The sequence below is a fragment of the Dasypus novemcinctus genome, chromosome 21 (assembly GCF_030445035.2).
Source record: "Dasypus novemcinctus isolate mDasNov1 chromosome 21, mDasNov1.1.hap2, whole genome shotgun sequence".
Lineage (NCBI taxonomy): Eukaryota > Metazoa > Chordata > Mammalia > Cingulata > Dasypodidae > Dasypus > Dasypus novemcinctus.
In genome coordinates, this window is record NC_080693.1 from 61640406 (window position 1) to 61712494 (window position 72089).

The following is a 72089-nucleotide window of genomic DNA, read 5'->3' on the forward strand; positions in this document are numbered from 1 at the left end:
TTAAAACCAAGGTGCTATACCGTGACACACCTATTAGGAAGGCTGAAATTTTTTTAAGAAAAAAGACTGAAATATAAAGATCAGGGAAGTGGACTTGGCCCAGTGGTTAGGGAGTCCATCTATCACATGGGCGGTCCAAGGTTCAAACCCCGGGCCTCCTTGACCCGTGTGATGAGCTGGACCACGCGCAGTGCTGATGCGCGCAAGGAGTGCCGTGCCACGCAGGCGTAGAGGAGCCCCACACACAAGGAGTGCACCCCGTAAGGAGAGCCGCCCTGCGCGAAAGAAAGTGCAGCCTGCCCAAGAATGGTGCCGCACACATGAAGAGCTGACACAACAAGATGACACAACAAAAAGAAACACAGATTGCCGGTGCGGCTGACAACAACAGAAGCGGTCACAGAAGAGCGTGCAGCAAATGGACACAGAGAACAGACAACTGGGCGGGGGCAGGGGGGAAGGGGAGAGAAATATATTAAAAAAAAGGTACACTAGAAACTAACACAAAGGAAGGGAGTAATGGAGGAATAAAGGAAAACAAAAGGCATATAGATAAATTACAAAATGGCAAATGTAAGTCCTACTTTATCAGTAAATATATTAGATACAAAATGCATTAAACTTTCAAATTAAAAAGGCAGCAATTGGCAGACTTGAAAGGAGAAAAGGATAATGAAACAATAATAGCTGAAGATTTCAATATTCCACTGTCAATAATGGGTGGAAGAACAAGACAGAAGATCAACAAGGAAAGAGAGGACTTGAACAATACTCTAAACTAGAATAAACAGATATCGATAAAACACCAAAAATCACAGAATACACATTCTTCTCAAGAGCATATGGAACATTTTCCAGGATAGACAGCATGTTAGACCAATAGATCAGTCCCAATAAATATAAAAGGACAGAAATTATACAAAGTATGTTCTCTAACCACAATGGAATGGAGTTAGAAATGAATAAAGGAAAGAAACTTGGGAGATTAGGAAGAACCTAATCTTCCACTTGAAGGAACTAGAAAAGAGCAAACTAAATCCAAAGCAGCAGAAGGAAGGAAAGAATAAAGTTTAGAGCAGAAAAACATGAAATAGAGAATAGAAAAATAGTGAAAAACCAGCAAAACCAAAAGTGGGTTCATTGAAAAGCTCAACAAAATTGACAAAACGTTAGCTAGACTGACCAAGAGAAAAAGAGGGAAGACTCAAATTTCTAAAACCAGAAGTGAAAGGTACTATCGACCTTACAGAAATGAAAAGGTTATAAGGGAATACTGTGAACAATTGTATGCCAACAAATTAGATAACCCAGGTGAAGCTGACTCAAGCAGAACTAGAAAATATGAACAGACCTTTTGGCATTAAAGCCTTTAGGATCATCACTCGGCTCTGTGCAAGTAACCTCCTCCACCTCTGCGTCTCTCCCTGCATCTCTCCACTTTTCCCCCAGTCATTAAGGATATAGACAAAACAATTTAGCAAAGTTTGTTATCCTTCCCCAATATTATCTCAGTCCTCTAACCTTTCACTCTTTCTTTTTTTTTTTCCTTCACTCTTTCTTAACAGCTCATCTATGGCCTTGCACCCATCAGTTTTTGTTTCTTCTCAACTAGATAACCCTCTTCCAGCTGACATCAGTATCCTAGTGAAATCAAAATATAGGGCTACTCTATTTTACTCTATTTTCTCCTTCAATCTTTTTTTTTTTTTGGAGGTATTTGTGCTTGGAAAGCAGACTCTCAACCACTGAGCTACAACTGTTCCCTACAACACTTTTTTTTTCATGATTTATTATTTATTTCTCTGCTCCCCACCCCGTTGTCTGCTATCTGTGTCCATTCACTGTGTATTCTTCTGTTTCCGCTTGCATTATTGTTAGCAGCACTGGGAATCTGTGCCTCTTTTTGTTGCATCATCATGCTGTGTCAACTCTCCGCATGTGCGGCACCATTCCTGGGCAGGCTGCCCTTTTTCGCACAGGGCGTCTCTCCTTGAGAGGTGTGCTCCTTGCGCGTGGGGCTCCCCTACGCAGGGGACACCCCTGCATGGCATGGCACTCTTTGCACACATCAGCACTGTGTGTGGGCCAGCTCCACACATGAGTCAGGAGGCCCTAGGTTTGAACCCTGGACCTCATGTATGATAGGTGGATGCCCTATCAATTGAGTCTAATCTGCTTCCCTGCAAAAATTTTTTATTAGCTTCAAAGTCTGTCCCAGAGTCAGAGTCTACGAAATATTGCTCCAAATTATTACTATTTTTTTAATTAATTTTTTTTCTCTCCCCTTCACCACCCCCCACCCCAGTTGTCTGTTCTCTGTGTCTATTTGCTACGGGTTCTTCATCAGCTTCTGTTGTTAGCGGCACGGGAATCTGTGTTTCTTTTTCTTGCGTAATCTTGTTGTGTCAGCTCTCCGTGTGTGCGGCGCCATTCCTGGGCAGGCTGAACTTTCTTTTGCACTGGGCATCTCTCCTTGAGGGGTACACTCCTTGCACGTGGGGCTTCTCTATACGGGGACACCCCTCTGTGGCAGGGCACTCCTTGTGCGCATCAGCACTGCGCATGGACCAGCTCCACATGGGTCAAGGTGGCCCAGGGTTTGAACTGCAGACCTCCCATGTGGTAGACGGACGCCCTATCCACTGGGCCAAGTCCGCTTCCCCCAAATTATTCTTAAAATGTGTATTAGAAGAGAACTTACATATTTTTTTGCATACATCTTTTGCTGTAGAACAATGGGACAGATTTAAGGTAGCTCACAAAACAAGGGAACATTTCTTAACTGTTATTTTGTTTTATTTTCTCCAAATTCTTCTATACAGGTCCAGACAGATGGGCTACATTTCCTTTCTATTAATTGAGGAGACAAAGAAGAACTGAAGACTGAAATATGTCATCACTGTCCTGACTGTACTGAAATCCTAACAGCTTTAGCTGAAAAAATGTCCAAAGTAGGCAGTGAAAAATAAATTTAAAATAAGACAAACTCAAACTATCTATGCTAGAATCCCAAGATAGGCAGGGAAAACTGGTTCCTTGGAGAAGGTAGTCAAAGAAGTAAGCAGAGTGAGCCAGATCCTGTTCCAATATGTTTGAAAGTACTCAGGGATGGAGTAACCCCTCTCCTTTACTCATCTACATAGGTCCATGGGCCATGAGAACATGACTTCCCACGAGAAGCTCCTCAATACAAGATCCCTAACGGAATCATGTAAACCCCTTCTCTGGGGCAAAGTCTAAAGAATCTGAAATGGTGAGCCTTTATTTGCTTCAAAGTTCTGAGAATAACCTTGAAGAAGACTCCTTGGCTAGGTTATATAAAGAAGGAGTGAGGAACAATGGAAGAAGCAAGGGCCCTGGAGTCAGGCAGACCTGGGTTTGAATTCTGGCTCTGCCGCTTTCTGAAGTGTCTTGAGTAATGAACAGCTCTGAGCCTTACCTCACACATTTACCTCACCAGGTAGTTTGAGGATTACATGAAAGAGCACGTGTAAAGCACAGTACGGAGGTGGGGATAAAGTAGGTGCTCAGTGGTAACGTTGTCCTACGTGCACTGGCTAGTGAGCAGAGATCTGGAAATGCCCGTAGATGGTGTGATCAGGCGCTCCAGGAGCATGAGAAGCTCATACGGAAATGGAGCTCTCTGCTCTAAAGGTCCTATTTAAGTAGGAAACCAACTTCGAGATACAACTAACAAAAACCAAAGTATTACTATTTGGCTCTGATTAGAAGGGAACGCAGAGCTGCAGAGAACATTATTTGCGAAGCTCTTAAGTGGTTCTGCCCCTTATTAACAGCGGAAACTCAGACAAGTTACACATCTCTCAGTTTCAATTTCCCCATCTGCGAATTGGAGACATTGATATCTAGATCACAAGAGTTGTTGGGAAAATGAAAATGAAATATAGTATGAGCTAACATGTCTTGAGCACTTACTATTTGCCAAGCACTATTATAAGAGCTTTATGTAGACTCTCTTACATAGTATGATAAGTAAAAGTACTTAGTATAGTGCCTGGAACATAATAAGTACCTAACAAATGTAGGCTTTAAAGAAACTTTATTGGGCAGAGAAAGAATTACTACGCTTCAGAGAGAAAAGAAGTTACCTTGCTATACAGGTGGGAAAGAATAGGATGTAGTTGGGAGAAGAAAAGTATAATAGTTGCTGGGTATGACAACCTTAACACTTCTCAACCATTACAAATTCAGCTACCCTAAACCACTCCAGAGGACAGACCTGAGTTATTGTCATCTTTAATGTTTATGCCTTTCTGAATCTGAGAAGAAGCTGCCAGGATTCTAGTACATATCAAAAAGTGATGACAACATCCTGAAGTTAGTGTGTAATCTCTTGTGCGCCTACAGCTATCTCACGGACACTGAAGCTGGCTGACTGGGGCACGTTGGGGCATCTCTGTGAAGGCCGCTCAATTTGCCTTCAGAGTGTGGCCACGCCTCCCTGATTAATAGTGTCAATGGTCGCAAATCATTCAGTAAGGAGAAGGCTTGGCTTTTCCTCTGATTCTCTCTAAGAGCTTATGTTTTTGGCCCAATATTGATGTACCACAGACAAGCCAGCATGGGAATGTGTTATATCTGAATAAAGTATACAGCCTTTCTACATTGCACAGTCCTTCTGTTTTTAAAATGATGGAGCTTATATTGTTAGAACCAATAAACTGACGAAAAGAAATTTTTTAAAAATTAAGCCATCAGCCTGGACTTGTGTAGTGAATGAAGGAGAAGCACTTTAAAGTCAGAAAAAAGTACACTTAACATTTAGGATTATCAATCACTGCTGGTTTTCCATAATATATTTCATTCCTAATTTGATCTGAAAGAAATAGGATTACCACTACCATTCAAAAAATGGTAATTTACTAAAAGATCTTGGCACATCTTTGAGGTGGATTTCAGACTCAAAAAAGAATGACTCTTGGGAAGCGGACTTGGCTCAACATCCGGGATAGAGCATCTGCCTACCACACGAAGGTCCATGGTTCAAACCCAGGGCCTCCTTGACCCGTGTGGAGTTGGCCCATGTGCAGTGCTGATGCGTGCAAGGAGTGCCATGTCACAAAAGAGTGTCTCCCACATAGGGGAGCCCCACATGCAAGAAGTGCACCCTGTAAGGAGAGCCGCCCAGCACAAAAGAAAGTTCAGCCTGCCACGCCTGCCAGTAGTGGCGCAGCACACACAGAGAGCTGATGCAGCAAAATGACACAACAAAAAGAGACACAGATTCCCGGTGCCGCGGACAAGAATAGAAGCGGACACAGAAGAACACACAAGTGAATGAACAGAGAGCAGACAACTGGGGAGGGGAAGGGGAGAGAAATAAATAAAAATAAATCTTTAAATAAAAAAAAAAGAATGACTCTTAACCACACTTCTAATTTATTCCATCGGTGTTTGTAAATAACATCTAGGCTTCATTGAAGAGATTTACTGGGTTATAATTACCTGGCACCCAGGGGTGAATCTGGCTTTTAAGTTGTCTGCAGTTCATCTAATTTGTCAAATCTTTTCTAATAAAAAGTGCAGAATTATGAAAACAACAATTGCTAGGGTCACCTCCTAGGACCTTGGAAGGGGCCTATGCAAGCGAGGGGCCCTGCAGCTTAAATGTCATTCAGTTAATGATAAATCCACCTCAGCTGGGATCTTTTTACCAATTTTTTAAACGAAGGGCATATATTAACTTATAAATACCCCAGTACTGTGTCGTATAGGTCATAAAATGACAACTCAAGTGGAACCATCTTCTCTTGGCAACTTGCCTTTGGAAAGTGATACAGTAAGACTCATGTCTCACCTACGGAAAACATTTCCTGAAGCAAATTAGTTTTGTCTGTTAGAAAAATTTGACCAAAAACAAAAAGGAGCCCCAACATACACATGGTGTATTGGGACCATTATTTCAATCTTTTGAAAGTAGCTATGAATTAGTTTTAGGGCTATAGCTTGGTTCAAATCACATGACACGAGTGTTAATTTATTTCCTGTACCGGCTACTCTAATTCTCTCATTATATTTAGCAAATGCCTCTTTCTGTTGCTTAAGATGAGCACAGAAACCCAAGATGGCCACTCTTGCATGAATCTTTACTAACCCCTCGCCCATTCCCTCCTTTGTCATCCCCTACTCTGTTTCCTTGCCGCATGGATCCTAGCAGGGCTCTCCTATGGTTTCCCATCAACATCCATCTCCTCCCTCCAACCTGAAAGTTTCTTGGGGATAAAGTCTTTGTCCTATTCCTCTTTGTAGCCCCAATACTTAGTACAGTGCCTGGCACACATTGGGCACACACAGTGCTTGGTGAATATTTTTTAATGAATTCATTAAGTTTTACCAATTGTGATTCCATGCTTTTTTTTCCCTTGTGCTGCCCATACAACTATAATGAAACTCGTATTATTTGAGGGATTCTCAGTGCTGTAAAATAGTTGGTAAAGGTTGGTGAGTTTAAGACATCTGTACTGAAGCTACTAAAGCTTCTTGGTGGGGGGAACCTAATGATCCTGCTCTCTGGTGCGCTGGCAAAAGAAAAATGGACCCTCAAGTTGTCTTTCCCCAAGTTAGGCACCAGGAAACTAAAGAAGTGAGGTGAAGGCAGCTGCAGATGGGCCTTCCAGATGCACCCTGGGCACCTCCATCTAAGCTGAAAGGAACTGTGTGAAGCTGGAAAGCTGGGTTTCTGAACTACAAGACAGGTAGACAGTCTTTTCCAAAGTCACGTTTAGAGGAGGAGGATTTTCACCTTTAGTTTAAAACCCCCTTTTAAATTGAACATGGCCATTAAGATTAACTTTTGTGACAGAAAAATCAAAGAATTTTGAAGCCAAAAGGGTATACAACTCACACTTCTGGTTTGAAGAGCAGTCAGGAAAGAAAGTATTTGGAACAGGGGTAGAGCAAAATACTTTCTTTACGAAAGTTTTCACACCATAGCTCAACATAAGCACCATCTTTCTCCATGCATCAAAGATTCCTATTGTCTACAGATAATTCATAACTACAAAGGTATATACTTTTTGAAAAAATATTCTGGGTGATTGGGGAGAGAAGTGCTCTGTTGCAAGTTTTCAGGAATTTGCTTTGTTATACCATCTGAAAGAAGTTGATGGCCAAGGAGAACCCTGATCTTTTGCTCCTGGAGGACTTTGTGCCAAGCTTTGTTCTTTGGAGTTATATATCACATATATTTATGCAGTTAAAAATTTTGCATGTGAGCCGGAACCAAGTTTAAATTAAACAGTGGAATTTCGAGGACATTCACACATCTGAATGTCATCATTGGGATTCCCATGGCAATGTTAATTTGAGTGCTACTTGCTTGGTGACTTTTATTGCCCATGGCAAAGATCAGTACCAGGGAAAGGAAGGCATGAATCAGATGAGTCTTCTGGCCTTTTTGTACCTTAGTTTCCTCAGTTTGGAAAAAAATAAAAAGGATCTTAAGACATACTTTTCAGAGTGTTTGTATTGGGCTTACTTACACACGGCTAATGACACTATGTTTTTATACATAAACCATCTTTTTACATGTATCCATCTTCTACTTCACTTACAACTTGTGTAAAAACTGCATTCCATGCCAGGCCTGAAACGTTCCAAAGCTGAGTTCTGTGAGTAAATTGCAACCAAGATTTCTACAAAAAAAAAAAAAAAAGAAAAAAAAAAAAGACATAAGCAAAAGAAAAAAAAGATATTCTTTTTAGAACATTCATCCTTTGGCAGTGATTCTAATTTTTATATGATACAAGATAACCTCAAGACTACCTCCATAATATTGCTGTGGAAGATATTTGCTTATGATTTATACATTCTGATTTGCACATATGGTACATTAGGTACAAAACTGTAAATGCTCAATAAACACTTGTAATGAAGATTTCTCTTTATTTCTTTATTTCTTAATCTTGGCACTATTGACATTTTGGGCTGGATAATTTTTTGTTTCACGGGTTCTACTATGCATTGCAGGATGTATAGCAGGATCTCTGGCCTCTGTCCAATAGAGGGCCAGTAGTACACTCACAAGTGTAACAATCAAAAATGTCTCCAGACATTGCCAAATGTCCCTTAGGGGCAAAATTGTTCAGGCTGAGAACCACTGCTCTAGAATGATTCACTCCGATCTTTGTAATGATGACAATCTTTGCAAGAGATTAAAAGGATTTGCTGCATAATTTTAGTAGTTTTTCACTATAAATTTTAATCATATTTCAAAATAAATAGCAAAGAGATTTATAATCAATTTTTATAAAAATTCCAAATACAGTGAAGGTATATTTGTAACTTACACAAACTGCAAAAAGGGTAGTGGTTCAAATGTGCATCTTTCAATAGATTGTATTTTATTGCAGGATAAATCTCTAGGAAAAGAAAAAGGAAAATATTGCCTCAATTAGCTATTAGATATCTAATTAGTAAGAACAAATGTTGGAGTTTAGAGGGATAATATGGAATCAGTAGTATTTGTCTAAACTCTAAACCTTAGCAATTGTTACCTGATCCTTCTAGGGCTCTTAATACTCTCCCCACCTCTCCTAAAGTTTCATCTTCTGATCTTAATAAATAAAATATACAGCTATAGATCTTGATAGATCTTTCCTGAGAGTAAGGGAATTGATTAGATGAACTTTTGTAGTCTCATTAAATTCTAGATTATGAACTCCTTGAAAGGATGGACTAGGTTTTGCTCATTTGCATTGCCTGCTATGTTTAAAACTAACACATGGACATAAAGCAAACTCATATATTCATGAAATGAGTAAATAGCTGGGGAATAAGTACAAGGACAATGACTTTTCTTTTAGGAATGTAGTTTTATGACTTCATGGCGCCATCGTCTGCACCTCTGCTTGTTCTTCATTAGGGCCTGTTGACTTAGGTGTTTGTATCCCCTGCGAGACCGTGATTTCCTAGAAGGGTGGGAACCCTGTCTTACTCGTCTTTTACCTCCAACACTGGGGCATAATGCAGCATAATTTTTAAAAACATTTTCATTGGTTGGCTTTTTCTAATGAATGAGAATAAATATGCCAATGTGAAAGAATTAGCTTACAAAGTAGAAGCAATGAAAGACCCGCTACATTGAGCAGTTGTCTCACTTGCCCAGATGCTGGAGGTGCCCAAGAAGACCAGCGCGACCGTGGAGTCCCCTAAGCCCGAAAGGCTTGCCGACTCAGGGGACTCTCTTCAGTGTCCTGGGCGGTTCTTTACACCCGCCTTCCCTTAGCCTTCCAAATTTGCAAAGGAATTTATTTGCTAAAGAGTACCATGAATTAGTTTAATAAGTTCTGGACTGCACAAAGATAAAAATCACACTTTCATAGCAAAGCTCATCGTCTCTCCTTACCTCTGAATAGATATAAATTGCTAGGCAGGTGTTCCCTCCTTAGCAACGGGGCTATAGAGATTTTTATTTTGTAATTAGCAGTTAGGAGCATTTCTGATAGGCTTACTTAGTGAAACATTTCTAGCTATACCATTTAACTGTCATTTTAAACATCAGTTTGTTATACAGTATAACAATTCCTGCATTGAAATCCTTAACACCAGCCTGTTCTCTTGGTAACTAAATATGCTCTTGATAACATTGTTTACATAATTCATCTGCTTAAGTAAATATTTAATATTTAAATGTTGATTTAATTCAGATTAAACTATCAAAAATTCTGGGTTAATGGCATTCAAATTAAGTATGTGTTCTGTATTTTCTTGTCATTTAAGCAAAATCTGAGGTTAACTTTAATTCCTCTCATTCTACTAAACCAACTTTTTCAAACATTTTCTATAAAAACCAGATAGTAAATATGGTAGGCTTTGCAGGCCATATATGGTCTCTTTTCTTACTTTTCTTTTTCCTTTTATAACTCTTTAAAAATATAAAAACCATTCTTAGCTTACAGACTTTATAAAGATAGACCATGTACCAGATTTGCTCTGTGGGCCATAGACTGAATATAAACATGTTATATGGACTTATAAATTAAGGTTCATATGGGTGTCTATAATTATGCAGATCTCCTTACCAATTTCCCTCTACAACTGAAATTTCCTTCTATTTGTATCCTGTCTATATAATTAAAATTGAAAATTGAAAATGCAAAGGAGGTATTGAATGCTAGAGATGGGCTGGGACCCTATAGATTTACAGAACTGTAGGATTTTATTGCTGGAAGAAATTTTAGAGATTATCTAATTCACACCCCTTATTCATTATATGGATAATGTATGATTAACTAACTTACAAATAGTGGAGGGATAGCAGGCCTTCAAATGAATCCTTATGTAATTCGCTCAAATTATTGTCACTGAGAATTCTGGAAAATGAAAAGGTTATTTCTGGATTAAAATGCGAACTATAACTATTTGCTGCACAGCACTAACTCCCATATACGGGGGAAACCTGGGTAATGTTGCCACCTAAATATTTTAGTTCTTATTTAATTTAGGGATGTGATCTCTGCTCTGTTTTTATTCAACCCTTTCTTCTCATGCCCTCCTTTGGGTCCCCCTCGGTGCTCCTCCCTCCACCTGTGAAAAACACACTTACTCCACCTGCGCTTCCGCCAAATCCTTAGTTAATGCCTAGCACTCTACATTACAAAGCCCCTGTTAGAACGCAACTCTGGGTGGCACCAAGATCTGCAGAACTGCCATTTCCTCCTTTCTTTCCTCACACCTCATCGTAGAAGTCCAATGTGGAGCTATGTTAGGGCTGCAAGCGAAGCCATCTGACTTTTTTCCCCATTAAAACTTTTTTTGAGAACTAAGATGTGCATAGACTGCATATAACATAAATGTTAGGTTTAATAATTACAGTGCTCCCAGGGTGCCCCTTTCTAGTCACAACCCTTTCTCTGACCCCTGGAGGTAATCACAATCCTGATTTTTTATTTCCTTGTTTTTTAAATATAGTTTTACCTATTACGTGTCAATAATAAACAACAGAGTTTAGTTCTGCCTTTTGAACTTTAAATAAATGGAATTGTATTATATGCATTATTTTCTATCTCAATAATGTTGAGTACATTGACTTGCAATGGAACGTATTATTTTCTCTCAACAAAATGTTTGTAAAATAATGTTGCTGCAAGTATAGCTGAGGTTGGTTCACTTCAGTGCCTTAATGCTGAATGTCCAATAAGGTAAGCACTAGACACATGTGGGTATTGAGTGCTTAGTGTAGCTAAGGAATGGAACTTTTAATCTTATTTATTTTAATTATTTTTAAATTTAAATTAAAACACTGATAATTCAGTTATTGGAAAACCTCTGAGTATGTTTGGAATAACTTGGATATGCAATGCTACTTTTTCAACTATAAATTTTATGAAATGTCAATAAATACAGAAGTTTTATGATGAAAATTTAGCAAACAAATGATGATTTCAAAGACAACATGGAAAAAACAATGTAAACTCTATCATTAATATTTTTATATTGATTACATAGAGTAATGGTAATATTATGGATACTTTGAAAACAATGTAATAAAGAATGTAGAGGGACCAGAAGTAGCTCAAGTGGTTGAGTGCCCGCCTCCCAGATGGGAGGGGCCTGGGTTTGGTCTCTGGTGACTCCTGAAAAAACAAAAACAAACAACAAGCAAAACAAAAGAAAAAGCCCTCTTGTCCTTGGGCCCCTGTTCTTGCCTTCTGTGCTCTGCTCTCGCTGTTTTTACCCTGCCATGGTTGCCATGCAAGTAAAACCTGGGCATTTATAATCTATAATGGGGAATTATAATCTGTAAACCAGCATGCTTTGTCACTTTTCAGCCTTCCTCTCTACCTGGGACCCATGATCTGTTATTTTCTCTCATTTCTCTTCCCTCCCTACCTTAATAAAGTACTGGACTAACTCACCAAAAAACAAAACAAGCGAAGCGGATGTGGGTCAACTGATAGAGTGTCCATCTACCATACGGAGGGTCCAGGGTTCGATCCCCAGGGCCTCCTGACCCATGTGGAAACTGGCCCACGTGCAGTGCTGTGGTACGCATGGAGTTCCCTGCCACGTAGGGGTGCACCTGCATAGGGGTGCCCTCATGCAAGGAGTGTGCCCCACAAGGAGAGCCACTGCGCATGATAAAAGCTCAGCCTGCCCAGGAGTGGCACTGCACACAGGGAGAGGTGTCATCAGCAAGATGATGCAACAACAAGAAAAAAGAGACAAAGTTTCCCAGTGCTGCCAGATAATCCAAGCAGAGGCAGAAGAACACAGTGAATGGACGGAGAGCAGACAACACGGGAAGGCAAGACAAATAAATAAAATAAATCTTAAAAAAAAATGTGAAACACCAACTCAGGGGAGCAAATGTGGCTCAGTGGTTGAGCTCTGGCTTCCCACATACCAGGTTCCAGGTTTAACCCCTTCCCCCCCCCAAAAGAACGTAAAATATCTAATTAATAATATTTATATTGATTACATGTTGAAATGATAATATTTTGGATATAAGGGTTAAATAAAATATATTATTAACATTTACTTCACCAGTTTCATTTTACCTTGAGTTTTTAAGTGACTATTAGAAAATTTAAGGTTCCACGTATGGCCTCACATTATATTTCTACGGGACAGTGATGCTTTATAATAGTCACTGTATGACTACACCGATTTATTTACTCAATCTACGGTTGGATACTGAAATATTTCTAGTTTTGTTGCTATGGGCATTCTTGTACTTGTATCCTAGTACACATTTGCCTCAAGTTTCTTTAGGATATAATAGGGATACAAACTTTTGCTAAGAAGTTGTGCTATTTCAAGTTGGCAGATTAAAAACATCCCAAGTCTCTACGCCCAAAAAAATCCACCAAATCTTCAAGAGTGACAGAAAAGATATAATTTTAAAATCCCAGCCTCAGCTCTGCAGGGCATGGGAGTAGCTGCACAAAGGCTCCCCTACCAGAAATGACCTGGGGCCACCTACAGGGTGATTGGTTGGGGTACTGTAAGAAGAACAGCGGATGGCACATCAACTCTACATCCCTCTTCCAAAAGGGAAGATTCTCAGGGGAAAGCCAGCTGGATTACAAGCCCCAGCAGCTCATTTCCCCTCACTTCTAGAGCTGGAAAACAGAAGCAGCAGAATATTAACTACAAAGAGGAAGTACACTCAGGAGTGACCAAACAACTTGGGAAAGCCTAATCCATTATGGGCAGATGAGACACTCAAACAAGAGTTTATAACAGACAAGGAATTAGAGTTAACAGAGAAAGCACAAGAGGACTTTAGAATAAGCATAATTAATATCCTTAGAGAAATGTGAGTAGATATTACACCAATTAAAAATAATCAACTAAAGATGACACAAATGGAAAGTATTATCATTGAAACAAAAGTCTCACCATATGAACAGCAGAAAGGCCAGGTAAAGAATAAGCTAGAAAACTGTCAGATCCAGCCAATGATTTCTGCAGAATGCAGCAGAAGGGAACAGGAATGGTCCCTAGATTAGCCTGATGCCAGGGTCTGCAGAGGAATGTTATGTCCTCTGCTTCACCGAGTATCAAAGTAAAGGCCAGGGATAGGCTGGGAGCATTTCCTGAACCTGATGACCAGGCAGTCACATAGCCAGCATCTCCTAAACAGTGAGCCAAGGGAGTGGCAGAGAGCCAGGAGTATAGAAGAAACCCTACAGGATGTTAAAGGTAGATCTCTGTTGCGCTTTCCTTGCTGGCAGTACCAGTAAAAGTTATCTAGGATCTGAGAACATGCTATGTTGTTTTGTGAAACTATTTGCATCAAGTTCTGTATCCTTTGATATTTGAAACATTCTGGCTTCCTTCACCGTGTCTGTTGGCAACATATTTACATTAATCTCATCTCAATTCTTTTCTCATAGTTTATGATAATTGAAATTTTACTACCTGGAAACTATGCCACTGAAATCAAGGGCATTCTCTTATAAGATGGCTCAGCTCATCCAGAATGTGGGTACATACATTTAACAATTATTGTTAAAATAAAAATGGAAGATTTTAAATTCTCATTTAAAAAAACTCTTGGAGTCCTGAGGATGCATCAGAGACCCTGACCTCAGTTTGAAAGTCACTACATTAGAAGGAATAGTAGTGATGGTCAGAATATGTGTGCAAGGGGAACGGTCAACCGGCGATGCTGGGATTGATTCACCTTCTCACCTCAAGGAGTTAATGGTCTCATATTTTCATGGAAATGATGCAGAAAGGAAAAAGTATGACCAATGATGTTTATAGTAATCTTCATAACTGTAAAATTTGGAAAAAAAACTCCAACCCTCTACATCACATGACAAAAGCTGTAAGTGGACACTATAGATGATGTGGTGGCTTGGAGCTCTATACCCCAGAAAAACATATTCTTCATCTTAATCCATTTCTAAAGGTATGAACTAATTGTAAATGGGAACTTTGATGATGTTACTTCGGTTAAGGTGTCACCAACTGAATCAGGATGGGTCTGAATCCTATTACTAGAGTCCTTTATAAGCAGAATGAAATTCAGACAAATAAAAAGGCACAGGGAGAAGCCAGAAGCCAACAGAACCCAAAGAAGCCAACATGTGCATTGCCCTGTGAGAGAAAAGTCAAGGGCCAAGGATGACTGGCAGCCAGCCTCAGAATACCACAGTCCTCTGGGAGAAAGCACTGCTTTGATGATGCCTCGATTCGTGACTTCTCTTAGCCTCAAAACTGTGAACCAATAAATTCAACCCCTTGCATGGTATTTGTTTTAGCAGACAGGAAACAACCTAAAAGAGGTGACACACAAAAAGGTCACAGGATATGACAGTAAAATGAAAAAAATTAAGACAAAAAATGAAACTTGTTTATACTACTACTAAGTTTAAAAGCTATTAACACTGACAAGGATTCAATAAGGGCAGAGAAGAGCAGAGTTGATCCTTAGCTGTTTACGGCCAGTGTCTTCTCTGGTCGTCTGGTGCTCATTTCAGACTGTTTGGTTAAAGAATTCGAATAACATCTTGGGACATGGAAAAAACTAAAGAGAATGTATTTAATTAAAATAACCAATTGTATTAGTCAAGGTTCTCTAGGGAAACAGAATCAACAAGGGGTATCTGTCAATAGTATGCGACTCTATAAGAGTCTCTCACAGCCGTGGGCTTGCACAAGTCCAGGTTCCGCAGGCAGGCTGCAGCCAGGGGCTGCAATGAAAGCCCAGTGAAGGTTCTTGACGAGTTCTGGGAAGTGTTGGCTGTCCAAGGATGAGCTGGGAAATTCTCTCAATGCTGGAATCACTTCCTTTTTTAAGGCATTCGACTGATTGGGTTAAGCATCACTCATTGCTGATGGCAGTCCCTGACTGATGTAATTATAACCAGCTATGTATGATTTATCACTGAGTAAAGTCAATTGTGACTAAAGTCCATAAATGCCCTTGTATTACAGTTAGCCCAGTGCTTGCTTGACCAAACAACTGGGCACAATTACATGACTGAGTTGAAACAATAGCCTAACCATCACATTATTAATATCTTTTTTATTTTTTTAACTTTTAAAGAAACTTTAGATTATGTAACTGTTACATAAAAAATATAGGGGATTCCCATTTTCCCCACCCTCTCCCGCTGTATTTTAAATTAATGGGGTTTGTGTGTGTGTTTTTATGAAGTTGTTTAAATGACAGGTTAATAAAATTTTTAAAAATAACGTTATGAAATTATACCTAGAAGGAACGCTTAGACTGAAAAGTGCGTCAGACACCAAAATATCCCCAAAAAGGAGCTTCAAATAAGGAACCAACTGGAATGAAGTACCATAATCTGTTGAACTCCAAATATTTTTTTTGATTTAAGTAAAAATTTAAAAACTATAAGGAATCAATTAAACCCAGGTATAAAATATTCTTAAACTATAAAAATATCAAAACCAGGCTTGAATTAAAATTTAAGAAACAAGGAAGTGGATATGGCTCAATGGATAGAGCTTCTGCCTATCATATAGGAGATCCAGGGTTTGATACCCAGGGCCTCCTGGCACGTGGGGTGAGCTGGCCCACATGGAGTGCTGCCACGTGCAAGGAGCTTTACCCCACACAGGGGTGCTCCCTGTGCAAGGAGCGGTGACCACGCGAGGAGTGCAGCCCTGCACAGGAGAGCAGACTGTCTAGGAGTGGTGCCACCCACACGGAGAGCTGATGCAGCAAGAAGACGCAACAAAAAAAAGACACAGAGAAGCAACAATATGAGATGCAGCGAACTAGGGAGCTGAGGTGGAGCAAGAGAATGGTCACCTCTCTCCCACTCCTGAAGGTCTGAGGATGGGTTCCCGGAGCCACCTAATGAGAATACAACAGACACAGTAGAACACACAGTGAATGGACACTGAGAGCAGACAATGGAAGGGGGTTTGGGGGGGAAATAAGAAAAAAAAAAAGAAAAAAAAATTTAAGAAACTGCCATGTTTAACTTCTGACCAGGTTTTCTTTCACCAAGGAAATCCTTTGAATTTCAAAATATTCATTCTTTTTTTTTCTTCCTTCCCTTCTCCCCCGCCCCTCAGTTGTCTGTTCTCTGTGTCTATTTGCTGTGTGTTCTTCTTTGTCTGCTTCTGTGGCACGGGAATCTGTGTCTCTTTTTGTTGTGTCATCTTGTTGTGTCAGCTCTCCGTGTGTGTGGCGCCATTCCTGGACAGGTTGAACTTTCTTTCGCGCTGGGCAGCTCTCCTTATGGGGCGCACTCCTTGCGCGTGGAGCTCCCCTATGCAGGGACACCCCTGTGTAGCAGCGCACTTCTTGTGCGCATCAGCACTGCACATGGGCCAGCTCCACACGGGTCAAGGAGGCCCAGGGTTTGAACCGCAGACCTCCCATGTGGTAGATGGTCGCCCTAACCACTGGGCCAAGTCCGCCACCAAAATATTCATTCTTAACTCAATTATCCTTCTTCCCACCTCTGTAAGTTTTAGGAAATTAAGAGGGCTCAGGGTTTCGTTTTTGTACTTAACTATATATGGCTATTTCCGAATTGATTTACCCTCCTTCACCTGCTTTCTAGTTCTCCATAGTAATGATCAGTCCTGGACATTATATCATCTATCTTTTGTATTTATATACTTATTTGTCTATTATATATATTTGTAAACTCCTTGAGAGTAGGGATATTTGGTTTGTTTTGTTCCTGGGCCTGGATCTTCAGCACCCAGAACAGATGTGCAATAAATATTTGTTGAATGAATGAAGTGTCAGATACACTAACTTTTATTTTAAAAATCATCATTTATTAACACTCATGAGAATAAGTACAGCTTTGCAGGAAACAAAATGTCTTTCTTCTCCCCTACATTTGTGACTCACTCTTTTATGATATAAGAACCCTGTAAGAACTTCATAAAAGCTATGGACCCTTTTCCCAGAAAATGTGCTTTCATGAATAAATGAAAAAAAAATGTGCATGTAACTTCCATATGTGGATCAGCCCTTTAGGGCAGAGGTCCATGAATAGAATGGGTTAAATTCAGGGAGTGAACTTTGACGGGGAAAAAAAAAATTACATCTCTATTTTCACAAACCTCTAACAAAAATTTAACATTTTCTTCCATTACGAATGTAGGCAATACAGTAGATTAGCATATAGTTTATTTTGTCACCATTAGAAATCACAGATATTTTCATATCACCTTATATATGTTGCAACATTTAAAATATTTTGAAACTGTATTTCAATCTAATTGGTTTCTTTGCTTTCCTATGTATTTTATCCTATGCATTTAAAAACAGTATTCCAAGAAGAGAGCTACAGGCTTCTGCAGATTACCAAAGAGTTATAAGGCAAAAAAATAGTTAAGAAAGCCTGCCCCAGGAACCCACGGACCCTAAGTTAAGAACCTCTGCCTTCAAAGGTATAAATCTCAAGTTGACAGAAATCTGCAAACCTTTATCAAACTCATGTTACAGTGTATAAACTTCCAACTACATAATTAAAAAAAAATAATTTTAAATTTATTTTTAAAATATATGTAATATATATTCATATAATTCAAAATTCAGAAGGTTCATAGCTGATAGTTGAAAATTTCCTTCATGTCCCTGTCTCTCATTCTACCCCTTCTTCATTTCCCAGAGGAAATTAATGTTACCTAGTTCTTGTGCCAAATGGTTTGAATTTTCACTACAAGTTTGGGAAATAAAATCTCCAAATCGGATATTCTCAGTGAGAAATAGAAAATATATGTAGTTTTTAAGAATTTCTAAAAAAACAGTCAGGTTCTACCATTTTTTCCCTTATCACTAATATATCAAACTAACAGTGTATCTATTTTAACGATGTCACAAATCCTCTTAGATTCCTATGGCTATTGGGTCTTTTTTTTTTTAGGTACTGGGCCAGAGATTGACCTCATATGTGGGAAGCTGGTGCTCCATCACTGAGTTACATCAGCTCCCTAGGTATTTTATTTTTAATTAAAAAATCCCCTTTGTGACTTGTCTATTCAAGTTGAACTAATGGTATGATACACAAATTATCATGCTTGTTAATTATCTTGAATGTATGTATTTTTCCAAAATCACCTGTATGTCTAAACAGACTTACAAATCAATAAGAAAATGATAAACAATTGAACAGTAAAATGGGCAGAGGACAATTCATAGAAGAAATATAAATGGTCAATAAACATTTAAAGGTGAAGGACTGATGTCCCCAAGATGAGAGAGAGACACTCTAGAGTTCCATACCGCCACAGAGTCTTCAGACAAGTAGCACAAACAGGTAGAACCATCTTTCTCAGAGCTCTGAAAATCAGTTAAAGAGTTGCAGTAATTGGGCAAGTACTGAATCAAGAAAAAGGCAACTTAAGAACAGTGGGAAAACCTCAAGGTACGATCATTAGCTCTTCCCTCACGCTCCCTCCCCAGCACTGTGTGGAGCCAGCCTGTGCGCTCAGTGCAGGTTCTGGTCCTGGTTTCAAAGGAAGCTGTGTAATCCTTATGCATATACTGGGGTGCATGTATGTTTGTATCAATATATCCGGTGGCAGCCTAAGGACTGAACCAGGACACTCATCTCCGGCTTGCTTTCCCAGAACTTGTCCTACACACTGAAGCAGCTTGCAGGCAACTAAATCAGTGTAAGAAATGATAAAATCACAGCATTTTGGTGCAAAGGATTACCAGTCTTACAGCATACAATAGAGTGCCAAGAACCGGGAGGATTGACTACTTCATAAGGAGAAAATAGGGCATTGAGATCTGTGTAAATGGGGGAACTCCTAAGGCCAAGAGTGCATATCCAGGACAAGACACATGCTCAGAAAAAACCATAGAGGGTCCTAAGCTTTTGCTTCTGCTTTGTTCTTTAGGTTCACCTTTAGAAGGACTAAGCTCTGAAGGAGAACCAGCCCGCAAAGAGCCAATCTGCAAAGACTTTGAAAGGTATTTTGGTTTGTTTATGCTTGTTAGATCCTGGCATTCAAGAAAATCTGTCATATCACTAATTGGATACAAACATAAGGAACAGACACCTCAGGGATTAAATTCTAGAGGTAACACATTAAAATATTAAAATGTACAGTGTGCAAAAAGAGGTTGAAATGCATATAAAGATATAAGAATGATGGCTCATCCAAAGGACAAGATAAAACATCAGAAACCATCAATGAAGAAGACTAGACTTTGGACATACCAGAGACTGACTTTTAAAAAGTGGTCTTTTTCTTTTAAAGAAAAGATTTATTTATTTATTTATTTGTTTGTTTGTTTGTTTGTTTATTTCCCTCCCTTTGTGACTTGTTTTTGTTTGTTTTTTCTGTGTCCATTCGCTGCCCATTTTTCTGTGTCTGCTTGTCTCCCTTTTTGTTGTGTTATCTTGCTGTATCAGCTCTCCATGGCACAGGGACCATCAGCTCTCTGAGGCACATGGGCCAGCTTTGCCTTCACAAGGAGGCTGTGGGATGCAAACCCAGGGCCTCCCATATGGTAGATGGGAGCCCAACTGATTGAGCCACAGCCACTTCCAAAAAAGGTGGTCTTAAATATGCTTAAAGAGTTAAAACACAAGGAACTAAAGCATATATGAAGAAAGATACATGACTCAAAAGAGAATTTCAATAAAGAGAAATGATAAAAAAGGAACCAAACAAATCTAGAGCTGAAGAGCCACTAACTGATATAAAAAATTCCCAGAGGGGCTCAACAGCAGATTGGAGCTGTAGGAAGAAAGAATCAGTGAACTTGAAGATAAGACAATTTAAATGATTTAGTCTGAAGAAGAAGAAGCAAAAAGAATGAAGAAAAGTGAACAGAGCCTAAGAGATTCATGGGGCACTACCAAGCATACCAATAAATACATTACGGAAGGCCCAGAAGGGGAAGCAAGAGAGAAAGGGGCAGAAAGAATATTCAAAGAAGTAATGGCTGAAAACTTCCCCAGCTTAACTAAAGGAATGAATATACACATCCCAGAAGCTCCACAAACTCCAAACAGGATAAACTCAAAGAGATCCACATCCAGACACATTATCAAATGCCAAAGAAAAGGAGAATATCCTGCAGAGAGAGGAAATACATTAGTACAAGGAAGCCTCAATAAGATTAAGTGCCAATTTCTCATTTCTTCTTGAAAGCAAGAAGGCAGTGGGATGACATTCAAAATGCTGAAAGAAAATAGTTGCCAATCAATAATTCTATATCTAGAGAAAATGTCTTTCAAAAATGAAGGAGGGAAACGGACTTTGGCCCAGTGGTTAGGGCGTCCGTCTACCACATGGGAGGCCCATGGTTCGGGCCCCGGGCCTCCTTGACCCGTGTGCAGCTGGCCCATGCGCAGTGCTGATGCGCACAAGGAGTGCCCTGCCACACAGGGGTGTCCCCCGCATGCCATGCGCAAGGAGTGCACCCATAGGGAGAGCCGCCCAGCGCGAAGGAGGGAGCAGCCTGCCGAGGAATGGCGCCGCCCACACTTCCCGTGCTGCTGACGACAACAGAAGCGGACAAAGAAACAAGACGCAGCAAAAAGACACAGAAAACAGACAACCAGGGGAGGGGAGGGGAATTAAATAAATAAAAATAAATCTTTAAAAAAAAAAAAATGAAGGAGAATGAGCGGGTGTAGCTCAATGGTTGAGCACCTGCTTCCCATATATGAGGTCCTGGGTTCAATTCCCAGCACCTCCTTAAAAAAAAATGAGGGAGAGATCAAGACATTCCCAGATAAACTAAAGTTGAAACAGTTCATGACCACTAGACTTGCCTTACTATCAATGCTAATGGGAGTTCCTCATGTTGAAAGTCAAGAACACTAAACACTAAACAGAGGCTGCAAAAAGAAATAAAGAGCCTCCTGGGTGGCGGTCTGCTCCTGGCGCAGCTGCTGTCTTGGCTGTAGGGCGCCGTCTCGCAGTGTGGGCAATCCATGGGCTGAGGTGAGGGTCATGATGACAGATTATGGCAAGAAGCAGTGCAATGAGCTGGAAGCTCTGGAGTCCATCTACCCCGACTCCTTCACAGTATTATCAGAAATTCCACCCAGCTTTATCATTACTGTGACATCCAAGGCTGGAGAAAATGATGCTATTATTAAATGGCACATTGTAAATTAAGGACTGATTCGCCAGATATGTTATTTCTCTATACTTGACATTTTAAGTTATGCACATCAAACTATTGTGTCTTAACAGTCCAGACTACACTGAAGTTTACATATAGTGAAAAACACCCAGGTTAAGCTCTCCTTTATGAAATATTCTCCCAGGAAAATCTAGACGATAATGATGTCACAAATGTTTTAAAATTATTAGCATTATGGGCAGAAGAAAATCTTGATATGGTAAGATCTTTACTTTAGTGTCTACTGTGCAAGAAAAATTAAATGAAATAGTAGGTCAAGTAAAAACTAGAAGAGAAGAAAAGAAACAAGAAACAAAAAGGAAAAGAAGCAGAAGAAGCTGAAAAGCAATTATTTCATAGCACTCCTATTACAATTGAGAATTTCTTAAGTTGGAAGGCCAAGTATGATGCAGAGCTCTTAGAGATTAAAAAGAAATGAATAAGGGAAGCGGATGTGGCTCAACTGATATTGTCCACCTGCTATATAGGAGGTCCAGGGTTCTGTACCCAGGGCCTCCTGACCTGTGTGGTGAGCTGGCCCACACACAGTGCTGCCACGTGCAAGGAGTGCTGTGCCATGCAGGGGTGTCCCCTGTGCTGGGGAGCACCACATGCAAGGAGAGTCACCCCATGCAAAAAAAAGCACAGCCTGACCAGGAGTAGTTCCACACACACAGAGAGCTGATGCAGCAAGATAACCCAACAAAAAGAGACACAGATTCCCAGTGCCGTCTGATAAGAATGCAAGCAGACACAGAAGAACACACAAGGAAAGGACAAAGAGAGCAGACAATGGGGGGGGGGGGGGAAGGGGAGAGAAATAAATAATAAAAACTTTTTTTTAATTTTTAAAAAAGGGGGAAATTTTTAAATAATTAAAAAAAAGAAATGAATCAAAGAAGAACAAGCAGGAAAAAATTAATTAAGTGGGAAGCAGGTATCTGAAACATCTGTCATAATCTTGACATGTCCCATATCCATTCTTGGAGGATGCTGGAAACAACATGGAGGTAGATGAATCTTTATTCCAGGAAATGGATGATTTGGAGTTGGAGGATGATGAAAATGACCCAGACTCTAATCCTGCCAACCCAGAGTGACTCGACTGACTGATAAACTGCAGAGATGCTTGACTGCCACAGCATCTGTGGCTCTGCTGAGAGAGTTTTGATTTTCCTTTCTTTTTTTCTAAGAAAAAATGATTTTCAGGAGAATACTCTTCTGATAACTTTCAACATTGAACTTAATAAACTGACCTTAAAATTTGAAAAAAAAAAAAAAAAGAAATAAAGACCTCTGGTAAAAGTAAATATAGGTGTAATTATAAAAGCTAATACTATTTTTTGTTTTGTTTTGTTTTTTAAAGATTTATTTATTTATTTAATTTCCCCCCCTCCCCTGGTTGTCTGTTCTCGGTGTCTGTTTGCTGCGTCTTGTTTCTTTGTCCGCTTCTGTTGTCGTCAGCGGTACGGGAAGTGTGGGCGGCACCATTCCTGGGCAGGCTGCTCTCTCTTTTCACGCTGGGCGGCTTTCCTCACGGGGCGCACTCCTTGCGCGTGGGGCTCCCCTACGCGGGGGACACCCTTGCGTGGCACGGCACTCCTTGCGTGCATCAGCACTGCGCATGGCCAGCTCCACACGGGTCAAGGAGGCCCAGGGTTTGAACCGCGGACCTCCCATATGGTAGACGGACGCCCTAACCACTGGGCCAAAGTCCGCTTCCCATACTATTTTTGATTTGTAACTCAACTTTTCACTTCTTCCAGGTTCTAAAATATAAATGCATAAAAAGTAATGATGCATCTATACCTTTGTCACATAATTTATGAAGACAAGAACAACACAAAGGGGGGGGGACAGAGAGGTACAAGAACATAGTTTGTGTATGCTATCAAAGTTGGTATTCCATAAACGAGATTTTATAGATTAAAACGTTAAATTTAAGCCCACAGCAACCACAAAAAAAATCTGAAAAATATATCCAAAAGGAAATTCGGGACTCTAAATGTGTCACTACAAAAGAACAATTAAATACAAAAATAGACAGTAATGGAAGACTTGAGGGACAAAAATGTATGAGACTTAGGAAAATGAAAATAATAAAATGACAGAAGAAAGACCTGCATTATCTGTAGTTACTTTAAATATGAACGAGTGAAATTCTCCAACTAAAAGGCAGAGACTGGAAGAATGGGTATAAAAAAAGCTGGACCCCAGTATATGCTGTTCATAAGAGACTCTCCTTAAATTCAAAGACAAATGAGAGTTGAAAAGTGAAAGGATGGCAAAAAAAAAATCCATGTAACAGTAACTAAAAGAGAGCTAGTGTGTCTATACTAATATTAAGTAAAATAGACTAAGTTAAAAGGGACAAAGAAGGACACTATATATTAATAAAAGGGTCAATTCATCATGAAGATATAACAATTTGAAACATATATGCACCTAACAGCAGAGACCCAAAATACATGATGCAATATTGATAGTTTTGAAGGGAGAATTAGAAGGTTCCACAATAATAGTAGGAGAACTCAATACACCACTTTCAATAATGGATAGAACATCTAGACAGAAGATCAATAAGGAAATAAATAGAAGACTTGAGTGATACTATAAATCAATGAGCTCTAACAGACACATGCACATAGAACACTTCATGGAACAACAGCAGAATACACGTTCTTCTCAAGAGCATATGGATCCTTCTCTAGGATAGATCATTTGTTAGGTCACAGAACAAGTCTTAATAAATCAAAAGATTGAAATCATACAGAGTATCTACTCCAACTACAACGGAATAAACCTAGAGCTCAATTACAGAGAAGGAATAGGAAAATTCACAAATATGCAGAAATTAATATACTTTTGACCAAGGGGTCAAAGAAGAAATCACTAGGGCAATTAGGAAATCTCTAGAGACAAGTGAAAAGGAAAACACAACATACCCAAACTTATGGACTGCAATAAAGGCAGTATTCAGAGGGAAATTTATAGCTGTGAATGCTGGAAAAGAAGGCAAACGAAACCCAAACCGAGCAGAAGGAAGTAAATCGTGAACATCTGAATGGAGAGAAATGAAATAAAGAGTAGACAAATAACAGAAAGGCTCAATGAAGCCAAAGGTTGCTACTTTCAAAAAGAAGAAGTTGGAGGACTCATACTTCCTGATATCAGAACTTAATACAAAGCTACAGTAATCAAAACAGTGTGGTACTGGCATAAAGACAGGCATATAGACCATTGGAAAAGAACTGAGAGTTCAGAAATAAACCCTCACATCTATGAGTCATTGGTGTTTTTTAATTGAAAAATGAGAGAAAGGGAAAGTACACACCCAAGACATGGGTGCAGGTATGCTCCAGGCAAGAAACACACAACGTGGGGCCCCAGGGTAGACCTTTTTAAGGCCTTTCCTCCTCCTCCTTTCCCATATTAAGGAGGGATCTCAGCTATTTGCTGTCAAATTGGTTGCCTTTCTATTCATGGTGACTCACAGATTTTTGACAAGGATGCCAAGTTCACTCAATGGGGAAAGAATGGTCTCTTCAACAAAAGGTTCTGGGATCACTGGAGATCCACTTGCAAAAGAATGAAAGTGGACCTTTACACCATATCCAAAAATTAACTCAAAATTTATCAAAGACCTACATGTAAGAACTAACACCATAAAAGTCCTAGAAGAAACAGAGGAATATCTTGAGGACTTTGTGTTGGGTAATGGATTCTTAGACTTTACACTGAAAGCATGAGCAACAAAAGAAAAAATAAATAAATTGGAATTCATGAAATTTATAAACTTTGGTGCATCAAAGGACAAGTGAAAAGACAACTTCCAGAAAGGGAGAAAATATTTGGAAATTATATATCTGATAAGGGATTACTATCCAGCATATATGAAAAAAACTTTTACAATGCAATAAGAAAAAGACAAATAACCCAATTTTAAGAAAAGGACCAAGGACTTGAATAGACATTTCTCAAAAGAAGATATACAGGTGGTCAAAAGCACATGAAAAGAAGCTCCACATCATTATCCATTAGGGAAATGCAAATCCAAATCACAAGGTACCACTTCACACCCACTTGTATGCCTATTATTTTTTTAAAAATGGAAAACAACAAGTTTCGGCAGAGATGCAGAGAAAGAGGAATGCTTGAGCATTGTTGGTGGGAATGTAAAATAGTGCTGTCTCTGTGGAAAACAGTTTGGCGGTTTCTCAGAAAATTAAGTACAAAATTTCCATATGACCTGGCAATCCCATTTCTAGGTATATACCCCAAGGAATTGAAAGCAGGGACTTGGAAAGAATCCGTACACTGACGGTCATAGCTGCATTAATCACAAGAGCCTAAAGGTTAAAGCAGTCCAAGTGTTCATCAATGAATGAATGGATAAACAAAATGTGTTATCAGCATACAGTGGAGTGTTATTCAGCCGAAAAACAATGGATGTTCTGATACATGCTACACCAAGAATGAACCTTGAAGGCATCATGCTGAGTGAAATAAGCCAGACACAAAAAGACAAATATTGTATGATCTCACTGACATGAAATAACTATAGCATGCGAAGTCATAGTGACAGAAGTAGATTTCAGGGTACAAGGGGTAGGCATGGAGGTGGAGAACAGGGACTTCATGCTTAATGGGTACAGAGGTTCTATATGGGATAATGGAGAAGTTTTGGTAATGGATGGTGGCGATAGTATAGCACAACATTATGAATATAATCAACACCACTGAATTGTATATTTGAATGTGCCTAAAACAGGAAATATTATGTTGTGTTATGGCAATAAAGATGAAAATAAAATATACATTTAAAGATATTTAAACTCATAATTATGAGAATACTGATTCAGATGGCATCACTTTTATTAACCCATCAGGTCAGGAAAAGTTTGGAGACTATAAAGTGGTGAAGAGTGGGGAAATGAATGCTGCCATGTCCTGATGATTGGAGTGTGTGTTGGGACGTTTTATTGGAGAGAAACTAAATTTTTATATTTACATAGTCTTCACCCAACAATTTCATTTCTGGGTACCTATTCTCCAGAAACACCTGCCCATGTTCACAAAGAAGTACGTAAAGGATGTTCATTGCAGCAATGGACACACTCTAAACATCCGTCAATACAGTAATCATTAAATGAACTGTGATACATCGATACTATGGAATACTATGCAGGAATTTAAATGAATGGGGTAACTCTCTATATCCTGGAAAGGAAAGAAATCTAAGACATCAGGAAGTGAAAGAATCAAGTTGCAGGATGGTACAGTTTATACAGGGAAGAGAAAAGACTGCATAATGAACCTATTGTAAATATGTATGTAGGCAAATGCATGAAAGAAGGTCTGGAAAGACACAAGCCAAACTCAGAGTAACAGTATTTCAGCGGTGGGGGATTAAGAGCTGAGAAGAATTTTTACTATATCTGTTATTTCACTTGTATACATTGAGAATATAATCATCTATTACTTGTATAATGAAACACAAATTTAAATGGCCTCTTTCTTATTTTGAAGATGTTCTACCATATTTATTTGTAAAATAACCATAAGTTGCAATCAGTAGAGGTTGATTTTGGATATAGAGGAGGGAAAATACCTTTTCTCAGAGGTATTGACCTCAAAATTCTGGACCAAGAAGGGTCTTACAATGCAGTTAGTTTTCTGTAGTCAGATTTGGAGAGAATATACTCACAGTTTCTCAACCCAGGGATATCCCTTCCATACATTTTCATCAATGTAAGAAATAGAGTTTCCTCTGAAATTTCTGTGAAGAAACACATTTCATATCCTTGAATAAGTAGGAAAAGAATGAAAAGACTAAGTGTAAAGAATCATGGCAACCTCATGGGAAATATTTTAAAAGCAGAAAACACCAGCTTTCCAATTTCTACAGTGGTCAGCTTCCAAATTTGCACAATTAATAAAGAAATACTATGGGATCAGTGGCACAAATGATAGGGCCATCTCAGAAACTGAACTTCCTATTAGTCCAATTTCTTCTTCTTTGTCATTATCAACAAATAAGTACAAAGAAACCACATGCCAGGAAACTCCAAAACTTTGGCTAAGTGCCCACTGTTCACACTTTTCCATGTGTTGGGATGGCAAGGGCAATTAGAAATTAGAGATATTATATATTGATACATGAAGATCTCTTAGACATATTGCTCAGAGACAGTGCAAATCACTGAGCAAGGAGTAAAGTATTACCTAATCAGGGGAAAAAGTACCTAAGAATACATATATGTATGTCAATGCAAAGGAAAAAGATCTGTAGGAAGGACACACAGCAAAATGTTAACACGAGTCATCTTACATGTGGTATGGAGGAAGGTGGAAATGGGAAGAAGGAGCAGAGGAATTTTCACTTTCACTTATCCCATATACTTATGACTTTTTTTTTTTAATGCAGTGGGACTGTATCTATGAATGACACGTGTTGAAGAGATGTTTAAATGTCCGAGGTTCAGTTGTGACCATTAACTCCATGGAGGAGTTTGACCTTTAGCTCTGTTCTCTTCCCTCAGCAACAGCTTATCTACTGAGTTTATCAAATCAAAACGGTGATACACTGTTTCTGGGATGTCAGAAAGAAGTCATGGTGGGAAGAGGACTTGGCCCAGTGGTTAGGGCGTCCGTCTACCACATGGGAGGTCCGCGGTTCAAACCCCGGGCCTCCTTGACCCGTGTGGAGCTGGCCCATGCGCAGTGCTGATGTGCGCAAGGAGTGTCGTGCATGCAGGGGTGTCCCCGGTGGAGGGGAGCCCCACATGCAAGGAGTACGCCTATAAGGAAAGCCGCCTAGCGCAAAAAAAGTGCAGCCTGCCCAAGAATGGTGCCGCACACACAGAGAGCAGACACAATAATGTGAAAAAACAAAAAGAAACACAAATTCCCGTGCTGCTGACAACAACAGAAGTAGACAAAGAAGAAGACGCAGCAAATAGACACAGAGAACAAACAAGAGACAAGCAGGGCGGGCGGGGAGGGGGAAGTGGGGGGAGAGAGAGAGAGAGAAAGAAAAAGAAAGAAAGAAGTCATGTTATATGTTATATATGTTTGGTTTGTAAGTTCACAGTTATTATACATTGTTTACATATGAGTGATCTATTTCAAAAAATTTTTTAAAAAAGAGAGAAATAAGTCAAAACAGACACTTGTCTGCCCATCTGCCCAATGGACATTTGCACTCAATCAGGAACCTTCTTGTTGCTTTATGCTCACCTATAAAAGAAGCCTAAAGCTGAACTCATGTCCCTCAAACTGGCTGTCCTTCCTGACAGCGATATTTCCATCTGCTGATTCATGATCATTCTCCTAATCATCCCCTGGAGTCATATTTGTTTTGTTTTGTTTCATATTTGATTTTTCTTCTTCCTGTTTACCCTGTCCCCAACTCCTAGAGTCAATCACCAAACCCTGCCCATTCTCCCTTTATAGTACTGCTTTATAGTTTCTTTTCATTCCTATCACAACCACTTTGATCCATCCCCTTCTCGTTTACCCTTAGCTTTTGCTAGAACTTTCTACTTGGTCTCCCCAAATCAAGATTTTTTCTCTCTAGATTGCTCTAATATATTAATTTTTAAATAATCTTCCTATTTTAATAATTTCTCTTACTTGAAAACATTCAATAGTTCTACATATCTTGTAGCATAACATTCAAACCCCTATAGCTGATAATCAATATTTTTCATAATCTTATCTTTCATTGCTTCCTAACCCAACACTGCAGCCAGATTAGTCTCCTAAATTCTGATCATCCCTTCAGCCTTAGCCTAGTTATACTCCCTAGTTTTGTTTACAAATCTTAGCCACTCTTTAAGCCCAAGCTAAGGTTTCATCTTGTACATGCAGGATTTTATTAGACCTGCACACTGTGGTGATTACAGATTTTGGTGAATTATAGCACATATGGTCTGCATCTCTTTTAGTATATCACTTCCCTTTTTATGCATATTCTCTTTCTTCTCACCTGTCATTCTCAGGTTCCTGAGACAATGTCTTATGCTTCTGTGGCTCCCACAGTACCTAGCCCTAGGTTGGGCACTAACAGGTGCTATATATAGAAAGTCAGGGACAAAGACAAGGTTTGAGCATTACTGAGTGATCGAATATTAATAATAGCTAACATCCATATTTATGTTAGGTATGTGATGTATTACATGTATTAACTCATTTAAATCATGCAATGATCCTATGAGATAGTAACTACTACAACCTCCATTTTGCAGCTAAGGAAACTGCATCACAGAGTTAAATAACTTGCCCAGGGTTACAAAGCTGATAAATGACAGAGCTGTGTTCAAACCCAGGCAGCCTGACTTCAGAATTTCTGCTCTTAACCACTTTGTTGTATCATCAGCAATGAGGTGGGGAAAGGGACATGCTTCTGTAAGAGAATGGAGCAAAAAGGGGAGTAGAGTAGAGATTAAGGCATGAAATGATGGGGCCAAATAATATGGGTAAGGGAAAAGAACAAAGGCAATCACAACTGCAAGGCTGGACAAAGGGGCACAGTAGTAAGAAGGACAGTTGCAAAGAAAAGATAAAAATAGACAGTAAGCCAATGTATGTTGGGGAGATGAAGCAGGCCCAAGAAAACCTTGAAGAGGCTGCTGTGTGTGCTTAAGAGGCAGACTGTAGAGGCCAGAAGAAGAAAGGCAATTCTTACAAGATGGTGAAGGTGCCATTGTAGGTGCTGGGGTCTAGCACAGGGATTCTGTGGAGCCTCTGCTGTAGGCTCAAGCCAGAACAGTCCAATGTCTCATCTTTGCAGGTAAAGATCTTACATATGTTGATGGTCGTGGTGACGTTCTGTCCCTGTTGCACAGTTAAACCTGTATACGCCTTTTTTGGGGTGGGAGACTGTTGCTTTTGCACAGTTAAACCCATCTGTGCCTGATCTGGAGGGTAATTTGCAGCAACAGTCTGTTCCTGTTGCACAGGTAAACCTGTCCTTGCTTGTTCTGGGGGGTAATTTGCAGCAACAGTCTGTTCCTGTTGCACAGGTAAATCTGTCCTTGCTTGTTCTGGGGGGTAATTTGCAGCAACAGTCTGTTCCTGTTGCATAGGTAAATCTGTCCTTGCCTGTTCTGGGGGGTAATTTGCAGCAAAAATCTGTTCCTGTTGCACAGGTAAACCTGTCCATGCCTGTTCTGGGGGGTAATTTGTAGAATGCACCAATGAATATAGAGTAGATGGAGACAGTATCTGCTTCTGATGACCTTGGGTGCTGAGTTATGGAATGCTCTATATCCAAAGGTTGAACTATAGTCAGGTTTGGATGCAGAGTCTGAACCTGGCTTGGAGGAGGAAGTTCTACCCCAGGCAGGGAAGTGGAATGTTCAACCTCCATTATGGGTTTTGGAGTTATAGTGACCTCCAGGTCCTTCGGTTTAAGTGTGACACTGGGCAAGTGTGGGTTTGAATGCTGAACTTGATCCTGCTTGGTTGGAGGAGGTTGAGCCTCCATATTGGGTTCTGGAGTTATGGTAAGCTCCAGATTCCCAGGTTTAACAGTGACTTCTGTCAGGTTTGGATGCTGAGCCTGAATCAGATCTAGAAGTGGAGGGGCAACCTGAGGGAGCTCTGGAGAAGAAGTTGTACTTGTGGGTTCCGAAGTTATGGTGACCTCCAGGTCCACAGATTTAACAGTGACATTGGGCAAATTTGAATGCTGAGATAGATTTTGACCTGGAGGTGGAACTGTAACCTCGTGATATATTGGAAGTTGAGGTATAACCACCTGAAGAGACTCAGGAGGCTGAGTTGAAGATTCCTGCTTAGTTGGAGAAGGTTCAACCTCTGTATTGTGTTCTGGAATTATGGTAAGTTGCAGATCCACAGGTTTAACTGTGACTGTAGTCAGGTTTGGATTCTGAACCTGAATCTCATCTGAAGGTGGAAATGTCACCTGAAGGTGTGTTGGAGGAGCTGTAGTCTTCTGCAGGGCAGTAGAATGTTCAATTTCTGTAGTAGGTTCTGGATTTACGGTAAGCTTCAGATCCGAAGGCTGAACTGTGACACTGGACAAGCTTGATTGCTGAGCTTGCTCCTTACTTGTAGGCAGAACTGTCTGCTCCTGAAAAGCTGGAGTTTGAGCTTCTGTCTCCTTAGGAAGTCCTAGAGGCTGAGTGTGGGACTCCTGCTTGGTTGGAGAAGGTGCAACCTCCATAGTGGGTTCTGGAGTTACAGGAAGCTCCAGGTCAACATGTTTAACTGTGACTCCTGTCAGGTTTGCATGCTGAGCCTGGACCTGGTCTGAAGGTGGAGGAGTCACCTCAGGGGGCTTTGGAGAAGAAACTGTAGTTTTGTGCAGGGTTGTAGAATATTCAACTGCCTTACTGGTCTCTGGAGTTATGGAAAGCTCCAAATCCACAGGTTTGAGTGTGACTTTTGTCAGGTTTGGATGCTGAGCTTGAACCTGATCTGAAGGTGGAGGAGTCATCTCAGGAAGCTCTGAAGAAGGAACTGTAGTTTTCTGTGGGGCTGTAGAGTATCCAGCCTCCTTAGTGGGTTCTGAAGTTATAACTTCCTCAGGAGGATATGCAGGAGGTGCTAGGGTTACCTGCTGGAATGAAAAAGATTCCACATTCTGTGGAATCTCTGAAGTCTGAGCTGGGGTCTCCTGCTGAATTGGAGAAGATACCACCTACTTAGAAGGCTCTGCAGGCTGAGCTGAGGTCAACTGTTGGACAGGAAAGAGTTCCTCTTTCTCAGTGGGCTCTGGAAGGTGACCTGGGGCCTCCTGCAGGACTGGAGAAGGTTCTACTTCCTTAGGGGGCTCTGGAAATGGAGCTGAGGTTTTCTGCTGGACCAGAGAAGTTTCATTCTCCTTCAGGGGTTCTGGAGTCTGAGCAGGGGCAACTTGCTGAACTGGAGAAAGTTCAATCTCTTTAGCAGGCTCAGGAATTATGGTAAGCTCCAGATCCACAGGTTTAACTGTGACTGGATGCTGTGCCTCATCCTGACTTTGAGGTGAAATTGTCACCTCTTGATGCAGTGGGGCTTGAGCTATACTGTGTGTAGAAGGCTCTGGAAACTGAACTGGAGACTCCTGCTGGACTGGAGAAGGTCCAATCTCTGTGGACGTTTCTGTAGGCAGAGATAGAGACTCCTGCTGGGTTGCGGAAGGTTTTGCCACCTCAGAGAGCTCTGGAGGAACAGGTGGAGTCACATGTTGGACTGGAGAAGGCCCACCTTCCTCAGTAGGCTCTGGAGTTATTGTAACCTGCAGATCCACAGGTTTAAGGGTGACACTGGGTAAGTTTGAATGTTGAGCTTCATCCTGGGCAGGAGGCTGAAGAGTCACCACCTGATCCTTTTGTGGCTCTGGGGAGTGATCCTGAGACTCCTGAGGGACCTGCTGAGTTGGGGAAGGTGCCATCTCCTTAGGCAGCTCCAGAGACTGAGCTGGTACTACCTGCTGGACTGGAGATGGCTCAAACTCCTCAGGGGGCTCTGGAGACTGAGCTGGTGTTATGGTAAGTTGCAGATCCACTGGTTTAACTGTGACATTGGAGAATACTGGATGCTGAGCTTGAATGTGACCTGGAGGTAACATTTCCACCTCATGAGGCTCTGGAGGTTGAGTTGGAGTCTCAACCTGGGCTGGAGAACTTTCAACCTCAGTGGGCTCTGGAGCATAAACTGAAGACTCCTGCTGGGTTGGAGATGGTTCAACTTGCTTAGGGGGTGTTGGAGGCTGAGCCTGAGACTCCTGTTGGTTTGGAAAAGGTTCCTCTTCCTTAGTGGGCTCCAGAGGTGAGGTTTGAGCCTCTTGCTGGACAGGCAAAAATTCACCTTCCTTGAGGGGAACTGGGGACTGAGCTGGTGTCACCTGTTGTACTGTAGGTGGTTCTACTGTCTCAGGGGGCTCTGAAGGGTAACCTGGGGCCACTTGTTGTACTGGAGAAGGTGCACTCTCCTTCAGAGGCTCTGGTGGCTGAGCTGGTGCTTCCTGCTGGGCCATGGGTGATACAACTTCTGTGGTGGGTTCAGGAGTTATCGTAAGTATCAGATCCACAGGCTTAACTGTAACATGGGGCAAGTTTACATGCTGAGGCTGATGCAGACCTGGAGGGTAAACTGTCATCTCATCATGCACTGCAGGGTGAGCTGCAACCTCATTAGGGGCCAGTGGTGGCTGAAATGGGGACTCTGGCTGGCCTGAAGAAGGGCTGAGCGTCTCATTGCGTTGTATAGGCTGAATTGTGGAATCCTGCTGGATTGGTGGATATTCAGCTTCTGCAGCAGGTTTTGGAGGCTGAACTGGAGCCTCTTGCTGCATTGGTGATAGCTCCAATTCCCCTGTAGGCTCTGGAAGCTGAACTGACTCCTCCTGTTGATGTGGAGAGGGTGGAGGGAGAGTTGGAAGCCCTGAGGTCTCCTGCTGGGTTGTAGAAGGTTCAGTCTCCTCAGAGATATCTACAGGATGAGCTGGGACCTCCTGCTGGTCTGGAGAAAGTCCAACTTCTTCTGAGTGCTCTAGAGATTGAGGTGGTCCTTCCTGTAGGATTGGAGAAGGTTCCGCTTCTTCAGGGGGTGTTGATGGTTGACCCGGGGTCTCCTGCTGGCTTAGAGAAGGTTCAGCCTCTTTAGTGGGCTCTGGAGTTATGGTAACCTGTAGATCCCCAGTTCCAAGTGTATCACTTGGCAAGTTTGAGTAATGAGCTGGGCCCTGGCCTGGAGCTGGAGTTTGAGTTATAACCCCCATAAAGGGCCCTGGACCTGTACTGTCCTGCTCGAGTGGAGAAGGTTCAACTTCTTCAGGTAGCTGCAGAGACTGAGCTGAGGCCTCTTGCTGACCTGGAGCACTTTCAACCTGTTCAGCAGGCTCCAGTGGCTGAGCTGATGCTTCCTGCTCTACTGGAGAAGGTTCCACCTGTTCAGACGGCTCGGATCGTTGAGCTGGGGCTTCTGGTTGGGCTGGAGAAGTTTCCACCTCCTCAGAGGGCCCTGGAAGTTGAGCTGGGCCTTCTTGCTGGCCTGGAGAAGGTTCACCCTCATAAGCGAGCTCTGGACGCTGAGCTGAGACCACCTGCTCTGTTGAAGTTCCAGCACTAGTGGCTTCTGGAGATCCTGTAGATCTACAGGTTTGAGTGTGACATTGGGAAAGTTTGAAAAATGAGCTTCATCCAGATCTGGATGTTTAACAGTCACCACAAGATTCCCTGGAAGTTGATGTGCAGCCTCCCTTTCAGGCTCTGGAGGTTGAGCTGGGGCCTCCGGCTGGAATGGAGGAGCTTCAGCCTCCTCATGGGCCTCTGAAGGTTGTGCTGGGTCATCCAGCTGGACTGGAGGGGGTTCATCCTCTTGATGGGCCTCTGAGGGCTGTGCTGGGGCCTCTGGCTGGACTGGAGGAAGTTCAGCCTCCTCAGAGGCCTCTGAGGGATATGCTGGGGCCTCCGGCTGGCCTGCAGGATGTTCAGCCCCCTCAAGGGTGTCTGAGGACTGGGCTGGGTTCTCCTGCTGGGCTGGAGATGGTTCTACTTTCTCAGGGGGCTCTGGATGCTCAGCTGGGGCTTCCTGTTGGGTTTGAGATTGTTCTAGCTCCTCAGCAGGCTCTAGATGCTGAGTTTGGATTTCCCACTCATGTGAGGAAAGTTCAGCCTCCTCAGGGGACTCTGAAAGCTCATCTAAGTTTCTCTAGTAAGTCCAGGGGTAGGCCATCTGGAGGATAAAATATGTCCAGACTTGGATCTAGAAGATCAGACTCATAGGATTGATCTTGAAGAGTTTTTGCTAATTGATCTGAATTTCCAACCTTAGCAAGCTGACGATGGTGAGCTAGATCTTTCTTCAGGTTTGAGGGTGAAGCAATAAACTTAGCTGATTTTGAACTCTGACTGTCCTCTAAAGGTAGAACAAGTATTTCAAATGACTGGTTATCTTCAGCCTGATTCAGAGCTGCAGTGTGACTCCTACTTTTGAGTTGAGGAGGCATAGCTAGGGCCTGGTTCTGAATCCAGTCGAACATTGGATCTGCCTGCAGGAGCTTTTGATGCCGAGTTAGGTTATCATTCAGATCCAGAAGTGGAAGAGCAAACTGATCAGGCCCTGCAGGCAGCTCTAGAGCTGAATCCATGTCCAAGAGTGGAACCAAAGGCTCAGTGAACTGCGGAGGTTGGGCCAACATGGGGTCGGAGCCGAGGATCCCAAGTAGTCAAAGTCTCCTGGCTTAGGTGGGGGTGGTTCAGGTGGGAGACTGGGGAAGGGAGTAGACCCGGGCTCAGTGGTCCTTGGAGGGTGGGAGGTCACCTGTCCTGGGTCCAGGGATGACCCTGGAGGCTGAGCCGCCGGAACCAGCAGCCACAGCGGATGCAGTGTGAGGAGGAGCTGTGGAGCCCCTAGGCGCAGCCGGGACATGACATGCGGAGGCTCAGGGGCGCAGCGACCCACGACAGTGGGGTGCCGGCGCTGCGCAGCAAGCGGGGAGCCGATCGGTTGAGGCAGCCTGAGGCGCGCACACCTTAGTAACCACGTGCCCCTCCCCCACCTCGCGACCCGCCCTTTATTTACGTCGCCTTTGTTTACGTCGCCTTTGTTTACGTCAGCTTTATTTAGCTTGGCCTGTGATCGCTCCACCCCACCAGGGTGAGCCCTTGTCCCAGAAGCACTATGGCTTAAGGCTCCCTTCCCCAAAGTGGAGTTGCCGGCTGCCATGTCTTGTCTCCGCAGTGAGGCAGGATTTGAGCCAGACCCTGGTTCTCCCACCAACACCCCAATTCTAACTCGAGTAGCGTGGGCAGGGAGGGAGGCAGTGCTTGCCAAGGAAGCAACAGAGCACAGACTACTGGGATATTCAAAACCGCTAGTCTTGTTTCCGGCAGCCTGAACTCTTTTTCCTCCCAGCTGAAATCGGAAATACCTTCTTCCTCCCCTTGGCTGTACTGCTTCCAAGGAAAGTAACTGACCTGCAAAATGAGCACCCTTTAATGTAGCAATGAGAACACACATTACAGTTATTGTATTCTAACATGTTGCCTTTTCTTCTAATTTCTCAGTATTCTCTTTATTCCACATTTGATTATTAACCCTTCTATAATAAAGTGGTAAGGGCTGCCACTTATTAGTGATGACTCCAGAATTTCTGTAGGAATGATTTTGGGAGATGGGCAGTTGAGTCTAGGAGAGTGCATAGCATTTTACATTGGCAAAGGAAAACTTCCTCAATCCCACCTTTGCTTAACACAGCCATTAATCTAGAAAAGGTTAACCCCACTTTACAGAGGTCTACTTTCCATATGCACATGGAGAACACATTTAGGATGATAAAATGAGCAAATAAATTTTTTGAAATACTGCCACTAGCACCCAAGTTATTTACAGCCCTTTTATAATCATTATATTTTGTTTATTAGCTAGCACAACTCCTAGTAGGTAAATTCCAAGAGAGAAGGGGCTTCATCTTATTTCCAGGGCCTAGCACATGTCTCGGCACATAGTAATGATTTCAAATGAATCAAATGAATTGGTTTCAAGATTGACTTCATTTAGGGATGGATCTTTGGTTATAATCAGGTGTCTGAAATCTTTATATCTCAATATTGAGTCCCTTTCTTTCTTTTCACAGGAATCTAGACTTCTTAAAGTCCAGACTTGGATAAGCTTGGAGTTTCCTTGACTGGTTTTATTTCAATTGAATTAAAATAATTGTTTTATATGGAAAAATCTTCAAATACTTTTCCAGAACAGAACCACCTTCTCTTTCTCTACTTTCTCCCCTTCCAAATAAAACTCTTCACAACTCTGGGTTGAGTTAAAAAATCAACACTCTAGCCCTCAAACTAAGTTTCCATTGACAAACATATTTTCCTGCTCCTTTTTTTTTTTTTAATTTTAAAGAAAACATCCATAGTTAGTAAATAATGAGCATTGTATTTTAGAAATGACTGGCACTTTAACCTCTAATTAAGAGAATTCCTATCATTGATTTACAAAATAAGTTTCTTCAGCAAAACATTTCATTTTAGAGAAGATACATGTGAGAGGCTAAGACCTAGGTAATATACCTTATTTGAAAGGATTAATTTTATTTTCAAAAGCTGTGGCATAATCACACTTAAGGCGAAACTTACTTTGTTCCTGAATCTCTGGGATCCCGTTTGAAGGGAGTTCTAAAAGGCCTGTGGTCAAGCAGCCAAGCATCCCTAATGCCTGGAAGGGAAAACTAAGTCCTCTCCTGTGTCCACAACTGTAAAAGTACTCTGAGGTCCTCATCCCTGCCCTCCAAACTTCAAATAAGGGGTCAGAGCCAAATGCCAGGACTGCGGGAAAAGCCTCAGAATACCTTTCACTCAGAAGCAGTTTCAGAGTTTCACATTTCCCTAAGGATGATAGAGAGCTGACTGTGCATACTGTGAGTCTTCCAAATCCTGCTGGTTGTTTTGAATTATACTATTTATATAACCCTTGAGCTTTTATATATCCACATACTTGAACTAAATCCTGTAGTTCTTCCTTGGTTCTGGCACCTATGATCTCTTCACTGGGTCTGTATTCCACAGCTATTTTACCACTTTCTGAAAAAAAAAAAGGATAAATACATAATTATTCTTGTTCTAAAACTTCCCGTATACAATGGAAACACCCAATAATTATGCATTCTTTTGTTGTGCTTTTGTTTTTGACATACCAGGGCTGGGTTTTGAACCTGGGACCTCAATTGTGGGAAGCTGGCAATTAACAACCAGAGTACGTTTTTACTTCTCCATTCTGGCAGTCCCTGAAGTGTGAGAAGGGAGACACAGGCCAGGCACTTGGTACATGTCTACTACCACCCACAGATTTCAAAATGACAAAGCTGCACTCCTACGGGCTCTCCTCCCTCATACGCCAAAAGCTAGAATCACACATCAGGATATTTCTGGTGGAGGTGCAGATGATCTGGCCCCTCCCTGGGCATCACCTCTGGAGCCCAGTCCTCTCCACTTGCTAACAGTGCTGCCTCTGACTTAAACTCCTAGGCTTGAGTGCCCTGCATTCTAGAAAAAATTCAGAACCAATTGGACTACCCGTTCAGGGTAACTATTGGACTGCTTCTGATCAAGCGCTTCCATAGGAGGCAAAGGACTGAAAGTTTACAGGTTTATATAGGTTTTTAGATGATTTTGTTGGGGTAACTGAAGGTTGCAAGAGATCTGTATGTGAAGGACTGTTTTAGCACAAAGCAAGTTCTTAACCAAAAGCTAGAAAAACATTATTCCCCTCCCCAAGCTTCTTGGCAGGAGGTCAGCTCTAAACTTTTTATGAAAGGTTCTGTCAGGTATTGCCTAAGGATTAAGGTAAAAAAAACCTGTATTGTAAGGCCCAAGGCAGAGTTTAGTAAGCAGATGGCCAGATGATACATCTGAAAAGATGAGAAAAAATGATAGGGTCCCCATCCCCACCACTCCCTGCCGCTCACCCCCATACCCCACCCCAACCCATCCTGGAAACAGACCTCTTCCTGCTCGTCAGAAGTCTCCTGGGCCATGCCAACCCCAGGACTCCTGCGCTTGTGTGCTGGCAGCACCACTTCCAAAGCACAGAAGAACTTCAGGCTTTGCTTTGGAGGTGGTACCGCGATATCCTCATTTCCTCTTTCTTCAAGGTCAGAAAGATCCTGAAGCTATTAGGATTCTGAATTAAAGTTCCTTTCAAGGATCTCAACGTAGACTTGAAAATGTTTTGTTATTAGAAATGAAAACTAAACTCCACCAATCTCAGCCAATAGCTGAAGTATCCTATAGCTTTAAAACTGAGTACAATTTGTGAATAAATTACTGAAGACAACCACTTCTTTTTATGTACTATATAAAACCTGGGGAAAAAAATTATAGACACCATTATCCAAGTCACTGAAATTATAGGTTAATTCTCGGTGGCAGCCAATGCTCAGATATTTCCTCTTATTATCCTTTCATAGTGGGAGACCTCCCACACTTCCTCCCCCAACCCAATTCAATCCTACTCTCTAAAGTCTAAGACTTCACAGAGTATCGAATGAAAGTCTGGCTGAAGAAAACCTACAAAGTTTACCTTGATGATCCTTTTTGACCATCCATTGATACCAAAGTAGTAATTTGCTAGTTCTTGGCATCGGGAGCTATTTAGGGGAAAGGCCTAATGTTGAAAAGCCTTATGTCTGGTGCCGAAACAAACCTAAAGACACAAGAAATAGATCAACAAATATCACAACCTGCCACAGAGACTTTATTTTGGATACACCTGAGATTTATCCATAGCAATTCAGAGGATTGTGAAGACAGAACATTTTAAGTACTTAAGTTCACAGTAAGTCCTACATAAATGTTGTTTATTATTATTAAGCTAGAGTACTTTTCTGCATCTTTCCAGGTTCTCTGATTAATAGGAAGGTTTCCCTGATCTCTAGTGGTGAACAGTGATGATGAAAGCAACTAAGGAAGCCTGCAGAAGCAAATTATAGGGTTGCAGGTGAACAAAGAAAGTAAAATTGTGCAACAATTCTATTAGCAAATGGACATTTGCTAATAGAAGTGAACTTCTAATTGGCTTGCTTGCTAGTGATCTGTATAGAGGTATGTGTATTCCTCTATAAAAAATGGGCAAAGGAACTTGAATAGACATTTCTCCAAAGAAGGTATACAAATGGCCAATAAACACATGAAAAGATGTTCAACACCACTAGTCATTAAGAAAATGTAAATTAAAACCAGAACAAGATATACTTCACACCCACAAAGATGGGTATTATTTAAAAAAAAAAAAAAAAGAGGAAAATAAGTGTTGGAGAGGATGTGGAGAAATGTGGCATTCCAGTGCATTGCTGGTGGGACTATAAAATAGTGCAGCCACTTCTCACTGTGGAAAGCAGTATGGAATTTCCTCAAGAAGTTAAATATATAATTACTATTTGACCCAGAATCCCACTTCTAGGTATTTACCCAAAGAGAGTGAAAATAGGGCCGCAAAAGAATACTTTACCCAAATATTTTTAGCATCACTATTCACAATAGCCAAAAGGTACAGACACCCAAGTGTCCATCAACAAATAAATGGATAAAAAAAATTGTAGTACACCTCAAAGGAGTTTATCAAGAAAGTGAAAAGAGAGCCTACACAATGGGAGAAAATATTTGGTAACCATATATCTGATAGGAGACTTATATCCTGCATATATAAAGAAATCCTATATCTCGAAAATAAAAAACAACCAACCCATTTAAAAAATGGGAAAAAGATTTGAACAGACACTTCTCCAAAGAAGAAATACAAATGGCTAAAAAGCACATGAAAAAATGCTCAAAATCACTAGCTATTAGGGAAATGCAAATCAAAACTACAATGAGATACCATCTTACTCCCATAAGATCGGCAGCTATGAAAAAAACAGAAGACTACAAATGCTGGAGAGGATGTGGAAGAATAGGAACACTCACCTACTGCTGGTGGGAATGCAGAAGGATCCAGCCATTCTGGAGGACAGTTTGGCAGTTTCTCAAAAAACTAGCAATAGATTCGCCATATCACTCAGCGATTCCATTGCTGGTTATATACCCAGTAGAACTGAAAACAAGGACACAAACCGATATATGCACACCAATGTTCATAGCAGCACTATTCACTATTGCCAAAAGTTGGAATCAACCCAAATGCCCATCAACAGATGTACGGATAAATAAAATGTGGCATATACATACAATGGAATACTATTCAGCTATAAGAACGAATACAGTACAAACACGTGATAACATGGATGAATCTTGAGAACCTTATGTTGAGCGAAGCAACCCAGGCACTTTAGGACAAATACTACATGACCTCACTGATATGAAATAAGTAAACCAAGCTGCCTCAGAGAGCTAGAGACCAGAGATAGGCTTAAAGGAATTTGTGGGGTAGAAGAAGGTTGCGAGCTGACATCTACCTGGATGAAATCTATGGTAAGCTGGAGGTAAGTATTTGTACAGTGAAGGGATAAAATGGGGGCATAAGGATACCTTTGGGTGGGGCTTTGTGGGCTTGAGGGGGGCTAGGGATGGGAGGATGGGTAAGATGGCCCAAGAAATTAGGGGAAGGGTGGGGGGAACATTTGAACATAGGAGATTGTGAGGTATGTGGTTGAAAGTATAATGTTAAGAAAACTTTTCAAAAATATGATATGGAAGGGTACCTGTTTAAGATGCTTAAAAGGGAGAATCTGACACAGGGCAGGCTTCTAGGGAGTGTGTGAGTGCTCATTTTGTCATAGTGGGTTATACCATTGGATGGAGACCCATACAATGAGGGTGAAGGTATAACCACATCCTAGGAGGACTGATGTTCTCAAATAGAGGGAATTGTATCTCTTGAGAGAATTGGTGGCTCCCAATGGGTTAGGGCAGTTAAGCATGTCAAGCCCTCAACATTGTTGCAAGTATCTCTGAATACGGCCCTTCGAGTAATGAAGATTGATTGTCACTGTGGGCCCTGAGGGGAGGCGGAAAGAGGTATTGAATAGATGGTATCAGTGCAACTGTAGGGAAATGGAAGTGTTCCATAAGATTACGCAAGGATGGATATAGGGCATGTTAAATTACACCAAAAATGTATAGGGACCTATAGGCTAAAATGTAAATCATAATGTAAAACATAAGATAACTAAAAATTTAGAAAATTGTATAGTCTAAAATATAAAATACAATGTAAACCCAAGTGTAACCTTGTTTGAAAGCTATTGTCTCAATATCTGTACGTTAGTTGCAGTAAATATAGTATGAACATGTAAAAAGGTCATTGCTGGGGAAGGGACAAAGTGTCTGATGTTGAATATGTGGGAGTACCGTATATTGTATATATGAATTACTATGGTCTAAAACTTTTGTGAAGACAAGCTTAATAATTAGAAAAAGAAAAAGAAAAAGAAAGGACGTAGACACTGTAGAAGAGATGGAAGAAGTTGCCTTGCCAATGTGCATACAGGGAAACACTTATTGCAGTGATGGAAGGCAAAACATCAAAAACAAAGCTATTTCATTTTTAAATTTTTGATACTCCAATTTATTTTTACTTTAATTTTTCTAAATTAGTATGATTCTATATCTAACCTTTAAACCCATCACTATATTCCATTTTACTCTTAATGGAACCTGGCAATATATTGGGCTTCATTTTCAGGGAGGTTTTGGACCACAGAGGGGTTCGATGGTGGTGGGGGAGGAATACTGGTGTGGGGTGTTATTGGTGGGGGGTGCATGGTTGGGAGGGAGTTCTCCAGGGCATATGTGCAGGTTGCATAAAAATGTTTGGATATTTTCATAGTGGTTACAGTTGAGAATGACGGCTGAGGGAGTGCTGAGTTCCTGGCCAGGGGAGCTCTGTTGCATTCCCTAATGTAACAGCAACAATCCCCTGAGTGCAATGGCTAAGACCAATAAGGAAGGATGGTCCAACAATGGGCCCTTGATGCTAATGACTATGCTTGTGAGCCTGTGTGCTTGAAATAAGAACTAGGCCTAGAGCTGCAGGGTGCCTAAGAGTTACCTCCTGGGAACCTCCATGTTCCTCAAATGTGGCCAGTCTCGAAGCCAAACTCAGCATGGGACATGACTCCCGGGGATGAGCCTCCCTGGCACCAAGGGATTACTACCAAGTACCAGCTGATGATGTGACTGGAGAATGACCTTGAATAAAAGGGTCAACTCAGGTCAGCAGAATATCTCAGCCTACATGTAATATCAGGAGTTAAAAATGCTTTTTGACCTTGAATAAAAGGGGGAAATGGAAAAGACAAATGAGTTTATATGGCTATGAGTCTCCAAAAAAGAGCTGGGAGATCATTAGAGGGGTCTCCCTTACGCACACCTCAGCAGAGTCCCAGAGACAGCTAAAGTAGATACAACCCCAGGTATTGGTTCTTCTGAGGGCTACAGAGACCCACAGGTTCTATGGTCATGGCAGATGGACTTCAGTGCCATGTCAGTTGGCCCTACTTTGGAGTTTGTGGTCCTGAGTGTGATGGAGTTGGACTCAGGTGTGATCTTTGTTCACAAGCCTCTCCTGTCACTTTTACCAGACCTGTGGTTGGGGCTGGGGTTTAGTGTATACTCAGGGGACCTGAATCTCTGGACTGTCCATGTGAGAGCCAGGCCCTGAGCCTCAACAGACTTGCAACTCCTACCCTCTGGTTTATTGGACTCACCCCAGCCAGCTAACAGGGAGGTGAAGAAGGTCAACCACCACACCAGGGAGCCAAGAGTGCCTACAACTGCAAGCAGAAGAATTGTATCCATCATCTAAGTGAAATCTAAGCACCCTCTTGATACAGAGTTGGAGTGGACATAACCATCCCAGGGTCTACAGAATGTAGGAATAGAGTATGGATTAGAGTGGACTTACTGATATTCTATTCTGGAACTATTATGAGTAGTAATGGAAGTAAATATAGCATTGAGATGGAGAAAGTGGCCATGGTAGCTGCTGAGGGTGGGAAGTGGGAAGAAGAGATGTGATGTGGGGGCATTTTCAAGACTTGGAGTTGTCCTGGGTGGTACTGCAGGGTCAGTTACTGGACATTGTATGTCCTGCCATGGCCCACTGGGTGAACTGGGAGAGAGTGTAAACTATAATGTGGACCATTGTCCATGTGGTGCAGCAGTGCTCAGAGATGTAATCACCAAGTGCAATGAATGTTCTATGATGTTGGAGGAGGTTGTTGTTATGGGAAGAGTGGAGTAAGGGGGGTGGCAGGGTATATGGGGGCCTCATATTTTTTTAGTGTAACATTTAAAAAAATAAAGACAAAGAAATTTTAAAAAAAAAGACCCATCCTGACTCAGTTGGACCCTAATTGAGGTAACCTCACCAAAAGATCCCATTTACAATGGGTTACCCACTGGAATAATTAAGATTAAGAACATGTTTTTCTGTGGTAACATACCTCCAAGCCACCACACTACCTAGTTCACTGTATCTCTGATTGAGTGGTGAACATATTCTTAATAAAACAATTATTGGGAAGCGGACATGGCTCAACTGATAGAGCATCTGCCTACCATATGGAGGGCCCAGGGTTCAAACCCAGGGCCTCCTGACCCATGTGGCAAGCTGGCCCACGTGCAGTTCTGCAGCCTGCTAGGAGTACTGTGCCACACAGGGGCGCCCCCGCTTTGGGGAGCCCCATGTGCAAGGAGTGCGCCCTGCAAGGAGAGCCTCCCTGCATGAGAAAAGCACAGCCTGCCCAGGAGTGGTGTCATACACACGGAGAACTGACACAGCAAGATGATGCAACAATAAAAAAAGGAGACAGTTTCCCGGTGCCGCCTCACAATGCAAGCTGATGCAGAAGAACACACAGCAAATGGACACAGAGAGTAGAAAATGGGGGAGGGGGGCAATAAATAAATATTTAAAAATAAATAAATTTTAAAAATAAAACAATTATTAACAATCAGAAGCATCCAATTCACAATGCATTGCTTTAAGAGAAATAAATACAAAATTTAAAGAAAACTAAAATTTATAATAAATATAAAATTTTGAAAGAGCTGATATGATAATGTTTTCTTTTCTTTTTTTTTTTTTTTAAGATTTATTTATTTATTTAATTTCCCCCCCTCCCCTGGTTGTCTGCTCTCGGTGTCTATCCGCTGCGTCCTGTCTCCCCGTCTGCCTCCGTTGTCGTCAGCGGCAGGGGAAGTGTGGGCGGCACCATTCCTGGGCAGGCCTCTCTTTCTTTTCACGCTGGGTGGCCCTCCTCACGGGCGCACCCCTTGTGCGTGGGGCTCCCCCACGCGGGGGACACCCCTGCGCGGCACGGCACTTCCTGTGCGCATCAGCACTGCGCATGGCCAGCTCCACACGGGTCAAGGAGGCCCGGGGCCCGAACCGCGGACCTCCCATATGGTAGACGGACGCCCCAACCACTGGGCCAAAGTCCGTTTCCCAATAATGTTTTCTTATTTTTCCTGGTTTATACTTGTCCTAGAAGGACCAGATTTTTAAGGGGTCTTGTGAGCCATTGCAAGTAGTTTAATTCTTTGGTTAAATGAAGGTGTTTAAACTGTAAAGTATGCTTTCTTTAAAAAAAAAAATACTGGCACTAATGTGGAAAATGGATTGGAAATAAGAGAATCTAAAGTTAGTTCAAACATTCTCTGTGAGAGTAGAAGAGGGAATGGACCAACCCAAGACTGATTGCAACTGTCTTCATCTGACCCAATGGAAAGTTTCCTCTGAGGGATAAGGACTCTGGAGGTGTCATTTAGAGACCTGATAACACAATCTAAAGCTGAAGAAGAACATCATTAGATCCCAGGTAACATTTAACAGGATCCTTTGGGTGACAATACCCCTCATTATTTGTTTGACTCTAACCCATGGAAAGAAAGCTGATTATGGTGGGTAAGCGCAAGACTGGTTGGTGTAAAAGTTGCTCTGTGGTGTGAGATCTCAGAATGCCCATCATTCTACCATGTAGTCAGTTGACTGTTTCACCAATGCCTATGACCAGCCCTCTTCCCTGCAGACACAGAAGAAGAAAATGAGTCATTTCTGGTTGTGGGAGAGCTTCTGCACTGGCAACCCTGTGATGTGAAGGAGGGATGTCATGGTACACTAGCTAGGAGAAAAGTGGCTGTACAGAGAATTAGGGCTGCACTTAACAAAGTTGAGGAGGAACAGAATTGGAAAGGGAAGGTACAGGAAAGAAACTCAGTGGGAACTGAAACTGTAATGGAGAGAAGACCAGTGAGAGGGGGTGGCTTGTGGCAGAGAGGGGGAGGCAGTCAGGGGTCCCTGTAGGTGAGAGAACTTAGCATGGGTTAGTATCCCAGGGCCTTTCCTGGTTTCCCTTGGGCTTATTACTCTGCAGCTGGGGCCCAGACACATTCCCTGCTTCTCATTGTGGCACCTCTGGATCTCAGAAGAAGGAGCCTTGGTATGTCTCTCCTAGCAGGAGGGAAGTTTCCTGACTCCCAGAATGAATTTTCAGCATCATTTTCCATTTCTTTTGGTGGAAAGCCAACTCTTTCTGGGAGATTTGCTGATGGCGGGTAGAGGAATTGAAGGTGAAAATACGGCTCAGGAGGAAGGACTCTGCCTGTTTGAGGTAGTGGCAGGAGGATGGGGTAGAGCCCAAGGAAGGACACTTTTAGTAAAGAGCTGTGCTCCCCCAGGTGATTTTCATGCAGGCAGAGTCCACGCAATAACTGGGAACCATCGCTCTAGGAAAACTGTATCTGCGGGCAAGTGGGGCAGGTGGTCATAGGGAAGCGGCTGTGCAGTGTACCAGGTGCCCATCCCAGAGTGTGGGCATGACTGGCAGATAGCACACGCTGGCAGCCTTTCCCTGTGACATTTGGCCCTCTGGTCAGGACTTCTTTCTCCCTCTGCCAGACTGCCTCTTCCAAGTCTCAATTCTGAATGCTATGGGGAAGCATGGGCTGAGTAGTGTTAACAGCATGACTAGAGAACAAATGTCCCAACAGCTGAGAAGTGAGTCCAGGCAATACAAAGTAGAGTGTAAAAGGTGGAGCAGGTCAGTCACTCACCAGCTATGTGATGTACACAAGTCACTGTCTCAACTTCCTTATCTCTCAAATGGGGATAATGATGATAGTGTCTGTCTCATGTCTCATTAGCCCATACATGAGCTAATGTGTGTAAAAGGGTTTAGAACAGCTCCCAACAGATAGTAAGGGCTCAAGAAATTGGTTATCATTCCTTCCTCCCATAGGCTAGTGACACAAGTTTATAGAAACAGTCCTCTCCCCACCCCCCCTTTCCCTCCCTGGCTCCCTTTCATTCTATTTCTCATCCTTTTTAACTGCCTCAGGAGAATACAATCCAACACAGATCCTTTTTTTAAAAAAAAGCAGGTTTATTGGTCGGGCTGCTCACCAGGACACAGCAACATTAAGAGGCTCCCCAGAGCCTGCAGGAAACTGCATCTGCCCACAATTCAGCCCCCTTCAGCCCATCAGCACCAAGGGACCTTGCCTCACAATCCCCAGCCTCCCTCAGTCAGCTGACATGTCTCCAACCATTCAGAGGAGAAAAGGGAAGCAAGAAAAGGGAAAAAAAAAAGCAAAGCCTTGTGTTGTATAAAAGGTTTGTGCCCTCCCCCTCCCAGGCCCACTTCCCTCCCCCCAACCCTTAAAAGAAATAGCTGCAATTCTAAAAAGCAAAGATAAAGCCAGGAGAAGGAAGGAGGAAGTCTCCAGCCCTCCCCCCTGGGCTTTGACTGAATGGTGGAGGGTAGGGGGCTTGGATGTCCTTGCTTCTCACAAGTCACCTTTAATGGGGAGGGACAGGGGGAACTAAAGTGTCCTGAGGTGACCATGGTCCATAGACTACAGAAATCAGGCCTCAGACTGGAAGTAGAACTCTCATTCTTCAAAGATTCAGGAAAGGCACCCACAAGGGCAACGAAAGCAAGGTCTTGGCAAGTTCTTAGGGAAAGAGTTTCAGAGCAACTACCAGGAGTGAACCAGGGCTGGGCTGCTCTACACACAGGGATACTACATTCTCCCCACCACACCAGCTCTCAGGTAGGTGGCCAGTCCACTGCCACCTTGTTTTCTTTCCAGTCAGCTTTCCTCCTAACTCCCCGTTCTCTGTAAGCCAGATTCTGGGACACTAATTTTTCTGGGCTTTGAGAAACAGGTTGACCCTGAGGGCACCACCCAGACCCTAGTTGAAAGGTAGGGTGACGTTTACCTCTCTCTCCTCTTTGAACACTATCTCACACCGTTCTCCCTCCTGATCCTGAAAACGGTCCTGCTATCCCAAGGACCCCAGTAAGCTGGGGTTTCTGTCCTGTGTTCCTCATGCTGCAAGTGAGGGAATTCTCTCTTCATCCATTTCCACCTTCTACTATTCCCCTGTGCTCCTGTGAGCATGTGCATACATGTGTAAGCATGCCCCTCCCCCTTCAGGTGTGTACTTCCCCGCCCTACCTCCCTTCTCCAGGGCTCTGCTTGGCTCCAGACTTGACCCTTACTTCGCCCTCTCTCTCCCATTGGCCCAGGTTCCCCAAAACTGCTTTCCTATCCTTCCAGTAGAGGAAGATTCCCCCTTTAGAATTCCTCCTTAGAGTAATTTTGACTTTGAAGCCTCCAAGGATCAAAATGAGAAGGAAGGGAAATAGTTCTTTAAGCAACTGAGTGTGGGTGTGAGGGGAGGGGACAGCTGGGGTAAAGACAGCCTGCCACAAGGGGGCCCAACTGTGGAAATGTCAGCAATTTATTTCCTGTAGGACTCCCGACTTGGACAACCAGGAAGGCGGTCACTGCCCTCTCATTTCCACTCCAAACTATGCCCAAATTGGGGCTGTCCACGGCGGGGGGTCCGGGGTTGGAGCTGCCTCCTTTTTCTTTTTGCATTGCTATAATACTTGGACGGGTGCTTCTTGACAAGAGGTGTTTGCAATTTAGAAAAATCTCAGCCAATAGGGAACTGAGAGAGAATGCAAAAGAGAAAGTTCAGAAAGGGAAAGGAATCTGGGTGGGGGGGGGGGGGCGCGAGGCGGCCCGGCCTTCCTGGGCGGGCGAGCCCCGCCTCCTGCTCAGTCGCTGTCGCTCTTGTCCACCAGCACGGCGTCCGACTCTTCGGTGATCTCCAGCAGCGCGTGCACGTCGGGGCTGCTCCCACGCAGCAGGTCGGTGCCCTCGCCGCGCTCCAAGCCGCCCTCCTCGTCGTCGACGCCCACCTCCACCATCTCGGTGGCCTTCGGCACCTCCACCTCGCCCTCCCGGATCTTCTTGACGTGGAAGGTGAAGGGCGGCACCTTGTACACCGCCGTCTTGGAGCGCGCGTAGACCACGTGGTCGGGCGTGAAGGACTTGCGCAGCTTGTCTCGCGAGGTCTTGAGCTTCTCGCGCCGCTCGGCGGGGACGAGGCGCGTGCCCAGCTTGTTCATGCGCTTCTCCAGGGTGTGCCGCGTCTTCTCCAGGTTCTCCTTGGTCTTGAGGCGGGTCTTCTCCAGGTTCTCGCGGGTGCGCACCTTGGTCTTCTCCATCTTCTCCTTCGAGAAGGCCTTCTTGAAGTCGTCGACGCGCCGCAGGCCGCTGCGCTTGATGCGCTCGGCGCGCGACTCCTCGATGACCTCCTCCACCTCCACCGCCTCGTCAGACGACAGCTCGAGGGCCGCCGCGTCCTCCTCAGGCCGCTCGCCCTCGCCCAGCTCGTCGCCTTCTTTTTCCGGCAGCGCCTCCGACTCTTTCAGCGACTTGCTGACGCTCAGTTTGGCCGGTAGTTTGACTTCATCCTACAGGGAGATCAGAGAGAAGAAATGAGTGAGGGAAGAGGAGGGCTTGACTGGGGGCGCTGGGGGGATCCCGGGGAGTGCGTTGGCAGAGAACCGGGACCTCGTGGTAGCCGTGAAATCCTCCTGGACTTGTTGGCTGTTGCATCCCCGGCGGCTGACACAGAGCTGGGCACATTATGGGCCCTCAGTGTATGTGTCGAATGAATATTAACTACGCAAACTAGCGAAAAGGGAGAGAGACTTTGTCAAGGAACCGGGAGTTTTGATGAGCTTCACGGGTCGGAGTTTGGCCTGCATTGTCATTGCACTCTGGCTAAATATCTCAGATGTCCTCCAACCCTGTCCTTGCTCCCTGTAGCCACTCATTTTATTTTACTAAACCGCTCCTTCCCCTCGGCGGACCGAGGAACCACAACTTAACTTTGGAAATGGGCATGTCGCCCTCTGGTGGTCTAAACCACGCACTGCTGGAGCCAGGCCAAAAAGCAAAGGAGTTTGGAGAGTTGTTTAGGTTGAGGGATGAGCTCACAACCAATCTCAGGAGGCCCCTATGTAGAGGATCTTAAAAGCAAGGTAAAGGGAATGCGTTTACCAGACCCATAACGTTTCAGAACCAGCCTGGAGGAAGGCGGGCTGGGGCCCATGTTCCAGCTCCCCCCCACACCCCACCAGTAGTCATTCTTTTTCCCCTGCGAAGAAATTAACTGTGAATAAAGAGAAAGCTGGCTGGCAGCCAAGGACATATTTTCTCCCCTATCTGGACATTCCTCCTGGCTCTGACCTCTCTGCCTTGGAATGGAACCGAGGGATTACCTTTCCATTCTTGCTTTTACTGCCAGATGGGAGCTCAAGGGGACAGGAGAAGGATGGTGATCCCAGATTCCCTGTGATCCTGGAGCTCAAAGCCAATTATTCGTCTCTCCCAGGGAGGACCCCAGCACCAGCATTGTTTTCCATTCCAGGAAGATTTTTCAAAACCCTGACTTTGGACCAATATTTCAGAATCTCAGAATCACCCTCCCCCTCTCACCCCCATCAGGAAAAGATGGCATAAGCTGGGACATAAACAGGACTTCCTCTTGGGCCCAGACTTTCGTTAGGAATTCAGACATTGGATGAGAGACAGTAGTTATATGATGGGTTTTCTTTAGCTTGTAAGAAAATCCCATCTCCTTTGAAAATGAGGCAGAATAGTTGACCCCTCTCATAGCCACACAAACACACATACACATACATAGTCAGCCTGGTATCTCTGTACCACCTGCTACAGAAATTCCTTTCCCAGCCCCCAACCTCCTTCCTCTTCCCTCCCCATCCACATCCCCCCAGAGTTTCCTGGTTTACACTGAAAACTAGGAACACCCCCTCCTGACTTCCTTCCCTCCCCGTCAATAGCATTAGCAGGGACAAAGAGGGAATGCTGGCTCCACCTCTCAGACTGGGCACCAGCTCTACCAGGCCCCAGGCCACCTCAAGCTCTAACTTACTCGACTACATGTCCCAGCAGGCAAGGTGACCTGGGCACAGGGCATGCTGGGACTTGTAGTCTCCACCCATCATAGCAGGTAGTGCTGTGATGGGCCTCCTAGGCATTCTGTCTGAATCTCTGTTTCTTACCACTCAAACTGGCATCGAAGGGGCTTTTTTCCTGTTCTGAGGGTAGGAGGGTTCCAGTCTCTTCTAGCAGTCCTTCTGATTTCCAGTTTCCGAGTCACCCTCTCCCTGGCTGCTATTCTAGTTTTCTCTGTCACATATCATTTTAGGAGTCTCAGGATCTAGATTCTTCGTGCTGCCTTTTCATTCTGCAGCCCTAATATAAAAAAAAATTCAGCTCTGGTCTCTTTTTCAGAGCCTTCCAGACTAAACCCACTGACAAGAACCCCTCCTTTCACTAAACTCATAATGTAGATGGGCTGGGGAGGGATTAAGGGTTACAGGCAGAGAATATTCAGGAAGCAGTCCCAGTGGCTGGGAAACAAATCCACAGTCTCCCTGCCCCACCCCCAGCACCCCCAAGTCTCCCATACTCCACCCCAATCCCTAAAGGCTGAGCTGGCTGGTTTTCCTGGCCTCTGGCTTCCTAGATAAAGATCTTTTGTCGCCTGGGCTGGGGAGAGACCAGCACTGGGGGACACGTTGCTGTCTTCTTGTAGCTAACTCAATCTGCCTAGTGCCTAATGAAAGATCTCAAGCTGGAACATCAGGGAGCAATTCTAGTGAGAGGAGACTGATTCCTAAATTTGGGCATGGGGGGGTCTTACCCAGTCCAGAAAGATACCTGGAAGATAGAACCCTATCCATTGTGGTATTCCCTCAATGTGGATTACACCAGAGGAGCTAGCTGCCTTCTTGCTGCCGGGCCAGGGGCTGGGGGAAAAAGCAGTGTGGCCTGAGTCCCTGGGTCCAGTAGGCTGGCTCTGGAGAGGGTACACCCAGTGATCTTACTAAATTTTCCCTCCAATTAATGGATTTTCTCTTTTCAACCCCTTTCCAGGCCAGGGTTCCCCTATGACTCACAACCTTGGAGTGCTGTTTTGAGCCAATCCAGTCTGCCTGTTGCTATAACCACCACCAAAACAATCCAGAAGCCCCTCCCCCCACCCTTGGCATACAGGCCAGGCGTCCTTGTCCCACCCCCACTTCCCTGGCAGAGATCCGAAGCCAAAGGAGGGGCCCCAAGAGGTGGAAAGGAGGGAGGGCTCTGCTTGTTCTGTTTTCCCATTTTTATTAAACAAAACCACTCCCAACAAGCTGGGTTTCCAGAATTACCTTTAATGACTGGGTCTGAACAAAAGCATGTACAGTCTTCCCCTACCCCCCATCCAGCACACACAGCTTCCTCCTCCACCCAAGGACAGACATTCATCCAGGACAGATTTACAGGACCCCTAGGAAGGCTCTCAGCCCCTTCGTGGCTCCACTCCACCCACAACCCTATTGTATAAATTGAAGACCCTCTGGCTTTTCATAGGATTATAATCTAACTGAGCACCTATTATGTGTCTGGCTGTTGGCCAGGCCTTTCACATCTGTCAGGGAGAAGGGACAAGTGCCGCATAACTTTGTGTAGCAGCTTCTTTCTTTTTTTATTTTTTATTTTTTCAGGAGGTACCGAGGACCTGAACCTGGGAACCTCGTACATGCAAAGCAGGCACTCAAGCACTGAGCTACACCCGCTTCAGAGGAGACTTTGGGGAAATAAGTAATTCCAAGGCCCAGGTAATGCAGAGTACATCAGAATAGGCTGCCACTTGGCGGAGAGAGGAAGGACACCCACTATTGGTTGCCAAGACAAGGGGATGAGAGACATGAAAGGCAGAAGGGTCTTCCCCTTCAGCTACTAGTCAATTGTGCCTCAAGAGGGCAAAAATTGATATGAGGGGATGGTGGAGAAAAAAATCTTAGCTTTATAATGATTTGTGGTGCTCCAAAGAGACCTGGTATGTAAACAGATATGCAGCATATTTATAGTATTAAAACTTAGGGGGGAGGCGGATGTGGCTCAACTGATAGAGCATCCATCTACCATATGGAGGGTCCAGGGTTCGATCCCCAGGGCCTCCTGACCCATGTGTAAGCTGGCCCACACACAGTGTTGCCACACGCAAGTAGTGCCATGCCATGCAGGGGCATCTCCGCATAGGACTGCCCCATGTACAAAGTGTGTTTCCCGCAAGGAGAGCCACCCCACATGAAAAAAGTGCAGCCCACCCAAGAGGGGTGCCATGCACACAGAAAGCTGGCACAGCAAGATGACGCAACAAAAAGAGATGCAATTTCCCAATGCCACCTGATAATGCAAACAGATACAGAAGAATACACAGTGAATGGACACAGAGAGCCGACAACAGGGGGAAGGGTAGAGAAATAAATAAAAAATAAAAAAAAACTTCATGGGGGAAAGCAAATCTAGTTCATGTGGTTGAGCGCCTGCTTCCCATGTACAAGGTCCTGGGTTCCATCCTCAGTACCTGCTTTAAAAAAAATGATTGAGGAGATGGTTGCAGAAATCTGTGAACATACTAAAAGCCATTGAATTCTACACCTTAAATTGTATGGACGAATTGTATGATCTGTAAAACGGATCTCAATAAAGCTGTTAAAAAAAAGTTCATGGGAAAGGGGGACAATTAGGAAAAGTCTAAACAGGCTCCTTAGAGGGGATGGAAATGAAAAAAAAATTGAGAAACACTATGTTATAGGTAATTCAGAAGATCCAAGCTGGAACCAGCTGAAAAAAAAACCCTCCTGGCTTCTCCCAGTTGGCAGCTTTTGGGTGCCCCGCCCAAGGCAGGATCTGGCAAACATAAGGGATTTCTTTGCAAAACATTTTCTAAAAAAAAAAAAAAAAAAAAAAAAAACTGGAAAAAATAAGTGTAAATGTTTTCTCCAGTTAACGGGGGTGGCAGGCATGGGAAGTGTAGAGAGCACAGAACAGACCCCAGGCCTGGGCTCATGAGGGCCCTCTCCAAACAGTCAAGCTTTGAGCCAAACTGGCCTGTCCCTGAGGAGGAAGGGAGAATCAGAAGCCATGGCACAGTTTCATGCAGTTTCATGCAGGAGAGCATTTGGATGCAGCTCGAGAATACCGGAGAATCTACCATTAAGACTGAAATAAAGTGGGGGCAGGTCCCTTCCCTTTGCCTCCCACCCCCATCGCACACACAATATTCACCTGCTCTTCATAAGGAAGAGTGTTTTCACAATACCCGTCGCCTGTCCACAAGGGGCACGGCTTGGAAGAGGCCAGCCATCAGCAGTGAGCTGATGGTGGACTGGAGGGGCACCCCGTGCCCACAGCTGCATGTGACCCAAAGGCCCTAAATACCCCCACTGGAGGTCGGCTTCTCTGGGGTAGACAGAGGCCCAGGCTCTGGGTAATAGGGCAGTGTCCTAGGCGTCTGGTCAAAGGGTGGGAGCTCAGGCACTGTCCCAGGCTTCAGGTCAAAGGGCTCAGTCTCAGGCAGAAGGTCAAAAGGCACGATCTTGGGTGTGGCTGGGTCAGAGGGTGCACTCAGCTTCTTCTTGGGCTAAGATGAGGAAAAGGGGTTTAGATGGGACTTGGGATAGGTGAGGATGGGTTGAGAGAAAGAGGCCTTGGTGGGCATGCAGAGTTGAGGCTGTTGAGTAGGGAGGGGGGATGGGGCACACTATTAGGGTGGAAAGAAACCACATTTGAAATGCATCAGGAGGGCCCTGAGACGGAAAGGGGTGGGGCAAACCCAGGTCCATGAATTAATAAACACTGTGATCCCTCCCCTTCTCTCCATTCTTCCCCAGTCCCACCCTTGGTCCCCCATCCTCTGCTCTTACCCAGCATACTCATCGGATGGTGCTATTAGTGGTTTGAGTGGTGGGAGAAAGAAACTACTGGGAGGAGAAGGTATTTTCTAAGAGGCCAGTTGTTGAACTCTACTTAGGGAAACTCAGATGAGTAAAAACCAAGGCAAACAACTTCAATGTCTGCAGAGTCAGAAGCAGCTAATCCGAATTCTTATTGTCACCTAGGGTGGGCACTGTTTGCCACCCTGGATAAAGAGATGGAAAGGTATGGAAGAGGCACCTCCTGGTTCTTTCCCTTTGGCTACATCCCCACCTCCTACCTCCCTTGCTACCTCCTCACCCCACCCACAGTTTGGGATATTGGACACCAAGATGCACAGAAAAACTAGGATCAGAAACCAAGTTATCTTTATGACAGGTGAGCCTGCATTTTGGGGCACCCAGTCGCAGTTCCCAATTCTCCTTCCTCAGGGGCTGAGCTGCCATTCTTGCATTGTGCAGTCAGGAGAAGTCAGGGAAGAAGGGACAGTTGGAGGCATTAACAGGCTCAGGCAACTTCAGTGATCACTAAGGCCTGTAACCACATACAAAAAATCAAAGCAGCAGGTCCCAACCTGCCCTATGGGGTACAGGGGAGGAGGTGGGGGGTGGCAGGGGAGGCCTCTCTTAGCCAGATGCAGAGTCTGTGCCAGGGGAGACCATGGCTGGTCAAGGAGCTCCACTCCTTACATCCTGAACCCACTCCTCTCCCTGTCATTGGGCCAGGTGACCACACAAGGCTGAGCAGTGCATGGCCACCAATCTTGTCCATTCCCAGCCAACACTGCACCCACATAAAGCAGACCCTGTGCCAGGACCTTGTAGGAGCCAGAAATAACTCTAGGTAGGGCTAGCCTGCACTCTGATTGCTGCTGCAAAGCCCAACAATGGTAGGAGGAGGTGGTGGGAGGAGGGGTTAGCAGCTAATGTGGCAGAAGAGGAGATATACCTGGGTTCTGGCCCCAGTTTCATCCCTATCACTTGAGTGACAATGGGCAAGTGGCTTCTCCTCTGTGGGCCTCATGTTCCTCAGCTACCAGATGAAGCAGCTGAAGTTGATTACCTCTAAGGCCTCTTTCAGTTCAAATATTCAAATATTTTATAATGACAAATGATGAAATAGTAACAATAGTTCGAAAGGATAACACAAACCCACTGCTGCTCTCTGGGGTTAGTTGCCTAGCAACAATAATCCCCTCTCTCTGTCACTACCCAATCTGTGCCACCTCCATCTCACCATTTTAACATTGATCTTTACAATAATCAGTTTACATACATATGGAGAAGCAGAGAATAGTGTGCTTTCCTTTAGAATTGGGAACCCCTAAAAAAACATCTTCCCTGTTCTGGGTCCAGTGACCAGGAAAAACAACTCAAACTCAGCTTTTTAGAGAGAGGCAGTGAGAAGAACCAGAGCCCAAAGTTGGGAATAATTGTGGAAAAAGGTTTCGGGCTCTTGTGGACAAGGCAGCCTCTAACTGACCTTGCATCCAGGAAGGAGCAACAGGTTGGGTTAGGATTTGGGGAGAGGCCAGCAAGTTCTCATTCCAGCCCTGGTATCCTCCTCTTTAATGCCCATGAGCCACCTAATCTCTTAAATTTCTTCCCAGTCCTGCCCCTATATTCTTGGAGCAGGTCTGATAGGTCTTAACTGCTGGTTCATTTGTGGGTCACTAACTTTGCCTCATCTATGCTGCCCCAGAAAACATTAATTTCCACTTTATCCACCCCTTCTGGATTCTAGAACTCTGATAATATCCAAATCATTGTTTGTGAGAATTGCCTCTTTAATGATCACCGTCTGTCCCCCAGTCCCCCCCCCCCCCCCAAATTTGCCTGGTGGTTTAGAGCATCCACTTCCAAGCCCACGATCTGGCCTGATCCTCCCAGCAATCCTTAGCTGGTTAACCCCTAGTTACTAATAGAATCCACTTACATCATTCACTTACTGTTACCTAGCTAGGTGTCACCTATACTATTAGTTTTGTTTAAGGAACAGGGAAGGAAATGCCAGAGGCAAGTTAAGTCTCAGAAGTGAGTTCAAGATCAGGGCTCTGATAGCCTCAGGTGGGCGGTGCTGAGTTTCTTCTTAGGGTTGTGTGTGGAGATGAGCCAAATGCAAACAGTAACCTCATGGGTTCTTTATGGCTAGGAGTTCCTGGGGGAGGGCCACACGAAGGATTCTGTTCTTTCTCCCACAGGAATAGGGGTGGGAAGCTAGATGGAATGATCCTATAGCTGCGGCCTTCCCACCCCCTCTGCTCCTCTACCCCCTCGCCCATTGCCACATCATCCTGTCCCACATCTGGAGTGGGGAATACAGCACCCCACCTCCCCCCCACCACCACTCCTAAGAACTCCGCACCTCCCTAAGAATTTGGGATGCCTTTCTCCAAATTTCTCTCCCTCCTCCTGGCCACCCAAGCATCCTACCCCCACAGCCGGACTTTACCATAAATGCTACCGCCCTTAGTCTTCCCTATTAGGTCTGCCAAGGCGCAGAGCTATTTTTACCTCTTTCTCTTCCCAGGCCTGCAGACCTCAGGGAGGAACTTGCTTCTGCTTTCCTCTAGCAGCCGAGGACCCCACCCCCTCTCCCCCACCTGGAACATCTGTTCAGCAACTCAGGGAAGTGCTGCTTCCCCCGAGCCCCACCCCTGTTGATGGAATCTTTCCCTTGCCTCTGAGCTCTTCCCTGGCAGTTCTTGGTTATTTCCCTGCAGTTTGAACCACTCTTTCTACCTCAACTCCTCCCTCCCCCAGGCCCTGGTTTAGTACAGATACAGTCAAATCCACCCTTTGACTAGGAAACCCCCTCCCCCATACACAAAATGTACACAGTTCCCCACCAACTGCTGGAGCAGGTAACAGAGGGATGCCCTTGGTCTCTATGCAGAAGTCTTTTTCCCTCCAAATCTGTCCTTCTCTCAGAGTCTCCATAGGGAGGTTCATTTTGGGGCCAAGACCTTCCTCAGATTCTACAGTCTGGGACATTTAGAGTGAGAAGGACCATCCATCCAAACCTTTGCGGCAATCTTCTACCACACCAGGCTCTGGAGAGTTGACAGAGCTGGCTTGCTGTCCCTGCCATGTCTTGTTCTCCTTGCCTGGACACCTCCAGTGTCAGGCAGATTTCTTAAAAAATCTCACAAGCCATGAACCTCCCCCAATAGCCCCCAATCCCACTTCTTCCAAGCAGCTTGATTACTAAATAGAAATATTTTCTCCCAGGCCAAGTGCCTGTAGGGAAGAGTCCCTTAGCAGTGGGAAGTGGCAGGAAGAGGCATTTGTCCTACAACCACCCCCTCAGATAGGTCCTAGGTACCAGCACACCCACCTCCCCAGTGTCTCCCCTCCCCAAACACTTGTCCCATTAATAATGCCCTGCCCTACAGAGCTCTGGCCATTTGCATCTCTCTTAGCTCCTCTTAGAGAAACCAAGCTGAACCCAGATGGTAGCTCAGAATCCAGCTTTACCATGCCACAGAGCTGTCAGTGAAACTCTCACTTATGGCATGTGGGAAATCTAGCCTTCCTTTCCTTTCTTTCCATTCCCTTGGGTAGGGAGAGGAAGAAGAGGGACCAGGGACAAGGCCCACCACGATCCGACCTCCTGGGGTAGGAGCATTGAGCTGGCTTGCAGGAGGCAGGGAGGGAAACTGGAGGCCAGGGTTGGAACCTTCCCATCCAGCCCTCAGCTCAGGCCCTCCCCAGAGGTTGGGGTTTGGGGAGGCGGCGGGTAGAGAGGAGCAGTAACATTGAGATTCCCAGACTTATTTGGGGTTATGACAAGAACTACACTTTTACCTAGGCGGGAGGAATGGGGAGCGGTGTAGAGAAAGCAGCAAGCAGCCTGGGCGCAGCCGTGGGCGCGCCCGCCTTCACCTCGCCAGCATCTGCCACGGCTAACCCCGCCCCACGCCACCCCCGCGCCTGCTCCAAAGAGGCCGAGGGTGCAGGCGCGCGGAGAACTAGGGTGTTGCCAAGGGGCTGAAAGCGCCCAGAGGCCAGGGGCAGGCCGCAGCTAGGGGACGGGGTGCGGAGCGAGGCTGATGTGGGGGTGCGAGGTCCGAGGGGGGGTGGCGGTCCCGTCCCTCGTCTGGCGCAGCCCCGCGGGTGCATGCCTGAGCCCTGAATCACCCGCTATATCGGGTCGGCCGCGCCGGAGGGCCCAGCCCAGGCCCCGCCGCTAGTGTCCGTTTACAGAGGACCCCAGCGGTCGCCAGGGACGCCTGGCTTTCCCCGAAACTCCCCCAAGTTTGACAGAGCCAAATTAGAGGCGGTCTGCGAGGGCCAGCTCTCCAAGACCAGCCCCCTAACTCGGCTCCTCTACGAACTGGACACGGGAGGGAGGCAGTTGGGTGAGGAGGCGCCGGGCGCCAAGTCCGCCCTTCTGCGCGCCCCAGGAGTCGGCCGATCCCTCCACCCCATCCCAGCCGCGCTTGCCGGAAGAAGGGCGGGTTTCCCAGCGCCCGGGCCACGCTGGCAGGAGAGCCACGCCGTGGGGCAGGTCCCCCAACCCAGGCCCGGGGCTGGGTACGGCGGGCCGGGCGCGGGAATTCTGGGCGCGGTCCGCCCCGCCGACTCACCTGGTAGATCATGACTTTAAAGTTGCGGCGCCGCAGCAGCTCGGCCTCGTTGACCTCCAGCTTCTTGATCTGGCCGGCCTGGCGCTCCAGGCTGCCGCGCACCGTCTTCACGTTGACGCTGACCTTGCGCACCTTTTCCAGCAGCTTGCTCACGGTGTTGCTCGTGGTGGCGTGCGCCTTGCCCAGTTTGCTCAGCTCGCCCTGGATGCTCTGCACCGCGCCCTCCATCTCCGCCTGCCGCTCCTCCAGCTGCGCCTGGGTCAGCTGGATCTGGTCGACAGCGCCGATGATTTTGTCCAGAAGGCTCAGCACCAGCACGCCGTTCACCTGGTCCGACTTAATCAGCTCCTCAGAGCCGGCCCCCGACGGCTCCTCAGCCGCGGGCGCCCCCACGGGGGAGGGCCCCAGGCTCCCGGCGTCCGGGTACCCGGGAAGCGGCTGCTCGATGATATGGAGCTGGGTGTCCTCCATGGCTACCCGGAGCCGCGCGGGGCCGGCTGAGTGGAGCTGGAGCAGGAGCTGGACACCGGGAGAGGGAGAGGAAGAGGAGCGGGAGGGCGAGCGAGTGAGAGCGGAGAGTAGAGGAAACTCGAGCCACGTCCGTGCGCACCGGGACAGTGGCCAGAACTGTGGGGCGGGGGATCGGTGAGCTCCCCGGCTCGCAGGCCAAACCCCGGAGTCTCTTCGCCCATTGGCTGGCCCCACCCCAGAAAGGGAGGGACCGGGGCAGAAGGAGAGACCGACGAGGGGGGAAACGAGGGGGCCCAAGAACCGAGGGCCCCACCCTTCCCAGGATGGTTGGAATAGTTGGAGCGGGAGCCTAGGGCCTCCGCGGGCAGCGCAGGCGGCGGGAGGGAGTGGGACCGAGGCGGAGGAATGTGAGCTGGGGGAGGGAATGCGGCCCTAGAAGTGTTGCTCTACTTTTCTTTCTCGTTTTTTTTTTTTTTTTTCTGCTTCCTCACAACACCACCTCGGCCATTTAAGTTCTAGGGCTGGGAGTGTAGGTGGACTCTGAGACCTTGAAATTATATGCAAAATATGTATATGCCTTTGCCCAATTTTTGAGAGAAAAAAGTATCCATGACTTCCACAAGCTTTACAAGGGGCCTTTGACCCCCAATTCCCCCAAAAGTTACCAGCCACTGTTGGGGAAGGGAGGGAGGAGAGAACTTAAGTCAAAGTCACTGTTGTGGTAATGGGCTGCAAAACTCCTCTAGTTTTCTTTTAGGTTGCTGAAACCATGGGATTAAGATGGACAATATTATAGAAAATAAAGCTTTTTTACCCAGCTCTCACCTCGCTCAAAAACACCCCTTTCCCTGTGCTTCCCCTGCCCCAGAAATCGATTCAGATTTCAGAGAGCAGGCTTTAGGAGTCCACCCACCCCCTACATCCTGAAAATAGGGCCAAGCAACCTGACCTGAGAGATCCCACCTCCTCATTTGACAGACAGGAAAAGTGAGGCCCAGAGAGGGCAAGCAACTTGCCAGAGGTCACATGTAGGTTAGTTTTGGTACTGGCACTTGAACACAGATCTCCAGACTCCTGCTTTCTTGCCCTCTATTCCTTTCAGTGGGACCTGGAGAGGGGCAAATGTGGCTGCCCACCATCTGCTGGTTTTGAGCCTGTTGGCCTGAGGATTAACTACAGACATATTTCCAATCATCAGGGATACAAGGGAGTAGGCAATTCTGAGGGAAGGCAGAGCCCGTAACTGAAGAGTGGAGATCCAGAGAAAGAGAGGCTTTGAGTCCCCACCCATACACCACTCCCCACCCTCCATTCTGCTCTCTGGCAGGCACTGGAGCTGTGAATTCCCTGCAGCCACCAGTACCCTTCCCCACAGAGAAGCTGCAAACCTTTTCCCTGGTTAGGAAACCAAGATTGGGTTTCCCCCACAGGATGATTGATGGCCTCGGCAAAAGGTCACTTCTAGTCTGGCATCTATTGTCAGGAAGAGTGAAAAACTCCTGTGCAGGGACCCCAGGCTCCAAAAACATGGTCAGAGAACCCACTAACCCAAAAGTGTCTGTGACAGAGCCTGAACTCTGATTCTAATTGATTAGAATTTTTTCCCTAACACTTCAGTAGCTGTTCCTCTGGAACAAGTGGCTTTCTCATGTGATGTTCAAGTAGAATGAACTGGTATATAAAATCGTATATATCTAACAGAAGTGACAGATTACCAGCTTATTTCAGAATTTAAGAGAAAAGGCACTCTAACAATTTACATTGTTTCCATTGAAGATTGGTAAGACTTCTAGAAAAATCAAGAGAAACAGTAGAGAACCTACTATACCTTCATAAGGTATAGTAACAGGAAGTTTTCTTTCTACCCCTTGTCTTAGCAACTAGTTTCGCTCTGAGGAGGCAACAATTGTTAACATTTTCTTGTGTAATTTTTCACAGAAAGTCTCTGCACATATAACCAAATGTAGATATGGCTCTGCAGCTTGCTCTTTAATAATTAATATACCTTGAAGATTGTTTGATATTCTTACATATGGAGCTGTCTCATTTTATTTACATACACTTAGCTAGACTTATTTAACCAGTTCACTATCATTGGACGTTTACAGATTACAATTTAACCCTCATTTTGGGGGAAGACGCTGAGGAGGATTTTTAGTGGTTGATTTGTTTTTGTGGTTGCTTACTTGTGGAAAAAAAGTACACACCACTCTGGCTTTCCCATCAGGAAAATAATTTCATTCCCCTACTTTAAAAAGGAATGCCAAAATGTGGTAAACCCACAGCGGAACACTATTCAGCCATAAAAAGAGTGAAATTCCGATACGTTCTACAACATGGATGAACCTTGGAAACATTATATTAATACCAAGTGGAATAAGCCAAAGACAAAAAAACAAATATTGTGTGATTACACTTTCATGAAAGTCACAGAGACAGAAAGTAGATCAGGAGTTATCAGAGCCTGGGGTGGGGGGTGGGGGGGCGGAGGGAATAGAGAGTTATTGCTTAAAGGGTAAAGAGTTTCTGTTTTGGATGATGAAAAATTCTTGGTAATGAATGGTGGGGATGGTATTTTGTGAATGTAATTAACACCACTGAATTGTACACTTAAAATGGTTAAAGTGGCAAATTTTATGCCATAAATGTTAACACAATTTTAAAGGAAGCCAGGAAAGTACAATTATAATAAATTATGTTTTTGTTATTAATTTAAAAAAATTTTAAAAGGAATGGCAGTATTTGTGGATGAGTCAAGTTAGGCCCAAGCATAGTCCAGTGAGTACATCTCTGACTTATTTGTTACCTTCTTAACAGAGAATTTTACAGAAAGGGTCCTATCCCTGCATTCCTATGTCCAAGAAACATCTGCATCATCTCTCTCCTGTTCCTCTTCTTACCAAATGCAAGCTAAATCCAACAGGGGGCATGCTGAGCTTTGGCTCACTCGCTTTACCAGTGCTGACACCCTGAACTGAAGCAGAATAATTCCTTCCAGAGAACTTTGCTCCATTTCAGGGAAAATAAGCAGTTTCTCTTTATCTATAATTGCATCCAGCTAACTATTTGCTTGCTTTCAGGGTTCATGCTTTGCATTTTCCACTGCTCACTCTATTTGTTGAAAGGCACACTGCTCCATTGTGTTCTTTCAGCTGTTCAGACAGAGTCAGTGAAAAGAATAGAGAGGATGAAGCAAATAACCCTTTTGGCCTAGAAAAAGAACACCAGGATGCAATCATGTCAGCAGCAGGAACCTCTCAGGACTCTATCATACTCCTCCATCCATCCATTAATTCAGCAAACTGTGACTACTCGCCATCAGCTAGCTGCTAGGGGACTTTAATGAGGATGAATAAAGTCTAGTCCCTCATGTTGAGAAGTTCACGAGGGGCAAGGGAGATGGACATTCAAATCGTTTCTGATATAATGGGGAGGGTGTTCCAGAATCTTAGAGAGTTGCCATTGCAGCCTGGGGGAGCAGAGAAGGCTTTACAGGAGAGGCATCAGGGGTAAAGGAGGGGAGGGAGGCTCCCAGGCAGGAAAAACGTGAGCCATGAAAGCACATGGTACCGAGGGACCAGCCAGGCATTGTTCATCTTTTCATATTATGGTTCTGCCATAAGTCTTATTAGTTTACATATCTGGACGTCCAGCACTGTGTGAGGGATGCAGCATGCAATTTGTTCCATTCAGTTCTGGGTCCATGCTGGGAGAGGTCCCAGGGAGGCGGTGTTCCTTGTTAATAATAAATGGTTGGGATGAGTGATGTGTGTTCAAATCAGGGAAACCAGCCCTCACTGTAGCCCAGCCCTCAGCAGCTGGCTCACGGGCGTCATGGATAGCTGATTTTTTCCCCTCTCTCTCTGCTGTCAGAGGTACTATTCTTGTGCCTCTCACATATGTGAAAAACACCCATAATATTTATATATTTCTCTTCCACAAAAAAAAATTCCTTCCTTTTGTCCCCTTCAAACATTAATATGCAGGGTAACTTTTCTAAATCAGATTATCAATTAAAATTATTTATTAACTGCTAATTTATACATAGTTTGGTGCTAGACATGAAAGGACACTGCAGGTCTGCTGTGGGTGGGAGTTTTGGCCTCAGAGAAGCCTCAGAAAGCAGGCTAATAAACAGAAAACATCAAGACAACAAATTAACGTAATGAAGATGCTATAGAACCTCTTTCCTGACTCCTCCCATGCCTTGACCATGCACTGGTCTCTTTTATCCTAAAACACACACACACACACCAGACTTAGTTGGTTTCACCTACCTGCCTCCTCAAAGTTCGGTCCATCCATCTCCTTCAAATTTTGTTGTGTTCTACAACTGCTGTTACTGATCCCTTATCCCCCAATTCAGTCCTTAAGCTTCTGCAGTTTATCCAAAAGGTGATTTCCTCTCTGCTAAAATAGCTCTTAAAGTCATTAAGAATCTCTATATCCCATCAATTTTATTTGAACTCTGCAGGGTTTAGCACTGCTCACCAATTTGTCCCTAAGACCCTTCCCCTCTTGGTCTTTGTGACCCTGGATTATTTTTATTTATTTCTTAGCCCATTTGCTAGTTTATCTTTTCTTCCCTCCACATTTTTTCTTCTTCTTTTTTTAAATAACAGCTTTATTGAGATATGATTCACATGTCATACAATTCACCTATTTAAAATGTACAATTCAATGGTTTTTAGTATATTCAGAGTTGTGCAACTCTCACCACATCAATTTTGCAACATTTTACTTACCCCAGAAAGAATCATCACTCCTATCAGCAGTCACACCAAATTTCCTCCTAATCACTCCAGCCCCTGGCAACTACTTTCTGTCTCAATGGATCTGCTTATTGTGATCATTTCTTATAAATTGAATCACACAATATTTGGCCTTTTGTGCCTGGCTTCATTCACTCAGCATAATATTTTCAAGGTTCATCAGTGCTTCATTCCTTTTTCTTGCTGAATAATATTCCATTGTATGGGTATACTACAATTTATATATTCAGCCATCAGTTAATGGACATTTGGGTTGTTTCCACTTTTTGGTTATTATGAAAAATGCTGCTATGAACATTTGGACCATTTTCTTAATATAGATTCTGTCTCCATCCCTCAGATCTTGTTTTGGCCACTTTCCCTTCCCCTTTTGCCTTACTATGATTCTAAAATCAGTGCCTGATCCTGAAATGGAGATCTTGAGAATATTTTAACCAGGGGCACAGACATTAACTCATCAGGTTGGATGCTGTTGCCTACCGTAATTAAAGCAGGATGCTGGAGTCCCTGTTTTGCCAGGCGTAACTCAAAGGGTCCTCAGGTAGTTGCTGAATGAGGCCAAGAGGATTCTGGGGATTCTTGGGGTGGGAGTGGGGGTCTGCACTGGGAAAGTGGTTATTTACCAAGATGTCCAAAGTATTTCGATATTGTTAACAATCAGCCTTGGACTTTGACCTCTTTCCCAAAAGCGAGTCCCTTGTCTCTTGCTGTTTACAGCCCTGGTTGGATATCCCAGCATCATCCTGACTCAACACATATAACAAAGCATAATATTTCTCCTCAGAAACAAGATCCCTCATGAATTTATTTTATCTGTAGTAGTACCATCATCCTCTCCAGCACCAGAGACTCCAAATCTTGAAGCCGCCTTTAACTCCTCTTTCTCCTTTGCCTCCCAAATCAAATTAAATATAAAGTCCTGCCTATCCTTTCTCCATAATTGCTCTGCGGGCATGCCCATTCCTGCTGCCAGCTCTCTGGCTCACTGTTACTAGCTGATGCCTGCAACTGTTACTGTATATGGCAGCTTGGAGACATGTACCCCCCAAAAAAGATATGTTCTTAATCTTAATCCATTCCCATGAGTGTGAACCCATTGTAAGTAGGACCTTTTGATGGGATTAGTGGTGGTTTGCAGCTGTATGTACCCCAGAAAAACATGTTATTAAATCTAATCCATTCCTATGGGTGTAAACCCATTGTAAATAGAATCTACTTTAGTTAAGATGGCTACTTTAGTTAAGATGTAACTCATCTCATTCAGGATGGGACTAAATTCTATTATTGGAGTCCTTTGTAAATGGTATGAGGAGAGAGAGAGAAAGTCACTGAAGCAAGAAGCTGAAAGCAACAAACCCTGGAAGAAAAGTGAGAGACCAGCAGACGCTGCCGTATGCCTTGCCCTGTGGCAGAAGAGCCAAGGATCACCGGCAGCCAGTCTCTCAGGAAGAAAGCTTCACCTTGATGATGCCTTGATTTAGACATTTTTTTCTCAGCCTTGAAACTGTAAGCTAATAAATTCCCGTTGTTTAGATTGAACCATTTCATGGCATTTGCTTTAAGCAGCCTAGGAAACTGAAACAAGTTTACTTCAGTTAAAGTGCAGCCCAGCTGAATCAGAATGGTTCTTAAGTCTGTTCCTGGAGGTCTTATGGAGAAAGCTACAGAGAGAGACACCAGGGGGAGCAGCAGAAACTGGAAGGCAGCAGAACCCGGAAGGGAAAGAAGATGCTCCATGTGCATTGCCAGGACTTTGCTTGGCACCTCCTATCTAATACATGTTGATTATTATTATTAATTCCCTCCATTCCTTTACACTTCCCCTCTGCTCCTCCAGGGAAGAGCCTGATAGACCTTGTTCCAAGAATAGGCCATGAGAATCATCACCTTTGACATCTCTTGTATTATCTCCAATTGAATTCTTACAGGCAAGGACTTAGCCTTGCAGACCTTAGCACAGTTTGATATATTTAAAAGACACTCACTTTCTAATTATGGCTTGAAATCAATAAATCATGTTAGAGGGGGAAGGGATTCTAGTGATACAATGTTCTTTCAAGATCATGTATCACCTTAGGAATCATCTAATTCAACATTTTTCGGATGAGGAAACTAAGGTTCCAAAGGTGGGATAAATACATGGAAACTTGATTAAATGTGAATCACTTTAGAAAATCCCAGAATAAATTAGTAAAGTGTTTAAATTATAAAATAATAAATAGTTTTTAAAGAAATTCAACTTGATTATTTTCCTGTTGTATATAGTTACTCTGGTAGCAAAAGTTTTCTTAGTAGAGATTCATGCTTAGTCCTTCTGGGATAAACAGATAAGCGGACTTTGAAGTGAGAACTAGATATTAGCATGCCAGCAATGCTTTCAAAAATCTATTAAAAAAGCTTAAAACTTTAAAAAAAGTGTCCATTGTCATCTGTAGGCAGAACTGGTGGCAATAGTGAGTTTCTCTTCCATAACTTGGAAATATGGCTATCCTTTGAATGTTAAACTAATTCAATCAATACATAGTACGAATATTCAGAATACCTTTTAGACCCATGAAAATACTTATTTGCTTGATGTATAATCAGAGATATTAACACAGCTAAAGGACACAAGAATCCCTGACCAAGCTACCAACCAAACTTAATCACGGTTCAAACTGAATTATAATAAAGTCATTTTATCCTGCTAATTATTCCTATTTATTTAACATTTGGTTAGCCAAATGCATAACAAGATTATTATGCTTAATATATAAAGATGAAATAAATCTATTTTATATTAAACTTCTGCTGGACAGAATGTTTATTTGTGGCTCTGCCTCTAAATTGGTGTGTGATTTCAGGCAAGTGACTTCATCTTTCTGAGTTCTTAGTTTTATTCATCTATAAATGAGAAAACAGAAGTAGATGATCTCTAAGATAACTTCCTGTTGATCTCTAAGGTAACTTTCTGTTCTGACATTCTGTGACTCTATGATTCTAATCTTTGATAATTCAGAAGACATCTTGGAATCTTACAGTACTTCAGAGACATAATTTTGAACACCATTCAAGCAAACATTTAAGAGATGCTTATCAAATGCCTATAAAGTGCCACACCTTGTGATATGAGATGGGGATCCAAAGATAAAAAGATACGGTCCTTGCCCCAGAGAGGTTCATAGTCTAGTATGAGAGCTAGACATATGTCTAAACAACTAGAATGTAATGGAGTAACTGTCGTAAAAAGAAGCACATTCAAGGAGCAACGGGAGAACAGGGAAGAGTGCCTGCATTTATATTAGGGAGTTAGGGGGCACTTCCGAGGAGTTGAGCTGAGGCTTGAAGAATGCACAGGCACTTGCCAAGCAGACAAAGATGGCTGGGAGGTGGGATTCAGGACAAAGGAAAGATTTCAGTAATGGCAGGAGGACATCTGAGCTCATGGCAAAAAATAGCTTATTAAGACTGGAATATAAGATGCTTGGAAGCAGAGAGACTAGAGGTGAGGTAGGGCAGGCAAAAGTAGCTAAATCACGAAGTCTTCTAAAGTCATACCAAGAGGTCTGGACTTTATCCTAAAGGTTATGGGGCACTATTTAAGGATTTTAACCAAAAAAGAGACAGGAATTGGTTTGCATTTTACAAGGAAAAATGACTTGAGGAAATGTAAATGCTTGTTTAGAAGGGGCAGAGACTAGAGGCAGGGAGATCTAGCAGGAGACTATTGCTATAGTTCCAGCAAGGAAAAATCTGAACTAGAGTGGTAAGGCACAAGTGGAGAGGAGAGGGCTGATGAAAGAGCTCTATAGGAGGCAAATCAATAGGAAGTGGGATTGCTCATAGAGGACGAGGGAAAGAAAGAGGGAGATGTTTAAAATATTGCAATTTTATTATGTAGAAGTCATAGAATATTAGATTAACTATATACTAACCATATGCTATACCCTGGACAATACTTTTTTTTTAAAGGAGGATCAGGAATTGAACCCAGGACCTTGTATATGGGAAGCAGGTGCTCAACCACTAGCTGCATCTGCTCTCCTGGACTTTTAAAAATAATTGCTTATTTATTTATAGTTGATCTTTTTTTGTATGGGTAGCAAAGCATGCATAGAAAAGCATTGTTAATTTACCTTTCCTACTGTTTGGTTTCAGGTATATATGCATCAGATATGTTAAAAAAAAATCCATGAGGGGAAAATGGATGTGGCTCAACGTTTAGAGCATTGGCTTAAAACATGGGAGGTCCGCGGTTCAAACCCAGGGCCTCCTTGACCCGTGTGCAGCTGGCCCATGCGCAGTGCTGATGCGCTCAAGGAGTGCCGTGCCACGCAGGGGTGTCCCCCGCATAGGGGAGCCCCATGCACAAGGAGTGCACCCCATAAGGAGAGCCGCCCAGAGCGAAAGAAAGTTTAGCCTGCCCAGGAATGGCGCCGCCCACATGGAGAGCTGACGCAGCAAGATGATGCAACAAAAAGAGACACAGATTCCCAGTGCCACTGACAAGAATAGAAGCAGACATAGAAGAACACACAGCAAATGGACACAGAGAACAGACAACTGGGGCAGGGGGAGGGGGGGCAGAAGGGGAGAGAAATAAATAAAAATAAATCTTTAAAAAAAAAATCCATGAAGTCACAATGAACCTAAACAACAACAACAAAAAACTCATTGATCAGGGAGCAGATGTGGCTCAAACAGTTGGGCACCCACCTCCCACAAAGAAGGTTCTGGTTCAGCTCCTGGTGCCTCTTAAAGAAGATGAACTCATGAGGTGAGCTGAAGCAACAAGGTGAACAACGAGCAGGGAGTGGATGTGGCTCAAACTGCTGGGCACCTGCATCCCACATGGGCGGTCCAGGGTTCAGTTTCTGTTGCCTCCCAAAGAAGATGAGCAAGACAGAGAGCTGACGTGACAGGCCAGTGTGGCGAGCTGACACAATGAGATGATGCAGTGAGATGATGCAGTGAAATACAATGAGAGACACAACAAGCAGGGAGTGGATGTGACTCAAGCTATTGGGAACCTCCCTCCCGCATGTGAGATTCCAAGTTCGGTTCCTGCTGCCCCCTAAAAAGATGAGCAGACACAGAGAGCACACAATGAACAGACATGGAGAGCAGACAGCGAGTGAAAACAATGACAGGGCGGAGTGGGGGGGGGGAGAAATAAATAAATAAAAGGTGAGCAGGCAACAAACAGAGACAATGAGCAGGGAAAAGACCAAGCAGAGACCATGAGCAGATTATATGCCTAAGAGACTTCAAAATAAGTTGGGAGGTCATCAGAGGGGTTGCGTTTATGCATGTCTCAGCAGAATCTCAGATAGCTAAAGTAGATACAGCAAGCAGACAGACAAAAGAGCCATCTTAGGCGTGGGGGGTGGGGGGAACTCACTGATCACATTTGGGAAATGCTAGAGAGCTAACACATTATTTTTAAAACTGGCAAATAAAGTGAAATAATTAAGCATATATCCTACCTTTTCTCTTGGAATTATACCTTGGGGTAACCAAATAGTTGGTGATAGGGTTAGGATGGCACCATTTTGTAGCCTTGAATGAAATGATGGATATAGACAATCATCATTAATGCCTGCTAAAACTATCTCTCTCTAGGCAGCACCAGAAACCAATCCCGGGACCTTCTGGAGTGGGAGAGGGGAGCTCAATTGCTTGTGCCACCTCAGTTCCCTGGTCTACTGCATCTCTTATTGTCTCTCCTCTGTGTCTTTTTTTGTTGTGTCACCTTGCTGCGCCAGCTCTCCATGAGGGCCAGCACTCCTGCATGGGCCAGCACTCTGTGTGGGCCAGCTCTTGAACCAAACTTTGGACCTCCTACATGGTAGACAAGAGCGCAATCACTTATTTTTTAAAATATAGTTTTTATTTATTTTTAAAAGATACATAGATCACGCAAAATGTTACATTAAAAAATATAGGAGGTTCCCCTATGCCCCAGCTTCTTTCATTAGCATGGCACATTCATTGCATTTGATGAATACATTTTAGAGCACTGCTACACAGCATGAACTATAGTTTACATTCTAGTTTACACTCTCTCCCAGTTCATTCAGTGGATTATGGCAGGATATATAATCGCCTGCATCTGTCCCTGCAATAAAATTCAGGACAACTCCAAGTCCCAAAAATGCCCCCATGTCACACCTTTTCCCTTTCCCTGCCTTCAGCAACTCCCATGGCCACTGTCTCCACATCAATGATACAATTTCTTCCATTGCTAGGGTCACAATAATTCCATAGTAGAATACCAGTAAGTCCACTCTAATCCATATTTTACTCCTCCATCTTGAGGACCCTGGGATGGCGATGCCCACTCCCCCTTTAAATTGAGAGGGGGCTTCAATCCCACATGGTTGGTGGATGGGACTCTCATGCCTGCAGCTATAGACTCTCTCAGTTCCTTGGTGTGGTGGTTGTCCATCCTCACTTCCCTGTCAGCTGACTTGGGTAAATTCAACGAACTGGAGAGTAGGTGCTGCAAGACTCCTGAGGCTCAGGGCCCAACTGGCACATGGACAGCCCAGAGATTTAAGTCTCCTTGGCCTACACCAACTCCAGCACCAATCCCAGGTTCAATAAAAGGGAAAGAAGAGGCATGTTTAGACAAGTCACATCTGAGTTCAACTCCATCACACTCAGCAGCATAAATTCCAAAGTAGGGTCCACTGGCAAGGCACTGAACTCCAGAGCAATCTGCCATGACTGTAGGACATGGGTGTCTCTGTATCCCTCAGGGACCCCACTACCTGGGGTTGTATCTACTTTAACTATCTCTGAGATCCTGCTGAGATGTGCATAAATGTGACCCCTCTGATTACCTCCCAACTCATTTTGAAGTCTCTTAGCCATAAAAACTCATTCGTCTATACCCTTCCCCCCCTTTTTTGAGATCTTTTTCTAGTTGCATCACCAGCTGGTGCTTGGTAGTAATCCCTTGGCACCAGGGAGGCTCATCCCTTTGTGTCATACCCCACACTGGGGGGAAGGTAATGCATTTATAGCTGAATTTGGCTTAGAGAGTGGCCACATTTGAGCAATATGGAGGTTCTCAGGAGGTAACTCTTAGGCACCTTGCAATACAAGGCCAAGTTGAAATTTCAAGTGCAACAGGCTCATAAGCATAGTCATCAGTATCA

At 43.9% G+C, this 72089-nt stretch overlaps 2 protein-coding genes and 1 long non-coding RNA gene across 3 annotated transcripts; all 3 read right to left on the reverse strand.

Moving 5' to 3' along the window:
• Positions 1-7347: 7347 nt before the first annotated feature.
• Positions 7348-27347, reverse strand: LOC101419893 (uncharacterized). The gene is made up of 4 exons (XR_011646887.1): positions 27273-27347; positions 10263-10334; positions 8310-8381; positions 7348-7655 (listed from the first exon to the last, which is right to left on the reverse strand). It is a non-coding gene; the product is annotated as an uncharacterized lncRNA (long non-coding RNA).
• A 3021-nt stretch (positions 27348-30368) lies between these two features.
• LOC139437168 (leucine-rich repeat-containing protein 37A3-like) lies at positions 30369-32234 on the reverse strand. Its single transcript, XM_071210670.1, has one exon. The coding sequence runs from the start codon at positions 32028-32030 to the stop codon at positions 30369-30371; it is 1662 nt and encodes a 553-aa protein (XP_071066771.1). The 5' UTR covers positions 32031-32234.
• A 15150-nt stretch (positions 32235-47384) lies between these two features.
• On the reverse strand, positions 47385-60551 carry CAVIN1 (caveolae associated protein 1). Its single transcript, XM_004472454.4, has 2 exons — positions 59705-60551; positions 47385-49793 (listed from the first exon to the last, which is right to left on the reverse strand). The coding sequence occupies exons 1-2, from the start codon at positions 60173-60175 to the stop codon at positions 49092-49094; spliced, it is 1173 nt and encodes a 390-aa protein (XP_004472511.1). The 5' UTR covers positions 60176-60551; the 3' UTR covers positions 47385-49091.
• Positions 60552-72089: the final 11538 nt, after the last annotated feature.

Excerpts from the sequence above, each read along its gene's own strand:
- LOC139437168 (XM_071210670.1), bottom strand. The coding sequence starts at position 32,030 with ATGACTCCTCCACCTTCAGATCAGGTTCAAGCTCAGCATCCAAACCTG.
- CAVIN1 (XM_004472454.4), bottom strand. The coding sequence starts at position 60,175 with ATGGAGGACACCCAGCTCCATATCATCGAGCAGCCGCTTCCCGGGTAC. Across the intron at positions 49,794-59,704 it reads TTAAAGTCATGATCTACCAG|GATGAAGTCAAACTACCGGC; the intron begins GTGAGTCGGCGG and ends ATCTCCCTGTAG.